This window comes from Perognathus longimembris, chromosome 24 (genome assembly GCF_023159225.1).
Source record: "Perognathus longimembris pacificus isolate PPM17 chromosome 24, ASM2315922v1, whole genome shotgun sequence".
Classification (NCBI taxonomy): domain Eukaryota; kingdom Metazoa; phylum Chordata; class Mammalia; order Rodentia; family Heteromyidae; genus Perognathus; species Perognathus longimembris.
The window spans coordinates 29,704,560-29,775,772 of record NC_063184.1 but is presented as its reverse complement, the minus strand read 5'-3'; the positions used below and the strand labels follow the sequence as shown (position 1 = coordinate 29,775,772).

Below are 71,213 nucleotides of genomic sequence, written 5' to 3'. Positions count from 1 at the left end.
GCTTGAACTCAGGGCCTGGACACTGTCCCTGGGCTTTCTTACATAAGACTACCATTCTACCAATCACTTGAGCCACAGATCCACTTCCAGCTTTTTGGTCATTATTTGGAGATGAGTCTCAGGGACTTTCCTGCTTTGAACCGCAATCCTCAGATCACAGCCTCCTGATTATCTAGGATTACAGGTCTGAGCCACCAGTGGCTAGGTAGGACTGGTGTTCCCAGCCTTTATCCACACACTGTGGTTCCCTTCTATCAGTGCACGTAACTACTTTGTGCTTTCAGCCTGTGTGGTAGATACTAATTCCTTAGTGAATTATTCATAGTGACTTGGATTATTTTATTATGTTAGCTTACCTTATAGAACTTACCTTCTTTTGAAGCAATAAAAAATATCCAGTAATACTTGACATGTCAACGTTTTCGAGAGACCTATGTAATACTTTGGAAACAAGTTTACTGGGCCTTGGGTATGCTGGAATGCAATTCTCGCTGCTATCCTTACTTATGAGAGGAGATGGGGGCAAGAAGATGGGCCAAGGACAAAGACAGAGAATGTGTCAGCACTGAAATTGAAGTCTTGAATCCGTGTCTGGGTGTCACATTACCAAACAGGAGGAGATAAAGATGGATACTTTTTCTAGGCTGGGCTCAGAGGTGCCATTCCAATGATTTGGGAAGAAATTGAGTGTGCAAAAATGAAAGTAACATAAGAGGTAAGTAATGAGATAGAGGAAACTCAATCTTCATCCTGCAGAAAACACTTGAAGGGCATTTGAATGTGTTCTTTTCATATATCTAAGAAAACAAAAAGAAATCTCAAGAAGGGTGCTTTACACAACTAAAGATAGAGCTCTATTTGAAGAAGCCAGTATGTGAAGGAAAAGTAAATCCAGTTTCTTATTTAGAAATCAATGATCCATCTTTCTTTGTTAAACAGGCTGGGTTCAGATTCCATGTCTGCCTTTAGCTATCTGTGTGACCATAGTTAGATTTCTCGAACATTCTAGGAGTAAGCTAGATCTCCAAATGAGGTAACGTGTTGAGCACATTTAGTTTTCACTTTACATGAAGTGTGTGTTCAACAAATGGTGGCTTGAACTGTTACTTCTGCTGCTGTTGGTGCTTTATTATTTGTCTCCCTTCATCCCTCCATGTTCCTGCCTCCTTGTGGTTTCATTCCTTGATTTATCCAGTGACATTATGACTATCACTATCTAATACATGCAGTAATTAAGTTGCTCAGATCAGAAGGTCCAATGGCCTCAAAAGGTGGGCTCTGTGCTCCTTGTGCTGTGTTTCTTAGGGAAGAATGGGCTCAATGGAAACCACTTGATCTCTTTAACATGTTTCTTTCTTAAGTCGCCACAGACACCTTTTTAGCCTTTTATTTCAGAGAAATTATTCTGACTCTCTGTTTCTCTCTGAAGTTCCAATGTTCTTGAGAAAACCATTCCCACTGTTTCCTCCTCTTCTGTTAACCTTAAAAAAAAAAAAAAAAAAACAACAAGAAAACTAGGAGATAGCTGGGGACTGGTGGCTCACGCCTATAATCCTAGCTACTCAGGAGGCTGAGATCTGAGGATCCCAGTTCAAAGCCAGCCTGAGCAGGGATGTTTGTGAGACTCTTATCTCCAATTAACACCAAAAAGCCAAAAGTGAGGCTGTGGCTCAAGTGGTAGAGCGCTAACCTTGAGCACAAAAATCTCTGGAACAGCGCCTAGGTCCTCAAGTTCAAGTCCTAGGATCAGTGTACACACACTACAAAAGCACTGAAAGATATCTTAGATATAAAGTGGTACATACAAGAAATAGAAAAAAGAAAGTAGAAAATAATCCCAAATTCTACAGCCTGGAATCAACCATAATTAGCATCAGATGGTTGTTGTTGTTGTTTCTTTTCATATGGTGAGAAAATATAATAAGTACACAGAATTTCGCAAAAATCATTTAAAAACAGGAGGAAAAAAACCTCAGAAACATTTTCCTCTTACACAGATCTTAAAGGTATAGGTAACTTTGAACTATAAAAAGTGAGTACGATATGATAGATATAAGTAAGATGAAAGGGAAGTTAAAAAAAAAGATACAGTGAGACTATGTTTTCATTTTTGAGGGACAGTCTCACCACATAGGCCAGGGTAGCCTGGAACCTGTGAATCTTCTACCTCAGCCTCCTGTGTGCTAGAATTATAGGCATGTACCACCTTGCCTAGTGAGGTGACTTTGTATAGGTGGTATTTGCCGTGTTCGTGAATACTTACTGTGTGTGTCTTTTCCACATTCCTATTTGTGTACCAAGCTCATGTATTTGTCCCCATAGCACTTCCATGAGATAAATGCTATTATTACTTTACTACATAACTAACATCAGGCAACCTTATGTCGCAAAGCGATCATTTGAAGTCAGAGCCGTACTTACTTTACTGTCTGTTGTGAGTCAACTACAGACACTCGGTCCATAAAGGATTTCCTTCACTCAAAGCTGAGTGATAACCACCAAGAAACCACCCTCAATCTATGGAAATGAGAGCGAGAGACTACTATCAGAGTGAGAAAAGAAACTAAAGTGAATTTGTAAGTCGGGGTCGCGGAAAGAGAGTGGATGAATGAGAAAGGGAAATTTCCTTGTGCCCCCAAAGAGCTTCTCTTTTTAATTTTTAAAATTTAAAAATATCATAATCAGTGTAAAATGGTACACACGTCTGGGGGGTACTCTGAGATGGTCTGATACGTGTACACATTGTAAGACTCCAGTAAAGCTAAGTCCACCCATGCCTGCAACGTTTATTATTTCTTCATGGTATACAATTCTTTCTTTTATTTAAAAAAAATGCACAGCCCATTACTGCTCTATATAGTTTACCTACTGTGAAGCTGAACACCAGAATTTGTTTCTCTTCTCCCACTGTACCTCGTTCATCAACCTTTTCTTGCTGCCTTTTCCTGCTCAGACTCTGGAAATCACTGTCTTCCTTCAGCTTCGGAGAGTCTTAGATTCCATGAATGCGTGAGGTGGTGCGGTGCTTATCTTTCTGTGCCTGGCTTGTTTCATTTAACATTATATTCCTCACTTCCAGTCGTATTGTCACAAATAACAGGGCCCCATCCTTCTAGGGTTAACTAACAGCCCTTCCCGTATACCCAGTTTTCTTTACCTGCTCACCACTTAGTTTGACACTTAGTCACTAGACACTTAGTTTGAACCATTTCTTACCTATTGGGCAGAGTGCTGCAGTAGTCATGGAGGCTCAAATGTGTGTTCAACATGCTGATTTCATTTCCTTTGCGTATATAACCACTCGTGGTGGTGTTGATTCGCGCGGTAGTTGTGTACTAGGTTTTTGAAAAGCCCGCATGCTGTTTTCCATAACCGCTGTCCCAATTCACATTTTCACCAGCCACGCAGAAGAGTTCCCTCTTTGTCCTAGCCAGCAAGGATGGCTTCTATCCTTTGATAACAGCCATTCGAAGAGAGCCAGATGACATCTCACTATACCTTTGATTTGCCTTTCCCTGATGATTAGGGATACTGACTATTTTTTTTTTTCATATCCAGGGAGCGGAGACTTTTCCCTTCCTCATTTCGAGTTTCCCGGTTCCATCTTCATGGATGTACCTCGTAGAGCACAATTGTTTCCAGGAGCTTGCTTTTGCAGGGGGGGGTGTGGGGGTCGTGATGCATTCTTCGCTTTCGTGTTTGAGCCACGGGCTGAGCAGCTTCATTGCCTCGCGTGTTTCCCTTCATGATGAGCTGCATCATGAACTCCTCCAAAACACTGAGACAAAGCATCGAAACCCTTGTCTCTGTGACTCGATCATCTCTAGTATTTGTTATAGTAACAGAGAATTGACCAACACAGATACATCAGTGAATGCTTTTCATTTACTTAAGTCGTTTTATCTTGAGTTGTGCAAGAGGCCTTCAATCAACCTGTCAGTCGATAAATACAATGCATCTTGACCAATGCCGTCCTTGCCATCATTCTCCCCCATCTCCCCCACCCCACCCACCCCCTCAATGGATCTCACACATGTTCAGTTAGTGATTGTAGCTAACGTACCCGGGTCTCTTTAAGGTTAGTAAAAGGAGAATGAAAGGATTCACCATATGATTTATGATTCCTAAAAATAAATAACTCTAAAGTGAAAAACATGAGCCATACCAAGAAATAAAGGGTATTATTCAAAGACACATAAATGTCTAGCTATAAATAACTAGGCTTCTATTATTGAACTCTATTAAATCATAGCTAAATCTAGGTCCTTCGCTTTCTTTATCCAGAGAAGAAGTTTCAAGTATTTTTCAACCCGTGGTGTTAAGATCCCTGGACCATGTTCACAGATTGAAGCCATTTAGCACGGGGGCTGCCTTTGTCCAGCTGTCCCCGGCTTCAGCTGTCAGTGGAGCGGCCTTTAATTCACTGGCTTCCCACTTGGTTCTCGGGCGTTCACAGTGTCTCTCGGGGCAGTTCTCAGCAACTTTTCCTGGCCGGAAAATGAAAACTGAAAAGGGGAGAGAGAGATGAAGCAGCTCCCTTTCATCCTGATGTCTCCATAGCTGCCGACAGTCAGAAAAACTGTACCAAATAAACAGCTGTTCTGAGACAATACTGTTGTTGTTTTTTCACTGACGAGAGCTGGGTTGTTGGGTTTTTTTCTCCCCCAGGTTCCTTTGTTGTTAGGTGGAACGGTATGATTAGATTCTGTTCCTTTGTTGTTAGGTGGAACCGTATGATTAGATTCTGGCCAATAGATCCCAAGGCCTGATGAGCTTTCGGACTCCAAAAGATGGAGAAGCTATCATACTGGAAGAAGCCCACGTTCCTGAGTCGTCAGGAGGAAGAAGTGGCCAGAAGATCCACACAACAACAAGCACCCCAGCCGCCTACAGTAACTTGGAAAGCAGACTGGATGGAGGCGCTCTGGGGGAAGCATTGGAGATGGTTTGACTGCCAGTGTCCCTTGGCGGCCATTCACTGACTTTTATACTGGGTCGCCGTGAGCCCAGGAAAGGGTGATTTGCAAGTTGAAATGAAAACAGAATTAAACACACACCTACAATGTTGGCACTCGGGAAGCTGAGGCAGGAAGATTGCAAATGAAGGCTAGCCTGGAACACAGAGCAAGACTATCTCCAAAATGTACACGTACTCATGCATACCTACACAAAATGACTCAAGAAATGTGACACTGAAATGTTGGGAAAGGTGATAGGTTGTCTTCCTAAGTAATAAGAAATACAACTTTGAGTAATAAAAGCTAGTGGTACTTCTCAATTAAACCAAAGACTCAGCCTTAGGGCTAATAGTAGATTAGAATGTAGCGTCTTGGTTCATTGTTTTAGACGAACATAAAGTAGAGACCATCAAATTGATAAGGCAGGGCCTAGAATGATGAAACAGAAATAAAGCAAACAAGGGGCTGGGGATATAGCCTAGTGGCAAGAGTGCCTGCCTCGGATACACGAGGCCCTAGGTTCGATTCCCCAGCACCACATATACAGAAAACGGCCAGAAGCGGCGCTGTGGCTCAAGTGGCAGAGTGCTAGCCTTGAGCGGGAAGAAGCCAGGGACAGTGCTCAGGCCCTGAGTCCAAGGCCCAGGACTGGCCAAAAAAAAAAAAAAAAAAGAAATAAAGCAAACGAGAATGATGTGTCTGTAAGAACCTTCACAGGCATACAAGGAGCTAGAAGCTTCTCTTTTAAAGGGATTTCATTGTCAAAGATAGCATGATCATCCTAAAGGTATTTTAGACTGTAAAACAACTTTTGGTCCCACAGAAAGCAATTTTCAAAGCCACAAGGACTGTAAGAACAGATATTCCATACTGCAGATGGGGTCAAAGAAGACACTGGACAGGAGGTGGTGGAGTTAGGAAGAACCGTATGAAAGGAAGGTCTTGACAACAGAGCTAGATGGCGACCCTTTCTGAAGGTCGGCACAATGGGATTTTATAAATTCATGAGCCAGAGTCTGCTCAATGCCTTCATTGCTGTCTTTTCCAAATAGAAAATTTCCCTGTGGGTATATTATCCCTACTCCATAGCTGTTCATTAGGGAGGGGGGAGAATGAGGGACAAGTAATTTGTCTTCTTATAACCATGGGGTGCTACACCGGGACCTAGTGGTAGAAACGTACTCCAGGGGACCTGGGTCTATACCCCGGAGCTTGAGGGGGACGGGGGGACCATTTGGGGCTTACGGTCATTGTACTGAGAGGAAGGTGAACGTGCTACCTGTGGAAGATTGTTGGTGAGTGGAGGGCAAATTAGGCACGGCCATGGTATTACCAAACCTTGTTTGCTTTTCCTCCTGGACACACACCGAGATATATTTTCCAGGCTATCTTGAAGTGTGGTGGGACTCGGGAACCGAGCTTTTGTCATGGCACAGACTTCCATCGTGGATCTGGTTCATGGCGATCTCCCATGTGATCATCCATACTCTCTCTCTTTGCCAGGAGCAGGGCCATCTTGTAGTCGCCAGGTCAGGACTCCACAGAGAGCCACCAGAACCGTTCATTGTCTATGGTTGTTTCCATGCCACAGATTCGAGTGGCTGCCGCAATGGTAGTACAGCCTCTGAAGCTCATGTTTACTACACTTCAAGACAGAAAAGAAGGGTCTGTGGGCCTGATAAAATGAGCCGAACATTTCCAAGCCCCGTGCTGATCCCTATGCATTATGAGTGTACAAGGTGCTCGCTCAACAGCAGCTCTGTGAACTGTTGATAGTGCCTATCAAGGGTTGACTGTGCAGCAAAGATTCTGTTTCACCACACATGAGGATTTTTTCCAGATGATTTTACCTTAAGACATTGCATTAGCTTTCTGTCTCTATGATTAAATACCCGAGATGAACAAGTTATAAAGAGAAAAGGCTAAATGTGGGCTTGCGGTTTGGGAAGTTTCAGTCCGCAGTTGTTTGGCCCTGTTGTTTTTAGGCCTGACACCGCAGAGGAACAAAGAGGAGCAGAAAGAGAGGAAGAGGAGGAGATTGGCTTCCTCAAATCCTCTTTCCCATCATTCCCCCGATGATCTAAAGACTTTGCTTTAGGCCCCGCTTCTTATAGGATCTACCACCTCCCAATAGCAGCACTCTGATAGATAGACCTTTGAGAACCATTGATGACAAATCATACCAAACATCAAAGCAAAGCAAGGAACTGTGACTCTGAAATTGTGAATAAATAAAAAATAGAGGCTCAACTACACTTAGTGATATTTCTCATTTGTAAATAATGTGTAAGTGGATCTGTAGGCTCTGTTTTTATTTCGTTGCAGCCTGGAGAGCTGACTTTAACTTAACCCCGTGCTTCACTTTCACCTGACATGAGGCAGATTTGGGCAGGCACTACTGCTGTCCTTTCTCGATCTTTTCCCAGGCTCTGTAGTGTATGGAGCACAGAGGCTGGGACTCAGCGAGTGAGTCCGAACTCACCGAGTAACGAGGCTCTGTTATCTGGGTGAATGAAAGCACGACCGTGGATTGAGTCTGAGTTAAGGAAGTTCCGGTCCTTTCTTCTGCCACTTACTAGCCATGGTACTTGTTAAACAGATAAATTGCTGCAGAACACAACGCCGGCTGTATTCTGGATCAGCTCCAGAAACCAGTGCCAAGTTCTATTGTGGTTTTCTTATATGATAGCTCACATTAACTTCTTAAACTCTAAGAGCAGTGCCCCAAACATGGGGGCCCACACGACCCCTTCAGGATATGATGTGATACAATAAGAGATTCTTTAAAGGAGGAAACTACTGCTTACAGGGATCATCTTTGAAAACCAGCTTTTATTTCCTTTTAATGTTGTCAACTGTTACAATGGCAGAACCCTTACATGCCGCTTAGCGTCATGACCTCATCGACGGAGGGAGGCAGTAGGAGTCATGAAATGGACCCCTTACTTTGTTTTGATGAGATGGATTTCCTGGGCTGGACAAACACCTGCTGATCTGTGGCATTTCTGTCTTTCTAATATTTCTAAAACATCATCACTTTCAGGCCCCTGACAGGTGTAGCAAGCGGAAGCAACCTTTTTCATCTAACTCCATTGTGATAAGGTGAGTTTTAAATGGGGAGTGCTGTAGGACACAAGAAACCACAAATGACAAGTTTTTTCTGGGCTCCAAGGTAAGAGAGTTCTGACGCTTAGCTCATCTGCTGTGAGGCAGGTTTGCAAGAAGAAATTTTATAGATTAAAAAAAAAACTCTTCCACAAGGAAAACAGCTTTTTTAAGGTGGGGATGTGTGTGTGTGTGTGTGTGTGTGTGTGTGTGTGTGTGTGTTAGGAATAAAGATGGAAGTGGAATGTGGAGCAGGGAGAAAGCAGAGTTAGCAAGCACCACGGATTGCCAACAGTTAAATGTGGTCTAATGAACTATTGTGGCTCCGCCCCATCGCCCCTCAGAGTTAGCAGATCAAAAATGCAGAGGAAAGGGCGTGCTACAGGTGTGTCCAGAACATGGGTATACCACTTAAGGCAGTGTTCGAAATTAGGAGGATTTCTGGGTGCCAGTGGCTCACGCCTGTAATCCTAGCTACTCCCGAGGCTCAGATCTGAGGATGGAAGTTCAAAAACAGCCTGGGCAGGAAAATCCATGAGACTCTTATCTCCAATGAACCACCAGAAAAATCGGAAGTGGCGCTGTGGCTCAAGTAATCGAGCACTAGCCTTGAGCTGAAGAGCTCAGGGACAGTGACCAGGCCCAGAGTTCAAGTCCCATGGCAGACAAAAAGAAAGAAAGAGAGGGAAGGAAGGAAGGAAGGAAGGAAGGAAGGAAGGAAGGAAGGAAGGAAGGAAGGAAGGAAGGAAGGAAGGAAAAGAAATGATATTAGGAGGATTGTGGTCCAAGCAAAAACACAAGACATGGTGCAACACATTGATTGATGCAACACATAAAGCAGACGTGGTGGTTGCACGCTTGCCATTTCAGCTAATTGTGGAAGCATAGGCAGGAAGAGCTCCATCTGAGCTCATCCCCCGCCAAAAACTTGAGACCCTGAAGGCAAAAAGGGTGGGAAATATGGCTCAAGGGGGGTAGAACATTTGCCTATCACATGTGAGGCCCTGTGAATTCAAACACCACTGCTGGTAAAATTTTTAAAAGAAAAGGAGTAGGAAAAGGAAGAAAAGGGGAAAGGAAAAGGGAAAACAGACAGAAAGAAAGACAGGAAGTGAAGGAAGGAGGGAAGGAAAGGGAATGGAAGGAGAAAAAGGAAAAGAAGGGAAGAAAGGAAGAGAAGAAATATTTATTCAAGCATTATGAGGAGAGTGAACTAGGGTAAGGAATAAAACATATATAAAGGATCAATCAGTTATATTCGTGAAGAATGTGGCCATCGACTTGCAAATCCCCACTGGGTTTCAATGATGGCATCATCCCACAGTCACAAATGTGTCATTCCAAGGCCAAGGGTTTGTTTTGGTGGTGTTTGTTTGTTTGTTTGTTTTATGAGTAGTTCCCCAGGTTGGCCACTGAGGAAAGAGAATTGGCTCTGCAGAACTGGCTCTCTGTGAACAACTGGGGAGTTTTCTACTGAGGACAAGAAGTGCCTGAGCGAGTTAACCTAATTCCCAGCGCACACATTCATAGCTAGGAAGGGGGAAATTGCTAACATACATCAGAGTTGTGTAGGAAGGGAAAATTGAACACAATGGATCTGGGTTCTTTGATGGTGAGGTGGTAGGACGGATGCGGTGTCTCCCGGGACACACACTCCCAACAGCACGAGTGCAGTGAGAACATCACCAGCCTTAATAATAAAAAGGGTTCGTCCCCCTTGCAGGTGCCAAGAAATAGTCAAGCATGTTGGATCACCTCCAACTGTGTTTGGTCGGCCATCTCCCACACCTTGCGACTGTTCTGGAGTAGCACTGAAAAACAACAAGCAAAACCAAAACCATGTGGACTCGACAGGCCCCACAGCGGGAAGACGGAGCCAACATTCCGACAGTTCCTCTGCTAGGTGTGGAGGCAGCTGCCCAACCTCAAGCGCAGACACAAAGGCGAACTGACAGATCAAGAACATGGAAGGCGCCGTGCCATGTTTTCCTCAACCGTCTGGGATAGCTCGTGGCTCTCCCAGCATCATTGGATAGCCTCTTACCTCTTTTTTTTCTAAGACGGAATGTGAAGTTGTCTTCTTCCTCCTCATGGATTATTCTAGAGCAATTCCTGGTTTCTTTCACAAGAGGAGAACCTACAGTGTCATGCATGTAAAGTTGAAAACACCTTCTTTCAGGGATCAGGGTAAGGGTGGAAGGAGATGATGAATGAAGCCTAAAGGCAGAAAGATCTCCAAAAATGTGTGTTTTTTTAATATTCTTTATTATTGCTTTCTTTCTTGGGCCTTTTTTCAATCTTTACGTACCTTTAACTGATCTTTAGCCCACCTCAACAAGACATGGGTTTATACATGGCGTCGTTTTTAGCACAGAAGAGCATAGAGATGTAGAAGCTCCCAGTTGCCTCCCTGGATAAGGAAGCCACGACTCTTGTGGGCTCTCCGTGCGTTCGATACAGACGTGGGAGTTGTCGTTATGGAGAGCCACGTGATAGGCCTTTGATGCTTCCATACCACGCGTCAGCCTCCTCACTACGGGAGTCAGTCCTCCACTTGCAGTCATCGGCTGTGTTTGGAAAGACATTTGAAATGGAGCCTTCTGTTGCTTTATGCCGATGCCGTGGGCTGGTTGCTGGGGTCACCCAATGCCAGGAGAGGGTCAAAGGGAGACATTCCTGAAACGATTCTTCCCAGTGCCAAACTGACCCGCGTGGCTTTCTAGAGCGAAATCAGAATGCTCACTGTCCAACCCAACAATAGCGTGAACTGACGGATTCCCTAAGGCAAAGGCTGTGCCCTGCTCTTTCCTTCCCAGATGTGGGAAGAAGGAAGAGGCAGGTGTGGAAAACTGTCACCCAGCAAACACGGAGAAACGGTGGCAGAATCTACTCTGACTGTACTGGCTCCCTGAACTCAGACTTCCAGCCTCCAGAACTGAGAGAAAAATTAATTTCTGTTACCTTAGTGTATATATGTATATATATATATTCTATATCTAAGTCTATATTGAAATATACAGGGAGTCTTACTGCGTAAAGTCTATGAAAGACATCCTTTATCCCCCCTCGTTTGCTATACCACCCAAAGTCACTAAATAGCCATAGGGTGTTCGGCATTTCCTACATTTGTACTAGTTTAGCATGCCTTAAAAACATTCCCGGTCACTGGGTGCTGGTGGCTCACGCCTGTAATTCCAGCTACACACAGGGCTGAGATCTGAGGACCACCCCGTTTGAAGCCAGCTCAGGGAGGAACGTCTGTGAGACTCTTATTTCCATTAAACTACAAAACAAACAAATAGAAAAAGCCACAAGTGGTTCACAGCGCCCAGGCCCTGAGTTCAAGCACGCACACACACACACACACACACACACACACACACACACCCCTAGTCTACTGGAAGAAGTTTTCATGGTAATGGCTCGATAAAAATCCCACCGGTAGACTTTTCCTGTCTCTGGGTAATAGCTAATGAGTGCTCAACCCTTCCAGGCACGTCCCCACATTACGCAGTAAGTTAGAAGCTGTGAAATCTTCCTCTTTCCCACAAAGCTTTTTTTATTTGGTGATTGGAGAGGAAGGTACTTGGCGCTTGCCTACTGGATGCCAGCCTCTTTGAGGAATGGAGCTGTGTTTAGTGCGAAGCCACGGAGACCACGCAGGGCACTGGGAAAACGTGTTGAGAATCCCAAAGGTAAGTGGCAAGATGACAAGACACTCCATGCCTATTTTTACCAATCGTTTTTGATTTCACAGGCCTGCCACTTCCTGCATTTTCAGCTGAACATCCAGAAAATTGAAAGATAATTTAAAAAAAGCTGAAGTATAACCTGAAGTATTGAAGAGTTTAGCTCAAGTCAATGGTCCCCCTTCAGTGGACTATGAAAATCTACATACAAAATCTAGGAAGACTCCATGTCCAGTATCAGACTAAATTTCCAGAAAAATTCACCTATGTTAAAGATAATAAACTTGATTCTGGTAACATGTATTTCCATGTCATATGAATTGAACCCACCTTGGTTAGGACTATACCCCTTAAGGAAGTCTTTCATATACACACAAACATTATATGAGTGTTTTTCATAATTGAATTTTACAAAGGAAAAGGTAGTGAACAATTTGACTGCCTTGAAACATTTGCTGAATACGCTTGTCAGCTTTTGATTATCCCTGTGTACTCTGAATCCTTATAATGACACCCAGATTTGGAGGAAAATAACAGATGTTTAGTTCATTAATTCTCTCTCTCTCTCTCTCTCTCTCTCTCTCTCTCTCTCTCTCTCTCTCTCTCTCTCTCTCTGTGTGTGGTGTGTGGTGTGTGTGTGTGTGTGTGTGTGTGTTCCAGACATCAAATGTAGGCATTGTTTATTGATGGCTATCCCTTTGGGTTCCAGACTCAAAGTGGCAAAAGTAAAACGAATCCTATGCAGTTGTTTTTCAGGCACTAGACCAGACCCATAGGCCTATGCAGGTACTATGTGTGGTTCAGGGATAAACAACAGAGTTTTTAGCTGTGTGAGTCTGCAATTATTTTGTTAATGGACTAGAAGACCTGGGACAATGGCCAATTGATCTTTCACTGTTGAAGGATTGGCTCTATTGTATATTCGTGGCCATAGGTATAACTGAACAGAATGACTTCTGCATTCAATTTATTACAAATTATAATTTGTACCACTTAGTCTGTGAAGAAAACTGCAGTTGATGAAACTGAATATTACACTGGAGGTATACAACATTTTTCTCCCGGTAGGATAATTATCTTTGTAAATGCTGAAATTAACTGTGCAAATCTTCCAAAAAAAAAAAACACATTTTGACAATACTCACTTGATTAATAACATACTTTTCCTTTATTTCAAATGCAGGAATACGGTTATGAAAACATGATTTTCTCACAGCTCCAGTGAAAATGGATAAAATGGATGTAAACCCAAAGAAGCAAGTTCCCACAAGTAATGTCATAAAGATATGCACTACATCACTTAGCTTTCTTATGGGGGGAGGAAGATAGATCAAAGGGATTGCCTTTTGTCTCTCTCTAGTCACACAGCTGCTGCTACTGGAAACGAATTTAGCAAGCTCACCATTGGGTCTCAAATATCTCACATTTGCTCTCATATGCAGAATCTAAACCCAAAAGGAGGAAGAGGAAGCAGAGGAGGAGGAGGAGGAGCAGAGTGTTAAATAGGGAGGCCTTTCTGAGTCAGAAGTCAACTGGAGGGGAAGGGGGAAGAGGTGTGTATATGATCAAAGTACTTCAAATGCATATATAAAAATAGAAAAGTGATAGGCTGGAGGTGTGGCCCAAGTGGTAGAGCCCCAGCCTAGCAAATACAAAGCTCCAAGTTCAAACTCCAGTACTATGGAAGGAAGGAAGGAAGGAAGGAAGGAAGGAAGGAAGGAAGGAAGGAAGGAAGGAAGGAAGGAAGGAAGGAAGGAAGGGAAGGAGGGAGGGAGGGAGGGAGGGAGGAAGGAAGGGAGGGAGGGAGGAAGGGGAGAAAAAAACAGAGAGAGGAGAGGTAAAAGTGAAAGAGAAAGAAAATAGAATGATTAAAAAAACCCACTAAAGATTACATAAAAAGGGGAGGAGGGAGAATAAGAAAGGATAATTAAGGGAATAAACTTGATCAAAGTGCATATGCCCATATATGTTCATATGGAAATACCAGAATGAAGCCCCTTTACACAAGTAATATGCTCCAAAAATAAAAAAGAAGAAAAAGTCTTTTTATTTTTGTAGATTAACAGTAGATCTATGAGTTGTTCTTACAGTTAACTTTAAATTTGTCAACCCAGATTCTTCAGCAAAATCATTTGGAATAACTGTAAAATATATATATACCTTTCCCCTTGTTTAGACAATTGCACTAGTGAGAGAGAGGCAAGGGTTTTTATTTTCTTTTTGCTGCTTTTGGTTTCCTTTCATCCTGTTTGTTTGTCTGTATGTCCGGGACTGTAAGGGAGGCACACAGACGGAGGGACAGATGGACACCCGTGAAGCAGCGGCGCTCACTGGACACCACGTTGAAAATGAACTGTCCAACTTGTGAGTGAGGATGGGGACGGAAGGGAGACACTGGGAGAGAGCCAGACTACAGTGGCATTGTCCAAGGAGAAATGCATTCTTTGCCTGACTTATATAACTGTAGCCCCTTTCTTTGTAGCAATCCATAAACAATTTCTATTTTTAAAAGCCCCCCAGATATCTAAGGAAGTATACGTTGTCGCCTATATAGCAGATTTTCAGATCCAATTCGTATTCTGTGTCATGAAACCATAGGGTTTGCATCTTACCTACATGAGCCTCCGAAGCCAAGTGAAGGGCTTGGTCACAGCTGTGTGCTGGGAAGGTGGTCTGCTTGAAGAAGAGGCGCCCACAAGAAGAGAGTTAGGTCTGGCATGCTGCTAGAGGGGACAGTGACTGGGCCTCCACAACAGTGCCAGCCCCGGGCTCTCGTTTCCTTTGCTCATCACCTGTCCTGGGGTGGGTGGCTTGGTATCACCGCACGGTCCTGGTATGGTGCTTTGCCTGCCACTGGCCCCAAGGCCACGGAGCAAGCTGCCCACGATCCCAAACCTTTGAAATCATGAGCCAAAGTACCCGAGGCTGAGATGAGATTGTAGGAAGGGGAGAGGAGGGGAGAGGGGTGTTTGTGGACAAATGAAAAAGAGAACAGGACAGGTACCAAGACTATCAAAACGTATGTGTATTGTGGCATGCGTGTGTGTGTGTGTGTGTGTGTGTGCTTGTGCCATGCTCAGGTAAACCCAGGGCCTTGCACTCTCGTGTGTGCTGTCTTTTTTCTCTCAGAACTGCAGCCTTGCCACCTGGCCACTGGCGGTGGGGCCGCAGCTCCACTTCCATCTGTCTGCTGGGTAAATTACAGATAAGAGGCTCTCGGGTTTGTTTGCCCAGGCTGACCTCACACCTCTGTGCTCAGATCTCCGCCTCCTGAGTAGCTTGGATTACGGGCATATCCAGCCCCCTCCCCCCCACCACCACACACACAAACGCGTGCCTGGCTTGTAAGTACTTGAATCTACTCTTGCTAAGAAAGATCAGTTGGAAAGGGAAGCCAATTAGGCCCTGTAATTTGCCTGCACACAGTAAAAAGTCAATGTTTTAATTAAGTACTAAGAAATAAGGAAAGAGAATAATTTTTACCACTGTGCCTGATCCTACTGAGAAATAGTCTCTTCTGAGAACTAGAAATAGCTTTATTTCCCATTCCCAGGCTCCACTCCCCTGTGTTAAGAAACACCTGTCTACCTTCAGGGCAGTCTCTGTGGAACGCTTGTATAAATTAAAGATTGCCTTGAGGAATTCCACAGTCCTGTGTGGAAAAGCAAAGGGAAAAGAGAAGGTCTCAGCCAATCAGCTCCAGCCTTCATTTGGCACAAGCCTTGAAATAAACTCCCTGTTGTATTTGGATGAGCCGCTCACCAGTGCTTACTGAATTACCAGGTGGGGGGCCTCACCTGATAAAAGTTCTACTTTGGGAATCATAAAAGGATTCCCATCCTTAAGAGGTGAGCTAGTTATCCAACTGGGGAAGCAGCTAAAATGAGTTTTTCAGGTTTTGTGTGAGGGAGGGAGAGGTCAGAATTGTAAAGCACCAGTCTGAGTTTGATCAACATTCAGTCCAACAAGCTTGTATTTCACGGCCCATCCAGTCATTCACTGGGTTGCAAGTCGCGGAGACCATCAAACCCAAGGCTGTTGCCTCTTAGAGGGAATCTCAGTCTCATCCAGACCCCGCTGGGTGAGGCTCTTTTGACGGATCCCTTAGGAGAAGGTTCTACCTATGGACAGAATCATTAGCACACTCCGTCCTTTGCCTACCGTGCTAGGGTAAGCACCGGGGAGGCTGCCATGTCCACATGCCTTTCACTCCACAAGCTCAGTCTACAGGAGGACTCTGCAGCCAATCTTCTCAGTCCTCCCATCATCCAATCACCAATGCTAATTATTGGAGCCAGGCAAACAAAAGATGTTTTCTACAGAGGTGGGACTCCGCTGTCCCATGTTTTACTAGGACTTTTTTTTTTTTTTTAACTTCTTGGCTTACCTAGATTCTACAGTCTTGGTGCTATGCTTGTTATTTCAAGAGATATGTGTTTTCCTCGCCTAATACTAGATTCATGGCAGGAGATCTAAGGGACTTGTCATAAGAAACCCTGGGCAGCTGGTATGGTTTTTGCCAATACTTACATTTCAGTGCTATGACTTATGGGCAGAGCCAGGAGGGCGGGAGTCCCTCTGAAATAACACAATCCTCCAGTGACCCCTCTGGAAATACATCAGAGGTTCTGCAACATGGCTCCAGACAACAAATGAAGACCAGCCCCAACTGACCAGGGAAAAACCCCACTCGGCACACTTTTTAACTTCACCTGCACAGCAGCTGATGATGCCCGGCTTCAGGGCACTGTCGGGCTACACTGCCCTCCACAGGGCTTTTCTCTGTGGAACGTTCAAGAATAAGACTAGGTGGTTCCCATAAGGAAGTCCCACTAAAGTGGAAAGTTTAAATCTCTTACAGGCCTGGTGATAAGTTGTCTGGAATGTGTTGGGAATACCAGGTGTCCTAAAGTTAGAATCGTTAAAAAAAAAAAAAAAGAAAAGAAAATGTAAATCTTTCCCAGTGACAGAGGGCTCCTAGCTACTCGGGGAGGCAGAGATCTGAGGATCACAATTCAAAGCTAGCCAGATGGATCTAGAGCTTGCAGGGAAGAGGAGGAGGAGGAGGAGAAAGAGGAGGAGGAGGAGGAGGAGGAGGAGGAGGAGGAGGAGGAGGAGGAGGAGGAGGGTTCAAGCCCCAGGACAGGGACCAATCAATGATCAATCAGTCGTGTGGTAGGGTTGTCAATCTTGGTAAGAAATAACGAACAGTGTTCTCGCATTGCCTTTCCTCTATTCACATGTATGGCTGGTATGCCACTCTTTTTGTTGTTGTTGTTGTCTTGTCAGTTGTGAGGCTTGAACTCTGGGCCTGGGCACTGTCCCTGAGCATTTCAGCTCAAGGCAAGTGCTCTACCTCTTGAGGGAAAGCGCCACTTGCAGCTTTCTGGTAGTTAGTTAGAGACAAGAGTCTAGAAGTCAAAGTCCTACGGAACAAGTCCCCACCCCAGTGAGCAGCCTGTTTAATGTTAGTTACCTTCTCATAGGCTCCATTTCCAAATGCATCCACTTTCTTTTGTGTGTGTGTGTGGGGGGGGGGGGGAGTTGAACACAGTGAATCTTCTTGGGGAGGGAGACAGTTCAGTCCACAGCACCTATACTATATACCAGGGCTGGGAACATAGCCTAGTGGCAAGAGTGCTTGACTTGTATACATGAAGCCCTGGGTTCAATTCCCCAGCACCACATATATAGAAAACAGCCAAAAGTGGTGCTGTGGCTCAAGTGGCAGAGTGCTAGCCTTGAGCAAAGACAAGCCAGGGACAGTGCTCAGGCCCTGAGTCCAAGGCCCGGGACTGGCAAAAAAATAAAATAAAATAATATATATATATATATATACTATATACCACTGAAAACGAGAAAAAAAAATTCATACCAGATTCATCATGGACTCAATGTGAAAGGCAACACTTTAAAACACACTAAAAATGAGCCTGACACACTGGCTTATCCTGTAATTTTAGCTACTCGGGTGGCCGAAAATGAGAGAATCATGGTTTCCAGCCAGTTCAAGCAAGTGGTTTGCAAGACTCTATGCTAAAGATTCCATTTCTGCCTATATGTTTGCCTTGTCATACTAGAAGCTCTGCTAAAACTTCAGAAAAAGAGAGAGGGAAGGAAGAGGAATATAGAATAAGAATTGAGGAAAGATGGCTGAAATTGTCCTAAATTTCATAAAATATTTTGGAAATTTATTTCAAAATTAAATGGAGCTATGCACTGATCCAAGAAGTTCAACAAAGGCCCAGTGGTACTTTTCTACTCAAGGTAGGCACCAGAAACTGCCAGGAACCTATTTCCATGCACTTCTAAGAAGACAGCAGTTTGTGGTTAGCTCAGAAGAGGGAAGGGAAGGGGAGGGGGGAGCGGTACAAAACATTGGAATGGTCAAATATTTGCTACTTCTTCAGAACAGACTTCAGGTGATTTAATCCCGACTCTTAGATGGCTTTAGGTCTGGAACAACTCCCAGGGAATATCTGATCTAGTTTCCTTTGCATATAAATGCAAGAACAGATGACCAAGTAGCCAAATGATTTTTTTCCATGATTATCATGAGTTAAAGAAATGTTACTTGTATTGAAGTTGCTTGAATCCTAGCAAATTAGAGGGGGGAAAAAAGTCTGTGTGCTCCCCTTCTTCCCCCCCCCCCCCGCCCGGCTAAATTCCTATAATCTGGCCAACTGCAGGATACTCTTACTGTAATGGTAAACTTGTTTGATCAAGATACCTCTTTTGTCGGCCAGCCATGAACATGTGCGTACGCTTACTGGATAATCAGTTTTAGTGGAGCGTGTAGTTTTGGTGAAGGAGCGATGAGAGCGAAGGGAAGAGCAGGAATTCTCAATGTGTAGAATCTTTTTAAAGATACTGTGGGGTCAAGAATAGTTCTCCAAGAATACGGAGACATTCTTGGCATTTTCACTCCCCTTCTCTTATAACTATGAGATGGGACTGGATACCAGTGGTCTCCCCCTGTAATCCTAACTACTTAGGGGGCTGAGTTTTGAGGGTTGTGATTCAGAGCCAGCCCAGGCAGGAAAAGTTCAGGAAGCTCTTATCTCCAGTTAGATACGAAAAAGCCAGAAGGTGAGCTGTGGTGTAGGTGGTAAAGTACTAGCCTTGTGCAAAAAAGCTCAGACAGTGCCCAGGCCCTGAGTTCAAGCCCTAGTACCAGCACACACGCTCATGCACACACACACACACACTTATATAATGGAATTTTCTAGAGCCTATATGACAGCCCAAAACGCAATATATGGAATGCAGAAGCCGATATGAAAATATAACTGTCCTCCATTAAGTCCATCATTAGGAAATCGCAAAACTGTAAAGCCATACTTGTCAATCCTCAGAGACTTTTTTGTTTGGTTTGGATGTTATTTTCTCATAAAATACAGTATTTATATTAACATGAAATATATTTGTTATCATAGGGGTGTGTGTGTGTTTGTGTGTGTGTGTGTGTGTATGTGTATACAGGTACTGGGGCTTGAACTTGGGGACTTACACTCTCCCTTGGCTTTTCTGCTCAAGGCTAGCATTCTACCACTTGAGCCACACCTCTATTTCAGGCTTTTTGATGATTAATTGGAGATAAGAACCACACAGATTTGTCTGCCTGGGCTGACTTTGGACCTCATTCCTCATAGCTCAGCCTCCTGAGTAGCAAGGATGACAGTTGTAAGCCATGGGTGTCTGGCTGTTACTGTTATTTTAAACTCTATAAATGAAAATTTTTAAATGTTTGCTCCATCTGAACTTCCAATACAGTAAATAGTGATAGATAGATAGATAGATAGATAGATAGATAGATAGATAAGATAGATAGATAGATAGATAGATAGATAGATAGACAGATAGATAGCTTGCTGGCTCATTTGGGTTACTGATCATTCTTAAGAGTGAAAGGAGTTCTACCACGAAAACGTTGGAGAATTGCTGTTAGAATTGTTGTTTCCAGAACCAGGCTGAAGAACTTGTCTTTCCTTCACAAGCAGTGGTTGTCACTTGAGAGTTTTGAGCAGGTCGTGTCATGGTTAGAAGCAGGCTTTAGAGAAGCATTTCTGACCAATTGCAGTTAGGTAGACAATGAAGGGGAAACAAGAAGACTATAAAAGTGCATTTATGAAGCAGGGCTTAGGTAGGATGAATGAGGAGAAGAATGACCAGTATGTTGTTGGCCCTATGCAGCAGAAAGGCGTGTTTTACATTTTAATATGTAAACCTTGAAGTAAAATTGCAAATATGACAAGCAGTTGGTTGGACTGTGAACCTTGGGAGAGGTTAGCTCAGTTAGTCAGATGGAATCAACATGTTTGTGGTTCTGGGAGGTAGGATTTCCCCCAGGCAGATCCGGGAGCAAGATAGGAACAAAAGACCCCTGGGGGGTGGTTAGTGAGGGGTAGAGGCTGGTGTTAAGACCGGGGAACTAGGACTTCCCAACTATCTCTGATCACAGGAAGAGAGCGTTAAAGAAAAGAGAGTTTATGGCACCTAAAAGTCCATGGGGTGAGGGATAAGAGAATTTCTGTGACCAAGGAATTTCTGTGACTTGGGAAACTTTCAACTGTAATTGGAAGTGGTGGATGCGAGTCAGACCAGAAAGTGCTAAGGAATGAGTGTGTGTGTGTGTGTGTGTGTGTGTGTGTGTGTGTGCAAGAGGTCTGGGAACACCTGTACACGTCAGGACCACGGCTGGGCCTAGGGTCTATTCCCGTCACAAGCGGAAACAAAAGATCTCATATGTTTAGAAAACATGTGGCCGTTTTATAATAGTATGTTTTCACAGGTGGCTTCCTCCAAAAAGTGGACTTAGAGTTCATTGCTTTTTGTATTTATTCTTCCGTTTAATGGGAAGGTTGAAAGGATTTTGTGTTGCTTTTTGTTTTTGTTTTCTGACTCTCGGTCTGGCTGGGTGACCCGGGCTGGTCTCTAACACATGGCTTAAAGCAGTCCTTCTCCCAAGTAGCTGGGAATACAAGACATGCCACCAGACCCAGTCAAAAGTTATCAATGAGTCTTATATTTATCATTCACTTTTAACATTATGTGCCAAAGCCACAGTGTTAAAAACACCTGCTTCATTAAAGGGCTCAGGAGTTGACAGGCTCCATCTCTTTCTTGCTGTACAGTTTGGGGTCAATGACTTCATCTTCAATAGCACTCACATTATTAGCACCTAGCAATAAAAGTGTCCTGGAAATGAACCCCAATGCTACCTAGATGGCATTTTAAATGTTTTCCCTACGGCAGGCACTCAGTCAGTATTAATTGTTATTATAACTTGCCGAGCTACATTTATTAGATTACAAACCATAAAGGCAGTGGCTTTGGGCTTCTAGCAATTCAATGAATGGTTATCAGACACAAAACTTGGGCCACTTTGGCCAAGGATAAGAAATCAAATGGGATATCATCTTTTCCTTTAAAGTGAATTGGCCAGCTAAATAGGAAAAGAGAGCCGTGCAGGTCAGCGGATGCAATGTTCTGAGGGGCTGATGGAAACCAGGATGATTCTGGAGTGGAAAATGAGGAGTGTAACTTAGGATAGGAGCAATTAGTGGAATCATTATAAAGATACGGCACGGATGGACCTTGGAGAATAGGTCAGAAAAGGAAAAGTTTACCTTTACAAATTTTCATTGCTCGGGGTGCCTGCAGCCTGGAACCCTAGCTTCTCTACAGGCTGAGGTCTGAGGATCTCAGTTGGAAGCCGGCCTGGACAGGAAAGTCTGTGAGACTCTTATCTTTGATTAACCACCAAAAAAAAAAAAAAATAGCCAAAAGTGAAGTTGTGGCTCAAGTGGCAGAGCGCCAGCCTTGAGCAATGAAGCTAAATGACTGGGCTCAGGCCCTGGGTTCAACTGAGTTCAAGCCCCAGTAATGGCACTAACCATAAAAATAAATTAAAATGTGCACAATGACTTCATGAAATATAAGTAAATGGGTATAGCAGAAGCTCAGAATTTAATGTTTAAAAATAGTGATAAATTATGATGAGCAGGTGGGTAAGGCCCAGATTGTGGAAGACTTTGACGGCTTAGCTGTAGCTTTTGGACTTATTTCTATGGACTTATTTCCGTGTGGTGTCATTGGAATAGAACAATGCCGAGCCTTCCAATCATCATTATCACTGCTTTGTAGCTGTTCAAAACTGTGGTCCCTCAGAAGCAATGCAAGTGACTGGGTAACATATTCCTTTAGTATTTTCCTTAGATATTAAAATTCTAATGCTAGTGGCAATGGAGGACAGTCTAACAGCCATCCCCAATAATCTTATAGCCTGGAAATGAATATTTGGCTTCACTCAGTACCTATCTTCCTATAAGCAGAACTTTCTTTATGAAAACTTAAGAGTTGTAATGAGCAAATGCTTCTTTTATTGGGGAGCCAAAGCAAGTATTTTCTTTTCATTGTGTGTGTGTGTGTGTGTGTGTGTGTGTGTGTGTGTGTGTGTGTGTGTCTCCTGGGGCTTGAACTCAGAGCCTGGGCACTGTCCCTGAGCTTTTTTTTTTTTTTTTTTTGCTCAAGGTTAATGCTCTACCACTGGAGCCACAGCTTTGCTGCCTGGGTGTGTTTTTACTTGGAGATAAGAGTCTCACAAACGTTCCTGCCCAGGCTGGCTTCCGACTGTGATCCTCAGACCTCAGCCTCTTGAGTAGCTAGGATTACAGGTGTGAACCACCAGCACCTAGCTGCAAGTATTTTTTAAAAAGAATATTGTTTCTTTGTAGGGAATCATTTTTTTAAACACTCTCCAAATTATGAAAATAGAGGCAAGCATACACCCTTGCCTGTGAAACTTTGTGCGTGGGTGCACGCTTCTCCCTCTGTGTGAAAAATGCGCATCTGTCTCTTATGGAGTCACATCTGCTTGGCACGTGACAGAGTGGTCCAGCAGAGGGGAAGGGTGCGAAAGCAGACCAAACCAGTCTTTCCCAGGAATGGCTGCCCTACCTGGTACAGTACCAAACACTGGGGAAAATGATGGCATGGAGTTTCAATAAATAGGGCCTAGGAGCACAGGGGAACGTGGCAGAGGCGACGGAAAGAAAAGAGCCACAATAGGACACGGCGGCCTGCTATGAGCGCGCGCAGGGCCCTCTTTAACTTCCAGTGGCAGAGAGCTAAGCCAGGTGCCGGTGGCCTAGTCCGACTGCTCCTTTTCCTCTCTTCCTGGCTTTCTGCAGTCAGACCAATTTCTTTTGAACTGAGTACATCCTGAATGCTCTTACCCAAGCAAGGTGGTTTGGAAGCCCGGAAACAAGTGGGCTTCCTGTCACTAAGGGCAGGTGGGTGCTGGAGCAATCAATGGGATAAATGAAAACCAGGGGATGGTGTGTGTCCTCTCAGCTAGTCAAAAGAGACCATTCCAGATACACCATTGGTGTGCATTTCCCCACACTGAGTCATTTCCCTTATGTGTCTTTCTGAAAATTCCTGTAATGGATGCCCACAACACCTGCAGTCCGTTTAGGGCGCAGTGTTAGGGACTCTGAGAAGCAGAACACGTAGATTACCTAGGAGAAATGTGGGCCCAGAGGACGGGCGTGGGAGCTCCTTGAAGAAGCTACCTGCAAGCACGAATCCAGTTCTCCCAGCTGCTTCTTCCTGACACTAGCAGGTGCCCTGTTGAAAGCCAACGAGAGGGGAGACTCATGAAAACAAGATTCTCATGCTGCTGAATGCCCCACTACAAGGCCTGGTGGATGCCCAGTAAATGTTTACTGGGCAAATGGCTCTAATTGGCTGACAGACGTGAGTATCCAAAGATGGCATAGGAGGACTGAAGATGGATGATGCTTAATTTCTGTCCATTGGGACTGCTCCTAGGGAGGGAGAAGACCGAGACAGGAAGACATTAATACACATACTTGGGGGGTGGGGGAGTGTGGCGGGGGAAGCTTGTGTAATGGAAGGCTTCAGTCTAGGTCCCTTTGAGCTAATTTGAGCTGAAGAGTATTTCCTTACTGATGAGTTTTCCTATCTAGAGGAAATAGAGAACTTCAAAGGAGTGGAAGTAAATCTCCATTTTTCTGGGCCCAGTGCCAAATATTCTAGCACACTAAAGAGGACAGACGAAAGTAGATGGCACTTGAAGATTCACTCCAGATTGCATGTCTTCCTTCTTTTGTGGGTTGGCTGGTGTTGGGTAATTCACGTCCAGGAAGTAATAGAGGAAAATGTGGAGGTGGCGGGAAGAGTAGTTGCTGCTCTTCACTCTATAACTTTAGGAATGACCCTATCAGGAAGGCTTCAGGTCTAACTAATACTGTGAGACTAGACGGCGAAGAGATGGGTAGGTCTCCACACAAAGGCAAGAAGGCTGGATGTTACCTACCCAAAGATGAACATACACTAATATTTTTATTTCACCAGAGAGCAAATAAAAGGACCAGGCCACACTTACTTACACACTTACTTATTTATACACTTATTTACTGTGAAAGAGGAATATTCATTATTTGATTTTTAAAAAAATCTTTGGTATAAACTATCAGAAAACTCTCTTGACGTAGGTTTTCTGGGACTCTCTTCCACATTTCCCTCCCTTATTTTAATATTAAGAATCCATCAGCAAATCAATTTATATCATGATACGTACAGACTAGAGGGAGTTTTAAAAGGAGAATTTTGAAAAACGTTAAAAAGTTTATAAGAAACACAGGAAAGGCTGGGAATATGGCCTAGTGGTAAAGTGCTCATCTCGTATACATGAAGCCCTGGGTTCGATTCCTCAGCACCACATATATAGAAAAAGCCGGAAATGGTGCTGTGGCTCAAGTGGCAGAGTGCTAGCCTTGAGCAAAAAGAAGCCAGGGACAGTGCTCAGGCCCTGAGTTCAAGCCCTAGGACTGGCAAAAAAAAAATTATAAGAAATGCAGGAAAGCAAAAACAGGGAGTCTCTGCAAAAGTGAGAATGTCAAAGTATAGAAGTTTGGAAGACTGAAAAAGCTACAGCCTCCAAAAATTTATGTGGGAAAACAAACATTCCAAAAATTAGCCTTGAAGGGCTGGTGCTCAGTACTGTCAAGTGTAGCAGGTGTCAACATACAATTTATGTGCATTTCTTTCTTAGTAAAAGAACCATTTCGATATGTTTGAAAAGTAATTTCTCCAAAGTAATAATTTGGTAATGAGACTGTTTTATAAGATAGCATAAATGTCACTAAGAAAAGGTAGATAGATAGAATAAAGCCAACCAAATGGAGATACGCAGTTGGCATACTTTCTTATTTATATATGTGCAATATACAGTTTATGAAGTCCTTTACAACAGAAACTTGAATCCCACCCATTTGAATGCATTTGAATTTACACTAACAATGGGGAAATTAATTCATTGAGAAACATATTTCTCAGTGCTTACTGTGAGGGGGAGACTGGGCTGGGTATTTTTGAACACATTCTGGTAATGGAACACTGACCAGCTGAGGGGGGACAGCCCAACAGGGAAGGAGGGTATAAAATGTGCGTGGGTTTTGAGGAGGGGCAGAAGAAACTACAGATGGACGCCAGGGTAGGACTCATGGAGATGTGGGTGGAGGGTGGGTATGTGGACGTCTAGGGAAGCCTATCCAGGTTGTTCTAGAAGAGCAAGGAGGCCAGGAAGACTTGAAGAAAGGAGCAAGGAGGAGAGCCAGGGGCCCACATTGGAGCAGAACTATCACTTAGGACTCTCCACACTGTGAAACTTTGGTTGTAAGTTGAGGGAGCCAATGAAAGATTTAAAGACATCAGCACAGTGATATTATTAGCAGTCAGTCCATATTCAGATTTCTTTTACAGTCTCAAAAGGCCCCCTTTTTGGTGTCCATTTTTTTATTACTACTCAAGGAAATTACTTGAACAAAGGGTAAAATAAAATTGCATCGTGTGTGTAATGTTAGTAATTATCTTATCATTTGAGGCTACAAAGACTGCAGGAAGAAAGGCCATCTATAAGTTAAAAAAAAGCTTTCCATTGTCATTTTATAGCTCCATTCTCTGCACAATCCAATAAGACTCATGAGTAGTATTTAATCATCATCTCTCTCTCTCTCTCTTTTCTTTTTCAGCTTAACAGTTTTGAGATAAACCCAGCTATGGTACCGCTCTTTAAAAGTATACGATGCAATGTCACTTAATGCACCCACAGAGTTGTGGGACCATCATCATCACCACTAGCCGAATTTAGAGCAATTTTTCATCACCTCATGGCCTCCGTATGTATGAGCCAGACATGCTCCAGGACTGGGGCTTGAACCCCGGGGCGGGGGGGGGGGGCAAGCACTGTCCCCTTAACTTTTCACCAGTACCCCAGGGGGGTCCAGGGAAGGAAGGCGCCCACTGTGTGTCCAATGCTGGGGGGGGTAGGGGGGTGGGGGGATAACATGAGGTCTATGATAGACTGAGCAGTCAGTGAGCACTGCATTAGTTTAAGGAAGGAAGGGATTTAATGAGCACAACTATTCTGCTGTGTAATTCATAAACGGCGTTGGATGGGTTTTATGGGGTCCGTTGGGTGCAGGTGCACTCTTTACATAGTAATCAACAAGCAGGTATCTGAAGTGGGGAGGACCCCCCCCCCCACCCACACACACACACTCCCCGCCTATTCCCTTCTCCAAGGCCGGGGACGGCTTTCCCGGCTTTCCTGGCGCGTCTTCTGCAATCGCCAGGGATCAGGTAGGAGAAGGCTGGGTGCCGGGCGGGGCCCGGGGGCGGGGCCCGGAGGGGCGTGGCTCGTAGGGGCGTGGCCCTGGCGGGCGCTCGCTCGCGCGTGCGCGCGTCGGCGGGGGTCGGAATTTGGAGAGGATCCCTGGGCGCGCGTGCGCGTGCGCGCGTGCGGGCGTGCGGCGTGCGCGCGCGGCGTGCGCGGGCCGCCGGCGGGGTGGGGGCGGGGGCGGGGCGGGCGGCCCCGACTCCCTGACGCCAGCGCGACCGGATCCATCCAGGCTCGGGGAGCGAGCGCGCGCGCCGCGGAGGAAGCGGAGGCCGCACACTCGCACGCTCGGCGGCGGCGGCGGAGCCCGGCCGGGAGGAGCGAGCGGCGGGGTGGGGTGGGGTGGGGTGGGGAGAAGGGAACGGCCCGCAGACCCGGCCGGCCGCCCGGCCCTCCGGGGGAGAGGACCCCCCCCGCGGGACCCCCGCCGCCGCCGCCGCCGCCGCCCCGCACTCGTGCGCCCGCGCGCGCGGACGGGCGCGCCGCCAAGCCGGTAAAGCGAGACAGCACCCCCTCCCCGCCCTCCCCACCCCCACGCGCCCGCGCCCCGACCCCCGCGGACGCCCCTTCCTCCATGATGGCGCCCCGCGAGACCCCCGCCCGGCCGCCCGGCTCCCCTCGGGCCCGGGCCGGGAACCGCGTCCCCGGGCCGCCCTCCCCCCACCCCCGCCCCGCGAGCCGAGCCCCGGGCCGGCCCTGCCCGCGCCGGGACCCCCCGCCCCGCGCCCCGGCCCGGCCCCGGCCCGTCCGCGCCGCCCCCATTGTGTCCCCGCCGGCCGGAGCCGGGCTCGCCGCGAGGGTCTCGGGAAGGGGCGGCCGGGGCCGGGGCCGGGGCCGGGCGGCGGGGTCGAGGTCCCGGGCAGCCCGCGCCGAAATCCACCCCCTCCCCCGTCCTCCGGTTTACCCCCGGGGTTCCCCTCCCTCTTCCGCCTCCGCCCCCCGCGCCCGCGGCTCGCCCGGGCCGGGACCCGGCGGCCTGGCCGGGCCGGGCGGGCGGCGGCGGGGGGCGCGGGCGCGGGGTCCGCCGGCCCGGGGAGGGCGGGCACCGGGGGGCTCCCCGGGACGGACGGCCGCCGGGGGCGCGGGCGGTGGCCGCGGGGTGCCGGGCGGCGTGCGTTCCCGGGGAAGGCGCTGTGCGCCGGGGATCGCGGGCCCCCGCGCGGGGAAGCGCCCGGCCGGGGGAAGCGCCTCGGGCCGCGCGGGGGGTGCGCGGGGGTGGGGTGCGGGCCACGGCCCCGAGCCCCGGTTCCCGCACCCCCGGCCCCCGCCCGCCCCGCCCCGAAGCACGAGGAGGAGGAGGAGGAGGAGGAGGAGGAAGCGGGTCCCGGACCGGGCTGCCCGGCGTGCCGCCGCCGCCGCCCTCACGCGGGGTGCGGGCAGGTGAGCCGCCCGGGGAGCCCCGGGCTTCCTAAGGACGGAGCCCGGCGTGCGCACACTCAGCCGCAGCGAGCCACCCGCGTGGGGCTCCCACACACCCACTCACCCACTCCCTCCCCCCTGCAGGGGATGCGCCCCTCGCGGGATCCCGAGGTTCCCAGGGAACCGTGACACCCTCCCCGTCGTGGCGATGGTGTGTCCGCCCCCGAGGGTGGCCACCCATCCGCCCTTGACTTGGTGTTGCTCCCCTCCCCCCTTGGCACCCCTAGGTGTTGCCCCCCTCCCCCCTTGGCACCTCTTGGTGTTGCCCCCTTCCCCCTTGGCACCCCTTGGTGTTGCCCCCCTCCCCCCTTGGCACCTCTTGGTGTTGCCCCCCTTCCCCCTTTGCACCCCTTGGTGTTGCCCCCCTTCCCCCTTGGCACCCCTCTCCCCCCCCCCCCCGTAGGTGTGCACCCGAGCGCGGCAGTCAGTAGCTTCTGCAGCCTTGTCCTCGGCTGCATTCGTGCCTCTGCGTGTGTGTGAGTGTGTGTGAGTGTGAGAGACACTCGATGGTTGGTGTTTAGACAGTTACCATCCTTAACCTCTCACACCTCGTGGAATTTAAACAACCCCCCTCCAATGAGTTCATTAAAGCATTAAGAGGAAGTGTAAGACCTACTTTTGTACTCCTACACTTGTTACTTAAAAGCTAGATTTGTGTGTTGGGGGGGGGTTCTAGTTTTGACTTCCCAGCAATTCTGGGTTCGGGATAAGGCTTATTTAATCGCTTGGTAAGCTGAAGGAAGAGTAAACTTGCGTGTAATTAGACAAACGTATTGCAGCCACAGTCGCCCGCGTAATCAAGGCCAAGTGTGTGTGTGTGTGTGTGTGTATAAAAGATCTCATTTGTGGAGCCTTACAAGGCTAATGGAGGCATCGCTGAAGCTTTATAAATAATGTAAGTTGTGTATAATGTAGAGTCTCCAGGGACGGCCTAGAAAGCATCCTTACCAGCCTTTTCAACCTGCCCGAGATCTTAAATTGATTTACAGCACTGAACTGGTGCAAAATGATACATCAGGATGACATGGGGTCAGCCTGTAAAAGTCTGTGATGTCAGCCTATTAGTTCAGTCATCATAATTAAACCATATTACCGGGGCAGCTAAGTAGGAGTCTGGCGTTACCCTTCAGATAGGGGTGGCACACAGATCCTGGTTTAGAGCGGGGAGGCCGAGGTGGACAAGAACACTGGTGTTTCCGAAAGGGGCAGTCTTGCCGAGCAGTGGGTATCTGCTAGAGAAATTGAAGATAGACGCAGGCCGGTTCAGGCATGCCTGCATCTGGCTGGGTAGAAACCGGTGCTCTGGGGGTGCTGATAGGGACCTTTGCAGTCGGGATCTGTGTATTGAACTTAGCTTTGTGTGAACTGCAGCTTAACTTGGCCTTAGGGACCTTCTGACATGTCAGAGGACCACATACTTTCATATTTTTATCTTTTTAAGTTTCTGTTACTATTAAGACTGTCCTGCATTGATGTATGAGCTGACCTGTTATTTCTTTACATCATCCTAGTTGCCCACCCTTCATGGAAAACAAAGATGAATGAAGACACTGTTTCTGCTTACACTTTTTTATAATCCTCATTTGGCTTATGGGTCATCGATGGCCACTCTGTGCAGTTTGGTAGCCGTGACCACATCTGGCTGTTTGTTTAATTACAATAAAGCAAATCATTTTCTCAGCTCTACCCACATACCAAGTGCTTAGTAGCTGCGTGTGTGGCTATAGCTGCCAGGTTGGACGGTATAGTAGGTTAGTTGTTTTACCACAGAAAGTTCTAGATGGTGCTGACCAAGGACCTTCAGCCTTCTCTTCACTGTCCCTCCACTAATGAGTTCCTGTGGTCAAAGAGACATCTATACATACATCGGTTAATTTTATTTCTGTTCTGAAACCCAGCAGTTTGTAAGCGATGGTCGATGCTTCTAGTTTTTCTGCAGATCGAAGTATCCTAGTGTCACAGATCTGGATTTGACTTAGAGCACGGGTTAGGTAGGGGAAATAATTCACACAATATTTTTTTCCTGAGTTTTTACTCTGTGCCAGGTGTGTTTATGATGCCTGTATGTCATTTAAGTCTCCCAACGTTTTATACCACATTCTCCAGGTCAAGAAACTGAGGCCGGAGCCATGACTGTCTTGCCTTGGGCTTTGTCACTAATGAGTGATTACGATTTATAATCTGCTGGGATTGAGAACCAGGCATTCTGACTCCATGTAGCGCCTTGTTCTGAACTGTTTTTGGTTTTCATCTAGACTATCAAACAGGTGTCCTGATACCGCGCATGTAGGTAGGACTTTGCTTTTATTTGTTAGGCTTCGAGTTAGAGTTGCTCTGTGCTGCACTTTTGGGGGGGCTTTCCCTACCGTTGTCCCTGTTTCAAAAGAGAGATGTTAATGCTTAATAAAGCGGTATATAACTTGAAAGATAAGTTGGACCAGGAACACAATGTGTTTCAGAGCACCCAGTTAGTTTTCTCTTGGCTTTTCTGCATAATTCCTGCCACTTCCCTCTTGTGTTTTCTCGTGTGATTGAAAGCTGCTCCATGGAAAATGTTCCACTATTTCAGTTTATCGTATCAAAATTGCCGTTTTTCCCGGAGCTGTTTAACACTGCGTCTTGAGATAAGAATAGTTCATCTGTAAATTCCTTAGAGGTTTTTAAAAGCGCATTTGATGTCTGGGTTCATGTAGTGTCTCACAACTCAGTTGTTCTTAACTCTTACAGGGGGGCATGCAGAGCTTTTTAAGAGTCTGACAGCGCTTGTGGGCGCTCTGTGTTCTCTTTATTTACTCCTGTGTGTGTTGGTGAGTTGGTGTGCACACTGGAGGCCCAGCTGCCCATCTTCCTTGCTGAAGGATGTCCGTGGGCCTGCCTGCCTGCCTTGCTGAGTGCTTTTGTAAGCCTTGATCTCCAAGTTCCTACTTAGGAAATAGAGATGTCTTAAAGGTTTTCTAATCTAGTTGGTTCCTTACAGAATGAATGAGTCCGAGGCCCAGAGGTGTTGACTGCCCTGGCTGAAGTCCTGGTAGTTGCTGAAGGAGGGAAAGCCAGGCCTGCCCCTATCCCAGTGTTGTTTGTTTTTTTTTTCTTGTCTGCTCCTTGTGGCCCTGGGCTGATCACAACCAGCATCATTTGGGGCGGGGAAGGAAGAAGTTTCAGGCATGATATTGGCATTTTACATGTAAGGTGGTTGAAACAAGTAAGAATCCAGTGTAACAACCACAGAAAGATGTTTGTGTTATATAGAATGACATCGGTTTCTTTCTTCATTCTAGAGATGGGAAAGAAAAGCCTTGTGTCCAATAAGTGATTCAGTATTGAATCAGTTAGATCCAGGACAGCACAAAGTTCAAATTAAATCAGACAGTTTTGGTTTTGATATAAGAGAAATACATAAAACTTTCCGGTGGGTTTTTTGTTGTTTTTTTTTTTGGCGAGTCCTGGGGCTTGAACTCAGGGCCTGAGCACTGTCCCTGGCTTCTTTTTGCTCAAGGCTAGCACTCTACCACTTGAGCCACAGCGCCACTTCTGGCTTTTTCTATATATGTGGTGCTGAGGAATCGAACCCAGGGCTTCATGTATATGAGGTGAGCACTCTACGGCTAAACCACCTTCCCAGCCCATAAAACTCCTGATTCTCAAAAACAGATCACATTCTTACTAAAGGTGGAAACTTGAGGTGCTCAAGGAAGAGGCCAGGCAACTACCAGAAAGAGATGGAAACGTCTGAGATGCAAACAAGTAATTTAAATGTAAAAATATGGAGAAAATTAAGTCTAAAAATGACTGAGGATGATGAAATACTTCGGTATTTCTATGTTTTGTTTATTTTTAGGTACCAAGGGTATGCTTTGAAAACAGATCAGGACACCTCTTTTCTTTTGCTCCAAATGAAATCTCTGGACTCTCTTCTGTTGTTAACATTTAATCTAATCTGATGATCGGTCTGTTTTGCAGCAGAAATATCCAAAGTATGTTCACCGCTTACTCTGATCTTGGTTCCTTTGACCAGAAAGAAGATAAAAGCTAAGCAGCATGAATGTAACAACTTGAAATTATTCACTGAGGTGCGCATTAAGATGTCAGTTTTATCATAGCTTGTTCTGAAGGCCAGCTAGCATTTACAGATGTGGCTGACCTTGAGAAACGAGGTGCCCCCTCCGGAAGTAGCACTGGCAAAAGGGGTGCCATCTTTCACATAGGAGAAGCAAAAACTTGGATGAACAGTTAGTTCAACATAGTGACTTCTAACTACAAGCTAAAAACAACTTTAGTGAAGGTTCCCCCTTCAGAAATAGAGAGATTGAGGCAGTCTTACTTGGAGATTTGCTTGGTTCTGAGTGCTGGTGGGGGGGGGGGCGGGGGGCCTTACATTTCTCTTTCAAGAAGCCAGGTATGTTAGGTAGATTGGTTTTGTAACTAATTTTTTTTTTCTTTTTTTTTTTTTTGGCCAGTCCTGGGCCTTGGACTCAGGGCCTGAGCACTGTCCCTGGCTTCTTCCCGCTCAAGGCTAGCACTCTGCCACTTGAGCCACAGCGCCACTTCTGGCCGTTTTCTGTATATGTGGTGCTGGGGAATCGAACCTAGGGCCTCGTGTATCCGAGGCAGGCACTCTTGCCACTAGGCTATATCCCCAGCCCCTGTAACTAATTTTGTTCATTCTTTTTGAGGCAGTAAGCCTGGACTTAAAGGAAGAACACATACACATACAAATAGTTATGCGTCTGTATGCTTTTGAGTTAGGATGTAAATGTTACATTTGAGGGGAAGTTCATTAAAAAAGTCTGCCTGTTGACTTGAAGGTAGAATTTTGCACATAATCTTTAATGCTTTATTTGTAGTTTTGGGGTTGCTGTTGTATACAATCTCAGATTGTTGGGGCAAGTTAAACTATTCATTCATTTTCCTCTTGTCTGTATTCTGTGGTTTCTTTGTGGTATGTTTATGCAAAGTGGAAGCATTTCAGACTATAGGTTTCTTCCTTTCAGTTTCAAGTGCCACCAGAAAAAAAGAGAGGGGGACTAATTATCTCTAACCGCTATAATTAGGCATTAAATTAAGATTCACTTAACTAGATGCAAGATATTTTGCTTGTTTAGATTGAAAGAAAAATAATTTTTAAACTGGATGAGGGTTGTAAGCCTTAACTTGGTAGCTGTGGTGTAGTCTTACAATAAATGCACGCTCTTTTCCACGAAGACCCACCAGTCCTAAGAGGTACAGTAATTTCTGAGAAGACAGTGAGTGTGAGAAGGCAGCAACTCGGTAAGAATGGTTACAGGGCATTCCAGGGGGCCATCTCGCCGACAGCTCACAGGAGAACTGCTGTGGTGTGGAAAGACCAGTGGGTTTGCCTAGGTGAAAGGGAGGGGCATGTCTGCCAGGCGGGGGCATGGTGTGGGGAGCTTGAAGGAAGGGCAGAGTCCAGCCACATTGTCCAGTAGACGCGGTTGTTCCGTAGCTGCAGCCGCAGCCGCAGGTGACGATCCAGCACTCTAAATGGGGCTAGTTCAGGAGGCGCCGCAGTGTGTGTCTGAGTTCCCTTGGCTTCCTGCGGCCATGGCTGTCGTGTGAGTAGCTTCACCTGATCCGCACGAGCGAGCGCCCGGTGGAGCCCCGAAGGGCGGGCTGGAGGTGATCAGAAGGAAAGCTGGATCTAGACTTTCAGGACCTTGGTAATGCCAGCATGGGGGGGTGCTGGAAAGGCACGAAGGGAAGGGGTTTGGATCCAAGCGCGTGGAGTGGGGTGGCAGAGGACTAGAAAAGCTGTGTAGCGAGTAATCTAATCTCTGGTGACGGTGGAAGCTGAAGAGGTTGTTTTGTGGCGAGACAAATCATGAAGACAGGGTGACTATAGAGGAATGAGACAGGACTCGGATGATCCGTGTTTCCAACCAAGTGGCTAAAAATGTGACTTAGTGTGAGAGAATGGCTCCAGAAGGAATGGGAAGTGTGCCAGTGATCTTCGGGTGTGCGCTCATGTACAGTGGAGAGTCTTTTAAGTGTTTGGCAGGGTAGGTGGAGAGTTGTAACTGAAGTTTAGAAACTTTGTATATGGTCTCTTTGCCATCATCTGTGCTGTCCAGGGAGCTAGCTTGTTTCTACTCGGGCCCCAAATTAGGAATTAGTAGAAGGAACAGACAGATTTAAAGTAGACAGAGGGGGCTGGGGATATAGCCTAGTGGCAAGAGTGCCTGCCTCGGATACACGAGGCCCTAGGTTCGATTCCCCAGCACCACATATACAGAAAACGGCCAGAAGCGGCGCTGTGGCTCAAGTGGCAGAATGCTAGCCTTGAGCGGGAAGAAGCCAGGGACAGTGCTCAGGCCCTGAGTCCAAGGCCCAGGACTGGCCCAAAAATAAATAAATAAAGTAGACAGAGGAATGGAGAAACCAAGATACCATAGGAAGAGACCCAGAAGTAGGTTTGTTGTGTGATTTGGGATAAAAAGGAAAAGTCAGGTAACCAGGTGAAAAAAGTTGTAGAGAAAGGTAGTATATTAAGAAATGAGAAACAGATTCTTAGACTCCTGAAGTGACTTTACTTTTCAAGACAGATCAGACTTCTTCCTAGCTGGAGATTAGGGGGAAAGACGTTAATAGAGAGCAATTAAAGAAGGTGGAGTTGGTGGTGTGGTGTAGGGCGCAGGTGGTGAACTATTAAACCTGAAAGGAAGGAGACTCTTGTCCCAGGAAGCAGCAGAGTGGGTCTAGGTTAGAAAGGAGAGCCTCTGGCAGGTCTCGGCTCGGCCTGCTCTTCCACTGTTGGAGAGCCAGCTTTCTTCCCCAAGAGGGGGCGGGGTGGGTGGCAAGTGAGGGGAATGGAAGAGAGCCTCTGTGGTAGGTGTGCCAGACAATCTGTGGGGAATTCAACTTCTGAACAGTTGGTGGGACGTCTGGGTGAATCTGGGTGTGGCTGGTGTGATTCCAGCCAGATTAGCCTAAGGCTGTATCACAAGTAGGTTCCTAGGTGACAAGCTGGAGTCACATTGCTGGGGTTTGAGCCCAGGCCCCAGCACTTACTTGGTTTATGATTTGGAAAGCTAATAATTTTTTATTCTCCCCCCATTGGAAAAATAGAACAGTCTCAGATTGCTGGGAAGATAAAAATGAGTTAATTTCCATGTTTGCTCTGATCTGAGATGCTGTTTTAATTGTAAGGTATTAATACACTACTGAGGGGAAAAATCATACTATCAATGAAGTATGCTACTCCATGAACTGTGAGCTGGCCTGGCTTGTGAGGTGTTAATAAGCATAAAGAACGTCTGCGGTACAGAATACATAAAAGACTTGGCACAGAAGCATTCAGGTCTGTTAACTATAAAAAGTACAGGTTTTTAGTGCTTAGAATGCTAAGGAAGGCAATATTGAGCCCAGTCTAGATAAGGCATTCCTTTATACGGAGACTAATGGGCTGAATGAATTGAGAGGAGTTAAGCGATGGGAAGTCTGGTAGTGAAATTGTGAAATATCTGGTTTGGGAATTTGTATGTAGACAGAGCATTTCCCTGACAGTTGTAGATAAGGGTTTATTTTTTTTTTTTTTTTTAAGAAAAGTACAGTAATTGGGCTAAGGGAAAATCCCTTTAATGGTTTAGAGAAGTTTCTTAAGTTGTATAGGGCTTTTAAAAGTGAGTATTCTAAATTTATCTATGACTTCGTACAGCATGCATTGGTGCTTAATTTTTTTTTTCATTATAGCAGTACATACATGGTGCAGAAAGATTATGGCATGGACTCTTACTGTAGCGTTAGATGGAAAGGGGTAGGTTGCCTTAGGCCAGTTTGGGGATGTTGTTTCTGGCTTGCTACAGAGCTCTTCTAAATGTGGTGCCATAAAGGAATTGGGGGGGGGGGCGGTGGAGGAGGACTGGGGTTTGAACTGGGGGCCTGTACTCTACAACATCAGCTGTGTTTCCAGTCCTTTAGGGACCTATACTCTACCAACTTGAGCTGTGTTTCCAATTCTTTTTTTGGTTATTATTATTTTTAAGAGAGCCTTACTTTTTGGCTGGGTCTGGCCTGGATCGTGATCTTTCTGTTTGCGTCTCCTGTGTAGCCGGGGTGACAGGCACACACCGCTGTTAGTTGAGAACTTTTTGCATGGCCTATTCTTAAACCTCAGTCCTCACAATCTCTGCCTCCCAAGTAGCTAAGATTTACTGACCCACCATGCTCCTCTCCATAAAAGAAGTTTTTATTCATTTGACAAACTTTGTGCAACCAGATAGACAAACATAACCTGAAAGATGATAGATCAACAAACTGTTGTTCTTAGTAAGAAACTTTTAAAATCAGTAGGCAGCACTACTCTGATAGAAAAAATTGGAAAAAATATGCGAGTAAGCAATTCAACATGAAATAAACTACAAACTGGTAGATGTAAAATGTTCTGCTATGTCTGGACCAGGTTTGTCACTGAGTTGGGATGTGTTGTCTCTTGTACCTTACTGTGTTGTCAGTCTGGGAACACTGGGCTTTCACCACAGAAGGAAAGGAAGCCAACATCTCAGAGTAGCCCAAGACCGTTGAATTCCAAGAAGGCACAGTACATACCCGTGTGCGTGTGTGCATGCACGCGTGTATGTGTATCTCTGTGTGCATATTCACGTGCACTGGATTTCTGAATAGCAGGCCTTCTCCATCACATTTCCATTAGAATCTTGTGCTTGCCTTCATGGCATGGTTTTGGGCCAGGGATCTTCTTGTTAGAAGGAGAAGTGGTCCTAGTCTTTTCATAGATCTCAGTTTTTTGTTGTTTTTTGTTTTGTTTTGTTTTCTTTTTGGCAGTACTAGTGATGGAACTCAGGGCCTCATGCTTGCTAGGCAAGTGCTCTTCATGTGACGGGAACCATGGCCCTAACCCTTGTTGCTTTGCTTTGTCATTATTTTGACCAGGTTAGTTTCCCATGGCCATCCTCTATTTGGCTTCCCCAGTAGCTGTCCGGGCATGAATGTGTCAACTGTGTTACATTTCTTAATCAGCTGACATGGTTGATGAGCCATAAAGACACTAGTTTTCCCTAGAACATTTTGAAATAGGCTCTTTATTTGAATTCTGTAGTGCCATCTGCTCATTTTTGTGAGAGGTGGTGTCTTGGAATATGGTTTTGGTGATTGAGATGGATTGGCTTATGAGGTATTTAACTGAGAGAAGCCTCCTCCCCCCCCCCCCCCGTGTCATCCAGCCTCTTACAAAGGCATGAGAGTTTAATTTTCCACATTTTCTCTTACAGATAATAGTGGTTATGGGTTTGACAAGGCTTTTCATATTTTTACCTAACTGAATCACATTCAGTCTTCCCTCAGCATTAAGTGGGCTTCTGCCTCCTACCGTGAGAGTTAGCATTTTCTGCCTTACCATATCCTTTGTTTTTCCTGTGGACTCATCCCCTGGCCCCAGCTGCCCACCTCCTCCCTGTCCTGAAGTCCTTGGTGGGGGATGGTCTCAGAATCAAGGGATTAGAAGTTTGGTACAATTGGTGGAGCGTTACTTCCTGCATAGGTTTCCTCCGTAGCTCATTCTCTTAGCAAGTTGCTGGGTGTCTGAAATTCCTACTTGTACTCGAATTTATAACGTGTATCTCACATGGCTTGATAAAGTGTGATAAAGGATCATCAATGTAGGATTGGACTTAGGATCTTGGAACTGGGAGGAACCTGCCTCTCTGGTCTGGCAGCTGCAGTGCCTGTGTTTCTGTTATCCTCTGAGCTCTCTCCACAAGGACTTCCCCGAGGGTGTGAGCTCAGTGCCGAGCATGTCGGTCTCCCGAACATAACCTGTGTCTCCCTCAGAGGATCCCACAGTTTCAGAGGGAGCTTAGAGAAATACAGGGGAATGCACCGCCACATTAAGAGCACGGGCCAGATACTACATACTTGCTTAGTGCATTTTTCCATATGGGTGTTTTAAAACTTGTCATGTTGTGTGTTGTAGACTCACTGAACCATGCTTGTCTCTTAAACTTGATAGCGCCAAGGAGCGTGTGATGCCCGCTGAAGGTGCACGGACACACCAGTTAGAGTTAGGGGAAACTGAAACAGCAGCAAACCCTTGCTTGTGGGAAAAGGGCAGTCTGCACGGGGTGTCCTTTAGTTTTGTCATCTCCAAATAGTGATCTGGTGAGGATGGAGGACGTGGTGTGCGTGAAGAGCTCAGAGCAAAGCCTCCTGCTTCAGCACAGCCATGTGGATGTGAAGGTGAGGCTTCTTTTTGAGCCCGTGGGCTGCGGTCCAAAATGATGGGCTCACGAATGTGCCTTATATCCCACCCAGGCCACCTGCACGGCCCTCTTCCCTTTGAAGTGGATGAGAAGGAGTCCTCGTGCTAGGATGCTTCAAATGTCCTGCTCCTGTCCAGTCTCAAGTCAGGGTAGAGTGGTGTATACAATCAAGCGTGTACAAAACCTTAACAGTTAAGAGTCGTTCACTTAGAAGTCTGCACAGCAACTTTTAGTCTTGAAATAGGCATTACTTTCAAATTTACTGTTTTCCTAGAGCACATGATAGCTTTATTACTATTATAAGAAAAAGAGAAGAGAATTTCTTTGTTAGATTAACTTGTTTGCTTGTCAAATCATACTACATTCCAAAGCAGTGTTTGCGTTTCATTAAGACTGCTTTAGGTTACCCATTCCATTTTTTTATTTGGATTTCCACTGCAGGGTAAACAACACAAAGTTCAGGGTGGATAGGAGGCAGAGTTGCAGCAAAGAAAATAGCAGGTTACTGGCCCTTCTGCCTGCCTGCAGGTTCTTTCCTCCGTGAACAGAAGAGCCCAAACACAGACCCTCCTGTGCATGCCAATCCTTGTGAGCCTGCTGGGGCCGTGAACTGTAGCGGGCTTGCTTGCTTCTCCACCTTTATGTTGGTGGTAAACACTCAAGAATGTGTTCAGTAACGAGCCCAGTTCTCTCGGAAGTTGAGTGTGTACAGGAGGACAGTGTGGGTTGGTCAGCAAGTCACTGGCTTGCACTGGACAGAACCATGACTGGAGGCAAATGAGGCCTGGAATCCTGCAGGCAGTACTTGCTTCTGTCTAAAACCTTATTTTCCTCATACCAGTGAGAGGCTCCGGCAGGGAGGGAGGAGGGAGGAGAGCCGCTGCTGTCTCCTCCACCCTCCCCTGAGGTGGCCATCCACCCTTGTGGTCTGATCACAGTGTTTGCTTCAGTGCTGTGGAAACTTCAATTCTACCAAATAATAGGTTCATGCTAGAAAAGAGAGAGCACCAAATTGCTCTGGAAGATATTTGAGTAATTCTGACACTCGCTTTTTCTTCTTGGTAAAAATTGTATGTGTTGAAAGTCTTGAAGGATGTTTGAACTGTTGTTAGTGGAGGGGATTCGAAGGGAAGTTGCTATTTGTTGTTATTTTTTACAGTCGTTTTGTAAATGCCACTTAGTAAATTTGGCATGTTTTGGTCATGTAGTTGACTTGCTCAGTAAAAGCACATTTTACACATACCCTGTGCACCTAGAATAGGGTCACATATTGCAAACCGATGTTTATAAACATTTCTCCAAAAGTACTAATTCATTATTGCACCCTGTTCACTTAATCTTGTCAAATAGTTTTTTCCTTTATGAAAAGATAAATGCCATACTTTTCAGTCATAGTGGGATCTTCTGGAGCTATGAGTAAACTTTTCACCTATGTTCAGTTTTTGTTTCTATTTTAGGGTTTTAAGTTAAAAAAAAACAGTGGTTGGCTCTCTCCGGGCCCCTGGAGGGCCCGTGCCTTACATGCGCATTTTGATTATTTGTTAGCCTCTTTTAACTGGAAGGTGTTACCATTTTTCCCATGTTACATATGAGCGCCCTCTTTGTACATTTTCAGCAGTTAAACCACAATTGAACTAGTAACATACCTGTCCGACAGCCGAGTTTTTCAGAGCCAGGCTAACCTTGAACCTGCATCCTTTTGAGGCTCCACTGAAGACGCCGCTTCTCCTCTGCCTCTTGACAGTTCCTCCGGAGCCCCCCCACTCCCCCCCACTCCCCGCCACCCCGCCATTCCTCCCATTCCTCCCCCGATGATCATGCTGCCTAGACCCAGCCGCGAGCCATACAACCCATTGCGTGCCAGCCTGGCTCTTCCCTGGGCCTCCTAGTGGCTCCCGGTGGTGACACGTCGGTCCCCCTCCCCTCCCTCCTAGTTACCTCTGGGCCTTCACACCTGCGCTGTCTGCGGCCACGCCCGCCCTTCCCGTGGTGTCCTGCAGGGCCCCTTCTTCACCTTCAGCATGGGGGGGGGCTCTAGGACTCTCAAAACCGCCTTTCACTGCTGGGGCCTTTGCACATAGCAGAGGTATTTTGGATGAATTGAACAATCACTGTAGCCGTTACCTTAGTTTCTTTTTCTTTTTTCTTTTTTGAGTGAAGTTAGAACTTTTATTTTTAAAATGGCCCCAGATCGAATAAGTTATTTTAAAAATGTTCCCCGATTGAGTTAAGTCCGTTAAAAATTAGCTTTGTTTGGAATATTGCTATGTTAATAAGGTACTTTTTTAAGTTTTTCAGCATTTTATAATTTCCAGATCAGTCTGTCTTACTCATGTTCAGTCCTTTCAGCAAGCCGGGGGTGGGGGTGGGGGTGTAGGTCCAAGTATCAGTTTTGTGAAAAAAGCAAAGTGAAGCAAACTGAGTGTGTTTTGTTCAAGCATGATGACAAAGTTGTACTTGAGAGCTACAGTTTAAACTACTTCAGGATAAGGTCTAATTTACAAATCTTTAAAAATAATTTAAATTAGGAGTTTATTTGGAAGTCTGGAAAACAGGTTCTAATCTTGATGCTGGTTTGCAGTTGTGCTTTGTGTTTCGAGGCTCGGTGGCACAAATGGTTAATACTAAGGTTCCTGACACTGACAGATCAACAAGTTTTATTTCTCTCACCTGTGGAGGAAGTGGCCTCCGCCCCAGTTTTTCTGAATTGGGAGGGAAGTGATTTTTTCAAGTGATAAAAAGAAATAAAATTCCATGGTCTTCCCCAGGAGGAGTTGAACAATTGGGAGGGTGGTGCGGAGACCATGTGTCGGTTTGCAAAAGGATATAACTTGTAAAGATGTTTCCTTTCATGCCTGTGGAGAACACTGGCGCGTTTCCCTTCTAGAGGGTCCTGATTAAATGATGCAATTAAGAGCCGACCTGCAGATCTAAATATAGGGAAAGAGTTCAGGCTGTCCTGCCCCGGGATCATCACTCCTCCACAGATGTTCCTGCTTGCATAAACAGCACCTGTGGGATCAATGGAGAAAGAAGAAATATGGCAGGAGTTTTAGGAAAAAAAGGGGGGGAGGGTGGTTGGGTTTTTTCCCCTCCTGTAGTCAGTTGTATTTTTGTCTGCTACTTTAGCATTGGCATTACTTTGCTTCTTGTGTTTAAACTTGACGAATGGACTTTAGGGTCTGTGCTAAGTTAAAATGTGGGTTCTTGCTAGAATCATGTGGTCTAGAAGTTAACCTCTGAGCCTCAGATTGCCTAGTAAAGGTGAGACAGTGATGCACATCGCATCCCTGAAGTGAGGCACAGAGGACCAAGGTGCCAGTGCCACGCTGCAGAAAATAGCAGCACAGTTAAAGCCTTGCCTTTATCTGCTCGCATGTATTATGCCCACGTGATAGCCTAGGACAGCTCTAGCTCAAAAGTGCGGTTTTTTGTAGGGGACAGCTAAGGTCTTTAGCCTCTCTTGTGTTTGATGGGTGAACCCAGTGCTGACATCGAATTGGATCTGAAGGTTGTTTGAGCTGATTTGCACACCGGCGGGCTTTTTCAGGGGCAGTCACAAGGGCCTGAATGTCTTCGAAGGTTCCAGGTCCGGCAGGACAGCTCTTCATTTACAAGCTCGCTCACGAATGGGGCTTTGGTAGGATTAAGGAATGCGGTAGGGCTTTTAGAGGGCACTGTGAGGTGGAGGAGGAAAGTAAAATATTTCCATAATCCCTTTAAACAAGTAATTCTCTAATGAAGCAAATCAGAATTGAGTTCTGGTATCCCACAGGGGTTCCGTTGAGTAACAGAAATTAGCCGGGTGCTGTAGGCAGCCTGACCAGGAAGGACGGGAGGATGTGTGCATGCAGTGACACCCGAAGAAAGAGTTCTGGGCGCACGTTTCCAATGTGGTGCAGCTGTACTGAGAGGCACACTTACTCCTAAGGAGCCGCGTGTCACCTCTCCCACAACGACGAGGTGGCCTGCTGCCGCCACTGGCTTTTCCGGGCTCTGACACTTCAGAGCTGAGCGAAGGAGCTTCAGGCACTGGGTCCAGCATGGCAGGAGGGTGGTGGGGTGGAGCGGCTCCCCGGGAGCAGGAGGCCTCCTCCCCCTCCCCCGGTGTTCCATCCACACCCCCGTCTGCCTGCCACAGGGTGGGTGTCACCCCCACTCAAGGACGGCTCTTCTCCCCTTAGTCTTCTTTGCGAAACACCCTCACAGCCACAGCCGCAGGTGAGCGTTACCAGGCTGCCAGACCCTTCTCCGTCCTGTCAGGTTGACAGTGGAGACCATCCAGCACGGGGAAGCTAAGCGGGCCAGGCCTGCGTCCCCGCAGCCCACCCATCCGGCCGTCTAGGGGGTTGTGCTGGAGGCACGGCCTCAAACCCAAGCACTACCAAAGCGTGTACAATGCGCGTGTAAGGATGTGGTACGTATTTATTGGCATTAAGTTTCTGAAAGAATAAAGTTCTTGCGGCCTTCGTCTTTTGAGACATTTTTTTTAACGTGTAATATGTTAGTCTAGGAATTTTTAGGTGTTTCTGTATATACCTCCTTGGGAATGATTTGATTTTCTGCCTTTGTATGCACTAGTCCTCAGTAACTTAAGTGAAATCAAAAGACAAAGTCATCCATTTTGGAGTAATTAAAATCACATCACCAGTCCCTAACATGTTCCCTTTGATCCTTTTTGAGGTTTTAAGCATCTAAGAAGAGAATTAACCTCCCGAGGATATCTAAAACTGGGTGCTGGGTGTCTGGCGCACACTTCCCTAGTAGTAAGTAGTAACGGTTACCGACGAGTTCATATAGCTTCACCACTCAGGTGTGTTTGCCCTTTTCAAGGCATCTCCTAGAGGATGTGGCAGAATGGTTTTATCTGTTCAAAGTCCCAAAGTACATGCAGTTCTGCTCCTCTGAGGCCTCACTGTTGACCCATGTTGGGAGCTCAGCTCCTGCTTTTTGATGTATTCACAAGGTTGGCCCATCAGTTTAAGAAGGCGGCTAGCTGATTGTGTAAGTCTACAAATATGCAGTTACTTGAAAATACTTGTTCCTTAAAGAAAACATCAGATTTTTATGAAGTTGTCTTTTTTTTTTTTCCCTTGAGTAACATGCCCAGCTGTTGAACAGTTTCAGCATGGTTAATCAGTGTCCTGTACTTTCCGTTCCTTTATTCTTTGGATCTTTAAGCCATGGTATTTTGCCATTAGAGAGGACAGAGTAATGACCCAGGGAATCACAAGTGTAGGGGAAGTCACTTGCCTCGTTCACAGTGGCCCTTTACCTTCCTTCAGTTACCTTTTATAAGGCACCGAGAGTCTGACTTTTTCCCCCCATCACCCTGAGAAACCAAATTGTTATCCCCCCCCCCCCCCCCCCCCCCCCCGTAATGGATGGGACTGTTCATTTGGCCTCCCTTCCGGCTGGCTGTTGAGCTGCCTCTAGTGGAGGCAGAAGCACAGCGGTTGGTCATTGTTTGTCTCCTCTCACTTCACCTTGTAATCAGAGCTGTGGGAGCAGTTCCAGGAAGGAACTAATCCGGGGACAGCACCATCTGCAGGCACAAGCACCTGTCTCCCTGCATATTTGCATATAACCTTTACCCCTCCGGTACACTCCCACTCACCTCTCGGCTTACTTAGGCTACCTCTTTCCACGTGGTGCCGCCAAGGCTGGCTCTGTGGAGTCGGGAAATTACAAATGTCAGTGCAGATGTAGCTATTTGAAACAGCTGCTCTTCTTCAGGTTCCACGGTGAGGAGGGCCCTCTGGCTCTTCCTTGCAGGTGAACCTATCTCCTCGTCACCTGTGCAGTGGGGAATCTAACATCTGGAAGGGGGGAGCACAGCGTGGATCTTCTGTGGATATTCTCACAGTTGGATTATTACTTGGTTGGTTGCTGGATGAGACCAAGACGAAGAAAGGGTTCGTTGATGATACAGTTGGCCGACTAGGGTTAACCCAAGAGTTCACGATATATATATTTTTTTAATGTTTGCTTTTTTCCACTTTTAACAGTAAAGAATACCTCATACCTTTCAAAATCAAGTCTCCTTTTAAAGTAGACTGTGACAATCTATTTTGACTTCTGGCAGCTCCAGGAGAAACCTTCCATAGGAAAAAAAATCTGGATTTAGATACTTTAGGCACGTTTTTGTCACTTTCAGAACTAGATCACACTATAAGCCCAGCCTGACTTGTGCTTAACAGTCCTCTATTGGCCCATGAGCGGATGTGTATTGAGAGAGGTGGTGTGTGGTGAGAGCAGAAGAGGGGAACGAGCGTAACTAGCAGATGCCGACGTAGGAGGGGTTTTTAAACTTCTTGATTTATGACGTTCTCTAAAGTTTAGACAAGTACGAGATCTTCCAGATGCAGCCAGTGCCAGTATTTGGGGATATTTGTTTAATTATTGTCCATGTTGTGTTTTGCTTGTGGTGTTTTCCAGGTTATTACGTAGATTTTGTGAACACAGCTTGTATTCTATTGACTGGATGTGGGTGTATTTTTTGGTTTACTTAATGACTGACTGTCCAGTTGTTAGATGCTTCTCTTTTTCTATTATAAGTAATTCTCTGATGAAAAATCTGTGTGTGAAACATTTTTCTTACAGTTGCTTTAGAGAGAGGATTGGAATGCTTTTTTTTTTTTTTTGGTCAGTGCAAAATGTTTGTATTTAGACAAGAGGGAAGGAAATCTCTGTTTGCTGACTCATGTTTTTATTTTGCACTTTAAACTGATAAGACCACTTAGCTTTTGACATAAACTAAGGCAGGAAGTACAAAAAGAGGCAGGAGAAAAAAATGAGTTGTGTCCGTGACTGACTTGGGTTTCTTCAATGAGAGGCAAGTTCCATGTTTGGCTTTTACACCGCCAGTGTTCTTCATTCAAGTTGGCAATTTGGTTTTCAGCCTGCATTTTATTTTGTTTCTGTGTGTTTGTACAAAGAGGTCTGTGATCTTTTCACTCTGACTTTTGTGTCTTTGCGTGGAATGTTTGGAGGCAGTGAGTTTTTACCAGATTTTTCTCCCTGTGTGGAGAGGTCTCCCTTTGTGGCAGGTTCTTCCCTAGCTGTCTTTCAGCGGCTCCGATCCTGTCTCCTCCTGTCTCCTCCGTGCTCTGACTTGTGGGATGAGGTTGCCACCTGCCTTTCAGTCTTCCCCCTGCCCCGTGTCTCTCTGCCTTGGGTCCTAGCCACTCTGAGCCTCATTCCTGCAATGTGGCCTATTAGAAAAGTGGTTTAAAAATCCAGGCTGGAGAGTCAGGTGAAATTGGTTCCAGTCTTGGCCCTGCTACTTGTAGATGTGAACAAAGCTTTGAGCAAGATTTGTTTATTTCATTATTTTGCTTCCTTTCCCTATAGTCATTGTCTTCAGGAGTTGGTCAAGTTGAACTGGCTGCTAGGTGTACAGTGCTCAACGCTCTGTTGATTGTGCAGAATTACGCTCATCACTTAAGGCCTATCTGATGTTTTCTCTGGAAAAGCTTCCTGAAACCCCTGGAGTTAGTCTCCCTTTCTACTTTTATGGTCTGTAAATACCAGAGCCTAGTGGCTTTGGCAGATTTGGTGTCTGGTGAGGACTCAGTTCTTTCACACCTCTTCTCGCTATACCCTCATAAAGTGTGGGGGGGGGCAGGTCTCTTTGCCATCTACAGTGGGAGTCACCCCAGACAGGAGGTCGTGTGCCCTAATGACCCAGTCACCTCCCAAAGCCCCCCCCCCCCCCCGTGCTGTCACCTAGGGAGTGGATGGTGTGCAAACCCCCGGTCATTTGTGCTTCGCCTTGTCGTAGCGTTTCCCCCGAGCTGATTCACGGTGCACAGTGGGCCTGTCCCCCCCGCCCCCCGCCCCGCTCCTGTGTCTGAGGGAAACTGCGGTGCAGTCACAGCTGCTCTGTGGGGTGGGTTGTCGACAGGTTGGTTCTTCCACTAACTCGCGAGCTCCTCCAGAGCATCTGCGGTCTTGGCCGCGGCACCCCATGTCTAGCAGGTCTGCCCCAGCCCCAGGCACGCAGCGCAGCTTTGTGGGTGTCGGATGGAAGAGTGGAAACAAAGATCTGACTTGGTAGTTACTGTATGTACACCATCCCAACCCACTCACCTCGCAGAACAAACCCCCTGGAGTAGGAGGTGTAGACCCCGTGAGTCCGATACAAACATTAACCTCTCCAACTTGACAACCGCTGCTTAACGTGTCTAGAGAGGAAAAGGGCACGTAGAACAGGAATAAACCCACTCCTTCTGTAAATCTTGTTACTAGAGGCCAGGAAGGTTGTATTTCCTGTTCTGTAAAATTAATGTTTCACCAAAAGTAAATTATTATATCAATAGGTACACTCTGACCAAGTGTGACATTTGATAATGTCAGGGTTTTCTTTTTCCTTTTTCTGTTAAATGAAAACAACTCAAACTTGGGTGAAGCTTTTTTAGGAAGAAAATAACAAGTCGGGTCCAGCGACCCCTGTCAGCCCTCAGCGTGCAGTCCTGCATCCACCCAGCAGTTACTGGCGATGTCCAGCCGTGCCGGGTGCTCCCCGCGGCGGCGCCAGGAGTAGGGACACGACGCCTGCAGTTCCGCAGTCACTTCCTCCACGGTGCCCCAGACACCTGTCACTCTTAGCGTGCTTCATAGTCGTCATCTTTCCAACTTGGAGCAACAGTAACGATCCCCCCACTTCGATTCCTCAGACTGGCGACTCGTGCCCTCCTCTTTGTACTGTTCTCTTTTAAAGTTTGCCCGACATTAGTATTTTCGAAGAACCAATTGTGTGTACATTCTCTCTCTCTCTCTCTCCTCTCTCTCTCTCTCTCTCTCTCTCTCTCTCTCTCTCTCTCTCTCTCTCTCTCTCTCTGGTGGTAGCGGTTTGAGGTTTGAACTTAGGGCCTCATACCAGCTTGGCTTATGTGGTGCGTCTGCTCCGGGCTGGTGCCCTACCAACTGGCTTTTGCCCACAGCTTTGCTTCTTCCTGGTTGTTGAACCCCGAGCCTTTACACGTCAGCCTCTTGAATGGCGAGAGGTGCGGGCACGAGCCACTGACGCCCAGCTCTGGGGTCTACTCTTCCTGCTCTCAGTTTCTCTTTGGGGGGTTTGCTGTTTCTCCTGTCTTCATTGGGGATGTGCACAATATCAGCCATCATCGTGTGTGCACGCGTGCCCGCCCGCCTCATGCTCATGCGCGGCTCTTGTGCTCAAGGTTGCCACCTGGCTGGCTGATTGGAGTGGCGTGGACGTTCCTGCCTGGGCTGGCCTCTCACTGCAGTCTTCAGATCTCAGCCTCCTGAGTAGCTAGCGTGACGGGCGTGGGCCGCCAGTGCCCGGTGGGTGATACTCCTCAAAGTCGGCTTTCTGTGGACGGATAGCGGTGCTGGTGTTTTGTGGCACCTTCACAGGACCTTTTCTCATGCACAGTGCTGGTGAGAGGGAATCTGTTCAAAGACCATCAGGCCTGCTGAGGCTAGGCCCACCCTTATGACTTAGTTTAACCCTGCCCACCTCCCTAGAGACACCATTTCCAAATACCATCACGCTGGGGGCTAGGGCTTCACAGTGGAAATCGTAGAACACGGTCTAGTTGTGGAATACCCAGTCATCACGAGTAGTAATAGTTGTGGTTTGGTAGAGGTGGTTTTAAACTTATTCTCCTTTCCTTTTTCTAGGTGCTGACTGGGTTACTATATTGAGCCCTAGGAATGGTCGTGTCTCCCTTGAGGACTGCAGACTGGGTCTCTGAAGAGCATCCAATGTAAAAGAACTCGAGTGTCCTCTGCGGACGCTTTGCATCTGGAGGGAGGCCCTTGTTTCACCAGATCAGAGGAGGAGACATAGCCGGTGTGCTCACTATGAACGTGACGAGTTTGTTTTCCTTCACGAGTCCCGCTGTGAAGAGACTTCTTGGATGGAAGCAGGGCGATGAAGAAGAAAAATGGGCCGAGAAAGCGGTGGATGCCTTGGTGAAAAAACTGAAGAAGAAGAAAGGGGCCATGGAGGAGCTGGAGAAGGCCCTCAGCTGCCCGGGGCAGCCCAGTAACTGCGTCACCATCCCCCGCTCCCTGGACGGCCGGCTGCAGGTCTCCCACCGGAAGGGCCTGCCCCACGTCATCTACTGCCGCGTGTGGCGCTGGCCCGACCTCCAGAGCCACCACGAACTCAAACCGCTGGAGTGCTGCGAGTTCCCCTTCGGCTCCAAGCAGAAGGAGGTCTGCATCAACCCCTACCACTACAAGCGGGTGGAAAGCCCGGGTAAGTGCCCGCCTGCGTCCCGCCGCAGATCATTGTGGTTTAAAACAAAAGGGCAGTCTTCCTGAGATTCGGGGAGGTGTGTGTGTGTGTGTGTGTGTGTGTGTGTGTGTGTGTGTGTGTGTGTCACACAAGCACCTAAGAGTGACCCCTTGTAAAGAACACGTAGCTTGCGGCCCGCAGCTGCAGAAGTGCCAGCCCTTGGCCACCCGGCCCATATATGGCCACTGGGTGCGTGAGAAGGAGGGAGCCCCCTCCACGGGCATGCTCCCAGCAACGGGGAGCCCCAACGCCCAGCCACCTCTCCCAGCTTCTCCCACCGCCCCACGCCCCTGTGGGGAGGGAGCAAGCCTGTGAAGGCTGGTTCCCGTTTACCCACCGGGTGATCTGTCCACCGAACGCAGCGGTCACTTTTCAGTTCGCCTACACTCTTTGGCCCTCCCTTCCCCTCCCCTCCTGTGGTCATTTCGTTACTTACATTTAAGACAGAAAATAAAACCAGTCCCGAGCGGACGTTACTCTTCGTAGCTCCCATGCTCTAATGAAAGGGTGGAGAGGGAGGAGGTGGCGAAGCGGCTAACGCAGGCATTTGGAGGCTGCGCTGATGTCGTCTCGGCCTCCTTCACCTGAGGACCTCAGGAAGCGCTCACGGGAGAAACGCTTCCAGAAAGCTTTTCAGGCGCGGGGTAGAACCTATTGCATTTTACTCTACCAGGGTTTTCTGTCTTTAATATGGCAAAATGGCCGACGTGAGACTGGGACAAGCGGGCTTTTTCCAGAAGCCCTGCCGAACCACACACGCACCCCTCGCTCTCGGAACTGGTGGCAGCGGCGTCGGTTCACAGCGCGTACTTTGAGCACGCACACCCACTCTGTGATAGCGCCATGGTCGCCTTCTTTCCGCCGAGCTTGGTGGGTGTGGCCTGGGGAGGCGGGGGGGGGGGGGGGTGAGACCTACGGCGTTTGTCTGGCTCAGTGCTTGCACTGTCCTTGTTCTTTGAGAATCTTTGCTCTGTTTCTTTTTTTTTTTTTTTTGGCCAGTCCTGGCCTTGGACTCAGGGCCTGAGCACTGTCCCTGGCTTCTTCCCGCTCAAGGCTAGCACTCTGCCACCTGAGCCACAGCGCCCCTTCTGGCCATTTTCTGTATATGTGGTGCTGGGGAATCGAACCCAGGGCCTCATGTATACGAGGCAAGCTCTCTTGCCACTAGGCCGTATCCCCAGCCCCTCTTCGCTCTGTTTCTTTGACCAAAGAATAGTTTTATCTACTCAAGTGATTGTGTTTTCCTTAACCCACACCATTCATTTTGTTACAAACGAACTAGTCCACAAGTCATCGTAGGGGAAAACTGAAGCCCAAGCACACACTTTCCTGTAGCCTGTGCTCATTATGACTGACGGGCAGAGCGTGAGAAGAAGAGCCTTGCGTTGAAAGGCAGGGCTTGGACCACTACTGGAAACAACCTCTGGGAAAGTAGGCAATACTAGGAATTGCTTTTCTGCACACACGGGGACACTTCCAGGGAACAAGAGAGTTGGGGATCCTGGGAAGGCGGGCCTCGCTGCTGACGTAGCAGATGGACTGTTTGCCTGGGCTTTTACTAGCCTTCAGAACCGAAGCTGCTCATTAGTGGTTGAATTAAACGCAGGCTTTCTTTCTCTTCACCAAAGTAAATGCTGACAGTGGTTAAGTCAGCATCTAATTGTGGCATTGAGAAGACATTCTGTTGCTATCTGCTACGATTAAAATGCTTTCGTGAAGATTTCCTGCTGTCTGTTTGGGCTTCTTGGTTTTTAAAAAGTGTTTTTCACATGGTTCTTGAACATTTCCTTTCTTTTGCACTTTGAACTTAATCAACATGAAAGGTCATATTAAACCCGAGCCTCGGTTTCTGAGATTTGGTTGGCTGCACATGTGTGATCCCAGCACTTGGGAGACCACAGGACCTAGAGTTGGAGGCCAGACTGCACCACATAGCAAAGCTCTGGTCTCATTGATGGGGTACCCCCTACACCCTGCCCACCTCCCCAACCCCCCAAAAATCTGTAGTGTTCACTCTTGAAATAACACTTTCCAGATGCCTTCATTTTCAGCCCCATGGCTGCTGTCTGTTTAGAATAGAAAGGCACCTGAAATCTATGGCCAAGTCTCCAGTCTGAAAGTTTAGTTTGTAGATTGTACAGTCTCTTGTTACTTTTGCTTTCCTTATAGGTATCTTCCCTTCATTACTTGTCTCTCTGCGGCGTTAGGTGAGCAAGAGAAACAGTCCCAAGCCTTGCCATCTACTACTGCTAGCTCACAGAATAGAAATAACGCCAGCCAGCTGGCAGCTGTTAAAGACAAAAAAAGTATGGCTCAAGAAAAGCAGCAATTTCGAAAACCATAGAAAAACACGTTATAAATGAAAGTATTGTGGGCAGCGAGAAAGCATTTTAATATAGAAAGAATAACCTGGCTGGTACTTCCATGACAAGATTTGGGTGAGAGATGGAGACTGAGTCTTATTCTATCTTCACATGGGATCTTATTTGATCTTGCCTTGAAGGTTTGGGTGTGGTGGGGGTGGGGGAGACGGGGGAGTGTCCCAGGAGACTCGCCCCATGTGTGCCTGCCCTGGTAGACATGGGCAAAAGGGAGAGGAGTACATGGGCATAAACGGCTCCTGTCATGTTTTACTCTCAGCCTTTTGAGTACTAGGTGTGAGAGGCCTCAGGCGCCCGGAGACCGCTCCTCCAATAAGTGTCTCCTCCCCTTGCCTCTCCCACTTCAAAGCTCAGCATTGTAGCTGGTGACCAGGAATTAGCCATATCCTCAAACCCTTGCCATGAGATTTGTTTGGGGAACTCTAAAAACAACAACCCACAGAGCTGAGGCACCGAGGCTCTGACACCGTCAAGAGCCCCTGTGAAGAGCCCCTGCAGAGGGTGAGCGTGAGTGTCCTCTGTTGCAGGTCAGCTCTGGGTGGTGAAACTAGAAGTGACTAACTTCCTCCATAAGCCATCTAGCACATGCAAACCCATTCTGCGGTTTCATCCAAAGACTCGGGTCAGTGAGGGACCGGACAGCGAAATCTCCCCTCAGGGATTCACTAGGCTCTCCGCCACTGAGCTACACCTCCAGCCCTTCCTCAGGCTGGTTATTTCCGCACACCTGGCCTGCAGTCTAGCTAGGATGACATGCTAGCTCCACTACCCCCCCCCCCCCCCCCGCCCCCTGCCCGGCTCTTGAGAGTCTCGAACCTTTCTGCTCAGGCTGGCTTTGAGTTGTGATCCTTCCGGTCTCAGCCCTCCACGTAGGATTACCAGCGCGAGCCTCCTGCACCTGGCTTTCCCCCCCATTCTCTCACGTGCTTTTCCGCCGTGGAATCCTAGCAGGTCTTAGGGATGGAAGCTAGACCTACCGTCTGCTGCGTCGCCACCTCGGGTCGGGAGGTGCTGTTCTCTCGGTCACTATGCCCTTGCCTTCCCGCCCCGCTCGCCTGCCTGGAGTCTCCACGCAGAAGGAAGCAAAAGAAGAGAATGGCTTTATAAGGAGATTTGGGCAGCTTCGTGTAAACTGAAACTAAACACACACACGACACAGAGTGAGATTGCCTGGTGTGTTTTCCTTTCTTTCCCCATTCACTGTATCCAGCTAGCTTTGTGTAGCAGTCAGCTGTACGTGTTCTTCTGTGACAGTATTTTTCTTTGAGTGCCTGAAAAGTCCAGCATTAGGTGTGTATGCTGGTGTGTCCAGCAGATCTCAGACAATACTTAAGGACAGAAATGGGTTATAAACCAGGAACCCCGCTGGTGTTAAATAAGCTTTCATGGAGAGTAGAGTGTCAGCTACCAATTGCACAAGTGTGGACTGGAATTCTTTATGAAATTCAGGACTGGAAAGGCTATCGAAAGGAGAAGGGTTAAAATATGAGCGAGCGGAATTCAAGGCTAGATGCCGAATTCTAGTGCTTTGACCTGAGCCGTTCGCCGCCTATTGAGTTGGTGTTTGCTCACTATGAAACGAAGCAGTGATTAAAGCTCTTCCCAGGTTGAGGGAGATTGAAGCTACTGAACACTGTATGTGAAAGTCACTGCACGCCGACGCGTTCAGGATAAAGGAACTTAGTTTCTGTGTACGTCTTCCTTAGCATAAAAATGAAATGTGTAGTGGATACACATTGCCACTAAGCAGATGTTCAGAAACAAGTGATAGGCAGTACAACGAAAACAGTACCAGTCAAACCGTTCATTTCTGTGCTTGCTGGGTGGTAGGACTCTGTTGGCCGCTGCAGATGCAGGCTCATTAAGCCTGACCACAGCTGCAAGCAAGCAGCAGGTGCCCAGAAGGCTGCCTAGACGCAGAGTTGGAGTAAAGCTCAAGTCACCTGACAGGATTCCAGTGCGATTGCAGCCTCACATGCAACTGCCTCGCAAAAGAAACAGGGCCGGGAATGCAGCTTAGTGGCGGAGTGCTCACCTAGCACGCATGAAGCCCTGGCTTCCATTGCTCAGCACCACAGACACAGAAAAAGCCCAAGTGGCGCTGTGGCTCAAGTGGTAGAGTGCTAGCCTTGAGCAAAAAAAAAAAAAGCAGCAACAGGTCGGGGGCTCAGGGACAGTGCCCAGGCCTGAGTTCAAACCCCAGAACTGGCAAAAAAAAAAAAAAAGTGGATCTGCGTCCATTAATCAATCAATCATCTGTGTTAAACAAGGGCCAAGCAACCCGTTTTTAGTGGTACGAGGATGTATGCGGTCTGAAATACATCTCCACCCCAACCCTGTAGATGCACGTGGCTCGCTGGTGGTAAACTAGGAGTTCCGCCCCGTGTGCTGTCTTTGGAGAGCTCTGTTTGTATTTCCCACCCGCCAGCGATGATTACATAACCAGCTGGCTGGAACACATTTCACAAAATCAGTCTTGAACGCAGAACAAGCTGACTAAATACCATCGACCCAGCGACGACGCCCGACTAGGCAGAGCTGCCCGGTGCGGTGGCGGAGGTAGCCCCGCCCCGTGCGGGTGGATGGGCGGCCAGGCGGCAGGCAGCGCCTCCCCTCCGGGGCACCCGTCCCTACGCGAGCGCCACTCAGGCGCCCGGAGCCTGCGCCGCGGAGCCAGGCTGCTTGCTCAGGGGCGCATCCCCAGTTCCTGGTTAGAGGGTCTCCGTCAGGTCACGTGATCTCACTGTTCCCTAATTCCCACGTTTATAAAGTCGCAGACACAACAGCGCCTGGGACCGCAGGTGGTTCGGGGAATGAGCTCCTGTTTGGTGCGGCCTGGGAGAGCAGTTGGCCTGTGTAAGTAAGCGCTGTATAAATGCTAACGAAAGGTCCAGGAGAAATCCTGTTGTTCCCATTTTTTTGCCAAAGTGAGGCTTAATAGCTAAATTGCCCCCTGAATATTGGGTGACACACAATTAAGCGAATGCTGAGCTTGGAATCTAAAACCAAAACCAGTCTGTCTGTTCTCTGGGGTGTGCACTACGAAGGCTTTCTTTTTGTCCTCCCTGGTACTCTGAGGGCTTCTCTGTCTTCAGCAACCTTTGTAGCCTCTAATAGCATCGCCCCTTTCCTCCGCGGAGGTTAAGCAAATAAACAGTCAGCCGAGACAAGAACCGGGATAAGGGTAGGAAGCAGTGAAGCAGAGAGGGAGCTCACGTTGGATGGCTCTGGGGGGCCTCCCCTCCGTGTCTCTCCGCGCGCGAAGGGGCCTGCCTGTCGGGATCCCAGAGGAGACCTGCGCCGCCTGAGTTCATTGGGCAAAGCCTTTGGAAACCTTACGTTTGCTTGCATCTCTGCCACCTGAGAATCAGGATGAGGGGAAAGGATCGTCTCCAGAAATCCCTCATGAGGCAAGAAACACTGGCGCGACTCTGCTAAGACGGGGCAAGAAACCCTGGCGCCTGGTGTGCACGCGGCAGCCCAGGCTGCACTCGCAGGGCAGAGGTTCTGACGTGTTACACGGACGCCTCGTACGTGCGGGGGGGGGGGGATGGGCGGGGGGAGGATGAGCTACACGGATCGGCCTTGATAAACAGATCTCGCCAGCTCAGGTACAGGGAATCTGGGGAAGACTGGTCTACAATCACCAACTTAAGCAGGCCAGGAGACCAGCAAAATAACTCACCAACATGAATTGAAAAAACACGAAAAACAAGGGCCGTTCCGGTGTCCGATATCAGGTGTCCGCCGAGGGCGTCCGCGTCAGAGTCTGCAAGGTGAAGGAAGGAAAGCCATCTTAGTCGTGCCACGTGGCAGACGCCTGCCTAAAGGCCCGCGTGGCCCCAGCAGGCACAAAGAGGAGTGCGTGACTGCGGGGGGGGCGGGGGGAAACGTGTGTGCTGTCTGGGAGGCCGAGAAGAGAAGGATGCGGGCTCCGGACCGGCCCAGGACGCAAAGCTCGCCGGGCTGTGTCTGTGGAAGGAAACCGGACAAGGTGCACCGCGGTGATCGATCCCAGCACTGACAAGATGGAGGATGGCGGCTCAGGCCGGTCCCCAAGGAGACGTGAGACCTTGTCTTAAAGTACATGAGGTTATGTTCCACCCTGGGTACCACCTAGAAACAAACCACCGCCAGCCCTCCCTAAGTAGGTGTTAATCCTCCAAAGAGCATACTTTCCAGGGGCAGTGACGTGTCCTGGGTAGATTCTGCGGAAACCCTCGCTTTACCTAAGTGTCTAAGTTACCTATCACACCAGAAATAGAGTGTAAGTATCCTCTCTCCCACACAGTTCAAAATCAACTTCTTTTTCTTCTACTCAGCAGCAGCAGGGTTTCCGGAAAGAGCTGTCTGGGGACCCCGGCAGGAGCCCCAGGGCCTGACCCGCAGGGCTCTAAGTGGACGGCACTGCTGCACATGCAGAGCCCGAGGAGAGACACGTCGTTTTTGCTTCTCTCCAGGCGCCCACTCCTTTGGGGCTTCATACCCAGAGTTTTCACTTGGCAGAATGTGGCCCATCCCCTGTGTTCCCTGGGATGGCTGAGAAGTGGGTAAACTTAAGATTCTTAGAGAAATGAGCTTCGTGGAATCTGGCCACCACGACAGGACTCAACGTCGCACTTCGTAATTTGTCAATCCCTGCGTTTCCCTCCTGGGCTTTATTTACTCTGCTGCCCTTTGTGTTAAAAAGCAGGCTAATGTATCATCATAAGAACATGGTAACGCATGCTACTAAATCATCATTAGATAACCAGTAGGAAGGTTGAGTTGTCCGTGGCGATCTAGTTCCCGTGTTATTGTTGGAGACAGAAACCTTGACGAGTAGCCCAGGCTGTCCTGGAATCAGGTTCCTTCTGCGTCAGCCTCCTGAGTTCTGGGATGACAAGCAGAGGCCGCAGTGCCCAGATGGGTGACAGAGATTCTTAAGTATACTCTGGTTTGTACTGAGTAGAGAAATTAAGAAAGGGAGAACTTCACATCTTTGTCCCAGGGAGTATGTCTTGCAGACTTCTCTCCGTCGGTGCCTTTGGTCCTACTTGCTCTTTTGTCGTTTTTCATTTGAGTTGACAGCAGGGCAGAGTTGAAGTAACTTGTCATCCCATCACAGGTGGCATTTCGGTGTTTTGGTAACCGATGTTTGTCCTTCTCCATTTTGTCTTTCCGCCTCCAGTTCTCCCTCCGGTGCTGGTCCCCAGACACAGCGAATACAATCCCCAGCACAGCCTCCTCGCTCAGTTCCGCAACCTGGGGCAGAACGAGCCACACATGCCACTCAACGCCACTTTCCCGGATTCTTTCCAGCAGCCCAACAGCCACCCGTTCCCTCATTCTCCCAACAGCAGTTACCCAAACTCTCCCGGGAGCAGCAGCAGCACCTACCCTCACTCCCCGACCAGCTCAGACCCGGGCAGCCCTTTCCAGATGCCAGGTAGGAGGGGGAGTTCACCCCACCCCAGATGGTGCCTTGGGGAGACCGGCCAGCCTGGCGTGGAGGGCAGAGACTCGGCGGGGGGGGGGGGGGGCGGGGAGGGCAAATGACTTGTTCTGCCGCTCATGCACAGATGCCTAAATACGCTGCCTTTTCCCTTCTTTTAAAAAAGTTTTGAAACAGCTGCACCCTTGTGGGAGTGGCATAATCGTTACAGTCTTTGCTCTTCGTAAAAGAAGGAGAATACCGTGTCTTGCTCTGTGGTTATGAGAAACACAGCCTGATTAGCATCATGGCGGGCAGGAGGAGCCCAGCCTCCAGTGCAACCTCAGAAGGGCGGTTCCTGAGGGTGCCACCCCCATTTAATTAAACTCATTTAGATGATGATGTCATCCCAAGAAACGTACACTTTACCAACAAAGAGATGGCAGCACAAGTACTGCAAACAGTCTGTGTGTTTAGCTTACCAAAGACAAGAAGCAGTGATTTTCCTTTTTTAGACCTGATAGTTCTCAAGATAAAGGATTGATTGGGACGTATTTTTCACATTGTAGGTTTGCATATAAGTGTCTCAGAATAAAACAACTTAATACCAAATTTTTAGCCAATAGGGCCTCAAGAAGGATATTGTTAACAATGATATACTTGAAATGTATTAATATTTGGGAAGGGAATATGACTGGGAAACTTTATTGGACAACCTAAAAGTATTTTTAAATCTAAATTTGGGGGGAATGGGAAAGAAAGATGAAAGAAGTGATAGTGAACCAGAAGCATTATGCGCATAAACTGACATGTTGAATGGTAATCCCTTTGTGCGACTATGTAACGATAATAAAAACATAATTTTAAAGTAAATTTGAATTCAACATCAGTGCTGAGTCTTAAATTGATATCGCTTCCTTTTTTATGTACTTAGCATTCCCTTTGGAGTCTTCCTGTTAGGCATTATGGAAAATAGATCAATTTAAAAATAAAATGCTAATATTTGGTGGTTTCCTGCCACCCCACCCCCTTGGATCCCCTGTGTTTGGTGGACGCGTGAGTGGAGAGTAGTTAAGTTTGAGGGTCTACAGGGCAGTGGCAACGCCAAGCAAACACAGTCAGAAAGGCTGAAGATTATCCTTGTGTCTGCACTGTGTCCATGGCTGCCGAGAATGAAGGCACAGGCCAAGGAGAGGAAATTTGGAGAAGGAAGGAGGAGGTACTGGTGGGTATAGTAGACCCAGCCCCTCCGGGCCGAGGTCGCCCTGTAGATGCTCACAGGCTGGGCAGCAGGAGCAGCCGAGGAGGCTCTGTCTTCCCCAGCCGGGCTGACGCAGAGTCCGCCCCACGAGCTGCAGGAGGGGAGAAGCCGGGTTGAAGCGGGGAGAGGCCGATGCAGTCCCTGTCGTCCTGTCCCTACGTCTTCACTCATGCTGTCAGCAGCCGGACGGGGATGTTGGGCTGCGGTTCAGCGGGTGTCAGTGGGGAACGGCCTAGCTGACCACTGCCCAGAGTACTGACCCCAGCATTGCCCAGTCCCTCGGGTAGAGCTGCGTCCCCACGCCGCCGCTGTCAGATGTGCCGGGCAGGCTCCTGACAGCCAGTGCGGAACTCACGTGGCTTTTGCCTGCAGCAGCACAGCAGAGCTGCATTCATGTTTGTCCTTTCAGAAATCATGTTGTTGGCTCTTGTTTGCCCTCTGGCCACGTGCTCTTCAGAGGAAAAGTTACAAATCCTAAGATAGAAGACAGCCAAGACCAAGTGACTTGGTTCCTATCATTCCGCTTGTAGAGATTTAAAAACTCGTGATTATTTAAACAGGTAGAGAGATGATGATTGCTTCAGGTTGTGGGGAAATAGCAGTTTAAATCAGTAGCCGTTAATGAAGCTGGTCTGGGAAATTCCTGAAAACCCAGCAGATTAGTTTGAGAGACCTTGAATGCTCTTTTTTGTAGTAGTCCTGTTTAGCCTTAGATGCTTTCAGTCCACGAGTGAAACTGAAATGCAAAGGCTTCTCAAAGAAGACTGAGTATAATTCCCTTCCAGCTGCTGTTAAATGGCACAATCCTGGATAGGCAGTCAACTCGTGGAACTGGATCCTGGATAGGCAGTCACCTCCTGGAACTAGATCCTGATACCAGCAGTCATTCCCTGCAACTGGATCCATCAGCTCCTGAAACTGGATCCTGGATAGGCGGTCAACTCATGGAACTGGATCCTGGATAGGCAATCGACTCACGGAACTGGATCCTGGATAGGATAGGCAGTCGACTCACGGAACTGGATCCTGGATAGGATAGGCAGTCGACTCGTGGAACTGGATCCTGGATAGGCAGTCGACTCGCGGAACTGGATCCTGGACAGACAGCCAGTCCCAGAGCTAACCCATAGTGCTCCCCCTTCCGCTGACTTGTCACTGAGAACATAGGGTTTGGGGATGATAATGATTTTTGGAAACTGTCCGTCAGTGTATGAGGGGCCAGCCTTCTGATTAAACTGGCAACTTCATCAGTAACCTTTCTGACACTTTATAGCTGATACCCCGCCACCGGCTTACCTGCCCCCTGAAGACCCCATGACACAAGATGGCTCTCAGCCAATGGACACAAACATGATGGCCCCTTCGCTGCCTTCAGAAATCAACAGAGGAGGTAACGACAGTTGCTACTTGCTCCTTTTTTTCTTTTTTCTTTTTTTTTTTAGAGAATCTAAAGTTCATATGGCCAAATGTTGCTTTCTCTCACAATTTTTTTTTTATTCACTGGAGTGCCTGCCTAGCAGGCATGAGGACTTGAGTTTAAACTGCCTCTCCAAATTATTTTAAAATATGAGTGATGAACTACAAGAACCTTTTCTTCCATGTGTAGCGTAATTGGAACGTACAGCTTTCTGGTGGTAGGGCTTGAACTTGGCCTCAAGCTCTCGCTGCTCATGATTGGTGCGCTACCATTCAAGCCATGTCCGCAGAGTGAACATATACTTTTTTAATCAGTTAAAAAATATTTTCACTATCGCTTCTGGTAATCTCCAGAATATCCCCTCGCACACAAAATTACAAGCCAGCGACTAAAGAGTCTGGTTGGAAAAATAGTAGCATCTCACTCACTTTGGGAAATTGTGTTTGGAGAGAGCAGGCTGGCAGGGGAGTTGGGGGATGGTGTGAGCCCCTGGTTATAGGCAGATGGCCCCTGGAACTGTGTTGTTAAGCTTAAGATGTCAGTTTGGGGAAGGAGACCTAGCCTTACTATTTGTCCCTTTAAATAGCTTTAAAAGTTTGCCTTGTTAGAGTGTTTATAATCCGCCAATATTTTCACAACGAAGGAATGTTGGCTTTTTCTTGTTGTTGCCATTGGTGGTTTTCCTAGAGCAAAGGTCAGACTGCAGCCCAAGGCCAATTCAGCCCACGGCCTGTTTTGTAAATAAAGCTTTATTGGAACATAGCTGTGTCATTCATTACATATTATCTATGACTGCTTTTGTGCTAAGAGGGCAGAGTAGAATCATTGTGATAAAGACCATATGGCCCACAAAAATCTCTCTATCCTTTTATAGAAAAAAAAAAACAAAAAAACTTGTCAGCTTCTAACCTAGATGAATAGTATTTTGAACCATCCTGAGAGAGGATAAAAGCCTTCCATTAGTGGTGTTGCGGCCTTCCTTGAGATTTGACACTTTTTTTGGGGGGGGGGGCCAGTCCTGGGCCTTGGACTCGGGGCCTGAGCACTGTCCCTGCCTTCTTCTTGCTCAAGGCTAGCACTCTGCCACTTGAGCCACAGCGCCACTTCTGGCCATTTTCTGCATATGTGGTGCTGGGGAATCGAACCCAGGGCCTCATGTATACGAGGCAAGCACTCTTGCCACTAGGCCATATCCCCAGCCCCATTTGACACTTTTAAGTTACGAAAAGTTGTCTTTCTGAAGTAGAGCAGATGACAAGAGTTGCTTAGCAAACGGGAAAACAGTGAGTTTCAGCAGACCTACTTAAGTTTATCAAAGAGCAAGCGTGCATTGTTTTCAACGATTATTCAGAAGTGCAGTGCAGTATTTGTGGATGGACGTGTAAGAACATGGGGTACTTCTCCCTCAGACAGTGCCTCTGGTGGGGATTGTCTTTCAGCGTTTTAATGATTGCCTACCCCAAACTTCTTAGACCTCAGATCGCTGTGTACAAGGATGCTGGAAATATTATGGTTCGTATTCCAGAGAGCTCTAAAGCAGCGGTACAGGGTTTTTTACTACAGAAGGAACTTATCTTATGATTAGAAGCCTATTCTGTTTGGAGATTTGTTAGTCTTAGGAGATTTGACTTAACAAGCTGCATCCTGTCAGTGAAGTTTGGTAATTTCCATCGTTGGCCCATTCTGGGAATGCAGAGACAAAACACACCTGCTCTTCACGACTTACAGCAAATATAAGGAAGTTAGCATGAAATCTGGATGGGAGAGATATGATTCATTCTGTGAGTGGCCAGCTGGCAGGATTTCTTCCTGAGACTCAGAACTAGAGCAAAACTGAGCCTGCCATCATCATTGGCAACTTACTACGAAGGAAAGTAACTTCTTATAATTAAAAGCTCATACTCATTACTTTGAAAAAGCATCGTTATACCAAGGCTTTGCCACACAAGACTCCTTAATGCCAGCCCTTTTGGCCTGTCTTTAGACCTGTTGTTCTCTCACTTGTCACCTGTTGCATTTCTTTGGCTTCCCAGGTCTGTGTTGGGAAGATGTCCTCCTCTGCATATTAAAGAACAAGCAGCCTGGTGTGCGCATTCCATTCCACCTGCACTGTCCTCTAGTCTTGTTTGGCTGGTGTTTTGGTTTTCTGACAATGATGAGAAACAATTGTTTCCCAAATAAAGCACAAGGCAACCCTTAGTAAAGCAACCTGCATTAAACCTCACAGAGACACTGCATACATTGTGATCACAGCCACCCTTCCGCTGCGAGCTAACTTCACAAAGCAGTTTCAGTTTTGAGACCTGGTCGCATAGAGCCTTTTCTTTCTTGCAGATGTTCAGGCGGTTGCTTATGAGGAACCAAAACACTGGTGCTCTATCGTCTACTATGAGCTCAACAATCGTGTGGGCGAAGCGTTCCATGCCTCCTCCACAAGCGTGTTGGTGGACGGGTTCACGGATCCTTCCAACAATAAGAACCGCTTCTGCCTTGGGCTGCTCTCCAACGTTAACCGGAATTCCACGATTGAAAACACCAGGCGGCATATTGGAAAAGGCAAGTCTTCTTCCAGATGTTTATGTCTTGTGTTCCTGTTTCCCCCAGAGGTGACTCAGTCATTCCTGTGGCAAGTCAGTGTAGTAAACACCAGGTAACACTCAGTTACTGCAGTTTGAAATATTTTTCAAATTATTCTTATTTATTATAAGTTCTTCCAATCAGTGGTTTGGTTTTTTTAGTTGCATGTTTTTGCGGTGTTGGGGATTGAACTCAGGGCTCTGTGCATGCTAATAAAGCACCTTACTAATGAGCTACGTCACAGCCATTGATTTCCTGAGATGGAGTTCCCATGTAGCCCACGCTGGCCTTGAACTTCGCTATGTAGCTCAGGCTGCCCTCAAACACGTGATCCTACTGCCTCACCAAAATACAGTGGTCCTTTGGTGTGTGTAGGAGGTTTGTTCCAGGACACTGATTCCTTATATACAATAGGGTAGTATTTCCTACAACTCACACATACCTTCCTGTTCACATTGAATTCTCTCTGGATGCCTTAAACCTAACACAGTGTAAGTGCTCTGCAGTTAGATGACATGCTTTATGGTTTAGGGGAAAATGCCTACACATGTTCAACACTGATGATGTCATCAATTTCGATCTATGGGGAAGGCTGGCTGTAGACTCAACGTAGATGCAAAGAAGCAGCCGTAATTACAGTAATGAATCTTAAACCATTGAAAAGCAATACTGCTGGACACGGTGATACGTCGTGGCTGACGTCCTAGCACGTGGGAGGCAGAGGCAGAAAAATAACGAATTCAAGGCCCTATCTCCAAAAGTAATTAATAATTCATGTATTTATACCAATAAGGTGAGGCGAATGCCTCAAGTGTAGAATGAGAACTGGAATTGGAAATGCATCGTTTTGTAATCAGATCGTAAGGCTCAAGCAAGCCGAGTAGGTGGAGGTGTTTTTTTTACCTAGCGCTTAGGTTGGAGTTCAGGGTCGTACAACTTCTAGGCGCGCACGCTACCTCCCCAACCCATTTTTGCATTAGTTATTTTTTGAGTAGGGTCTCCCATGTGTGCCTGGTTCACCCTGAGCCACAGTATTCCTAGTAGCTCCTCTCTCATAGCTGGGACGACAGGTACACCCCACCACACACACACGCAGCTTACTGGTTAAGATGAGGTCTCACTAACTTTCTTCCCAGACTGGCCTTGAACCATGGTCCCTTCTGATCTCTGTCTTCCTAGTAGGAGTGTAGGCATGCATGTAGGCATGAGTTAGGCGTGTAGGCATGTACCCTGGCCTGTCAAAGAAAAAATTTTATGAGATTCAGGTATTTGCATGGTCTTAAATATTTCCTCACCAACTACCTATTACTTGCAAAGGAGAATAAAAATCAGTAATGACACAGTGTAGAAATTATGTCACTTGGAATTATATGATTGATCTCCCCTCTCGATTGGGGACCGGATTTCTGTCATCACTGAGAGGCAGGTGGCTGTCGTGTGTATCCCCATGAGGCGCCTGTTCTGAGAAGGGGCGAGTGTCACTCCCAGAATTCCAGCCCCCACACACATCCAGATGGTGCTTAGGTAGTGTCTTTGTTCTCTTTTTCTTCGTGTTTTTTTTTTTTTTTTTTTCTGTTGCACACCTTTCTGAAGTTTGAAATTATTTCCAGAGCAGTTAGAGCAGTGGACAAGGAAGCTCTTTCAATTGCTGCTTAAAAGGCACTCAAGATAATTTTAAGATTTTATTAAAGATAGCTGGATGCTGTTGTCTCACACCTGTAATCCTAGCTACTCAGGAGGCTGAGAGCTAAGGATCCTGGTTCAAAGCCTGCCCAGGCAGAAGACTCTGTGACACTCGGGAAATTGTGCCGCAGCTCAAACCGGTGGAGCACACTAGCTTCGAGCAGAGAAAAGCTCAGGGGCCGCAGCCATGCCCTGCGTTCAAGCCTCATGACCAACGGGAAAAAAAGAAAAAAGATTTTACCGAAGAGGAAAACAAGTCTTAAAGTAGGATTTAGATATTCCCTTCATCTGGTTAAAGGGGGGAAAAAGTGACATATTTCATAGTGAAATGCCGGAACTTAGGTTCATAGCACACATAGATATCTCATGGCCTGTAGACCCCTAAACTGTATGTAATCAGTGTTTTCTGTTTGGGGCAATAGAAAACCTTACCCCTGAATACTCTTTGGAATGGAAGGACTTATTTTTCATGAAATTCTGAAGGCGATTATCTCCCCAGCACAATAAAAAGCCATTTGTACAGTTTCCTCTTAAAAATTGGGAGGGAAGGAAGAATTCTGGAAACGCTTATTACTTAAAATCATTCCAGATGCCGAGAAGCATACTCATACGTGGAATCACAGGTAACGGAAGTGGGCCAAGACGGTCATTACTTGTAGATGGACTGATTGGTTGTATTTTGGGGATAGGTTCTTGAAGTGAAATTACTGGGCCAGAAGCCCTCGTGTATTTCCCCTAATTCGCCAGGGTGGTTTTCATTTCAGAAAGCTCTTCTTAGTGTACACTGGTGTTCCAACACATGAGTACCGTTCCCTTTCCCTCTCACACCAGTACCCGAGACGAGCACGTCTTACTCAAGTCGTCAATGAAAAGAAATTTTGCAGATTCTTCCCTAAGCAGACTAGTTAGGAAATACAGCAGATGGGAACTCCCATTCCTGGTGGCAGTAGAAGACCTCAGGGTGCTGAATACCTTGTGGACTTTTAATTCAGTGACAGCCCTGTGAAGAAAAGAGAGAAGAAAGTTTGAACAGATAGACAGACTTTTCCTTAAAGTGATGGCTTAATATTGTGATAGACCCTAAAATGGGTACTAAATTTTTTCCTAGTTGAATTTGTAATTTAAAATAAACGGAACTACACTAGGATGCTTTGTGAAAGTTAGGTAGTGTGTTGTGGATGTCACCTGGAAGTGTAAACAGGTGGGGCTAGCCACATTTTTAAAGATAGAAGAATAAAGAAAATATTCTTGGCATTAGAGTTAATAGAAACATTGTGAAACTGCGGGTCCCTATGTAGACAAAACATTAGAATAAATTAAACTCAAACTGTACTGCACATATACATTAAATGTTAAGTGAAGTATAACAAATTCATGGTCATCTAGTGATCCTACAATAGCAAAGTTAGGTCTGGGTATGACAGACAGAAGCCCTGACCTCATCCCATGTATCTGAATAGATAAGAGTGGTTTTTTAAGAAGACAGAATATTTGATCTGAAAGACAAATTTTCTAAAAATAGAAAACAACAAAAAACTTCCTAAGAGATTTAACTGAAGTATTTTAAAGTTCTTCAAGTTAAAATTGTAAGACAGGCATAGCGAGGAAATAGGAAATAAATCATTTATATCTAGTTTGTGTGTACATTTCCTTAAAAAAAACAACCAACAACAAACCATTAGAACCCTGTAGGATAATTAGATAAGAAGTAGGAACCATGAATTAGGGGGAAAACAGATGGCTAATCATATCTACCTTGACATGCAAATGAAGCTGGTGATTTTTTTCCAGTTGTGAACTAGGGACACTTGGCTTCGGGAGTGCCAGGAGAAGATTCCTGTGCACTGATTGTAAGGAGTAGATAGGCAACAAGCACCCTGCACAGTTGTTTGAAGAATGACCCTAAAGCCCTCGATCCTGTAGTTAACTTCCCGGAATCTCTCTAAAGATCGGTGTTAAGAAGCGTTTAGCATAGCATTGTTACAATAGAAATTAGTATCAGCACAGTGGTCCATGAGACAGACAGCCATTATATAAATTATTACACCTACAGTCATGCAGAAATTTATAGTTTGCAAAGAAACTTTAACACAGAGCCCTGAGTACAGGACTCACATTGTTTACAGTTATTTCCCTATGACATTAAAGGAATGATAATATTTTTTACATCTTTATATTTTGATTTACTTCCTAAATTTTCTAAAATGGAAAAAAAAAGTGTCATCTTTATAATCAAGGCCAAGTCTTGCTCTTCAGTAGTTGTGCCTACCTCAGACCCCACCATGGAGTTCTGCCTGAGCCGTTGTGTGACTAATTGTTACAGGAACGTGTGCATGAACACCCACCGCCTATAGATTCGTAGCAGTGACCAGGGCTGGCCAGAGTAGAGCAGGGGTGGGTTTGGAGGCATTGCACACGACTGCTGACCGCCCTCGTCTCCCCTAACGCCAGGCCTCGTCGGAGATGCTCTTCCCATCCTTCTTTCAAAGGCCGGGTAACGCCTGTTTCCCGCACTCCTTCCTGCCCTTGAGGTCTGAAGGAAGAAGTTAGCCCAGGCAGAACTTGGGTGAACTCTGGCTCCACGTAGTATGATGCTTTTTTTCTAGAGTGGCTTTGGCTTTTTGTAGCTGGACTTTACGTCTTACAGCCATTAGCAGTACCTCTTCCAAGCCTGTCCCCCAGTTTTTCTCCTGTGTGGAACTCTGGTCACCTGTGAACTTCCCCCGACAGTCTAGCCCCAGAATAGATGTGCGAGGCCTTGGATAATGAATGCGTGTGGAATGGATCCCCCTCAGCTTTCAAGGTTTTATTATGCTTTTAAAGGGAGAACATGCTTTCAAGTGTGGCCAGCAAAAGCATGACATACTTACAGAATAGGACTGCTACAATTTCTTATTATTTTCAGGATGTGTCCTGTTAGTTCCTAGAAAAGTCCCAGATGTGCTCTCTGATGCATGGATATCAGGTAGCACGTGAACTTGGATTTTATCACTTGCGCAGGGTTTAGGGAATCCAGTGTGACCAGCTCAGGTCCCTGTTTGTATGTTGAAGCCGCCAGGGTGCCGTTCAGCTGTGACAGCTAACCGGTGCGGTCTGTCTTCCTCCAGGAGTTCACCTCTATTATGTCGGAGGGGAGGTGTATGCCGAGTGCCTGAGTGATAGCAGCATCTTTGTGCAGAGTCGGAACTGCAACTACCACCACGGATTCCACCCCACTACCGTCTGCAAGATCCCCAGTGGGTGTAGTTTGAAAATTTTTAACAACCAAGAGTTTGCTCAGTTACTGGCACAGTCCGTGAACCATGGTTTCGAGACTGTCTACGAGCTCACAAAAATGTGTACTATACGAATGAGCTTTGTAAAGGTAAGCCAGCCCCGACTCCTCCAGCGCGCCTAACGCACTGCCGCGCCTCCCCACCGCCCCCAAATGGGTTCTGTCGGGATAAGTCCACGTTTGCTTTTGTGCTATCCCGAGAATTTTAAACACGAAGAAGAACGTCAGCCTCTAAGAAAGTATCATTGGAACATGAGAGTGTTTGGGTTCAATGTCAGTGGCAACAGCCTGTAGTGTCGTCCTCATCGAGGAGACATGATCATAGTTACTATAATACTGTAGAAAAATGTTAACTCCGTCAAAATGCACAATCGTCCCATCAGATCAGTAGAATAAACACATCTTCCTTTGCTCATTCTTTGTTTTTAGTTCTTTGATGATGGCAACACTTGCTGCCTTTACTTGAGCAATCAGGAACTTTTTATAATAATAGAAGATCATTACGCTGGAAATTCTTTTTGACTGGTCAGGACTTGGTGTGTTTTCTTTTTGTGTGGCCCCTGCCCAGTGGTTCTGATAAACTTCATACTGTTAGTAAAGATCAACAGTTACTAGCGAGGCCTCTGCCCAAAGATAAATGGGTATCTTAGCTCTAAGAGAATGCTAAACTTACTGTACATAGTAATTGTCCCCTTTTCCATCTCCTTTTGCCTCTAAGAAGTGTAGGTTTTTAAGATGCCACTGAAATATTAAAAAATTAATTATCACCAGTGGCTGTCATCCTAGCTATTCAGGAAGCTGAGATCTGATGATCCTGGTTCAAAGCCAGCCTGGCCACAAAAGTTATCTCCACTTAACCGTACTCACACATACACAAAGGCTGGAAGTGGAGCTGTGGCTCAAGAGGTAGAGTGCTAGCCTTCAGCAAATAAAATTCCGAGGCAGCATGTGGGCGCTGAGTTCAAGCCCCTTGAGTGGCTCCAAAAAACATAAATAAAAGTATCTGATTAGATTTCGTGTGTCCACGGCTTATTCTAGTAACTGACTTGTCTGGAGTTTGCAAGGCGAGCTCTCATCCTGCATTCCTCTGGAGACACCTAATTGCAGGCCTGGGCGAGGCAGCTCGCTTTCATTCCTCTCTGCAGAAGCGCCCAAGGCTGCTTGTTCAACCTGTTTGTAATATGCGCACTTACTGAGGATCCTTCTGGAACCTCATCTTGTTACTCATCTTCTAGATTAAAGGCGCCCTTTCATGAGTAACGTTTGCCCGTACTCTCTTGAATCACTTTAGCCGAGTCCCACAGTGTTCTCTCGCCACTGCTCTTCGTGAAATACAATTCGACAGTTGTTTGCCCTGGGTCTGGTGGTAGTGAAGGAGGCCTTGTACAGACTAACGAGCAGATTTGTGTGCTGCGTTCTCATCGTTATCCGCATGCGCTGTTTAATCTTTGCCCTAGCCCTTGGCACAGATAATTTTTTGGAAGTGAGGCCAGTCGCTTCCTTCTGTGTGTGTTTGTGTGTGTGTAAGGAAGAACGGCTCTGGCGTCAGGAGACGCAGCTTCCGGTCCCTTCCCCTCTGCTGACTGCGCTGCTGAGGTGTGTGCTGAGCGGGAAAGGCGGGGCTGGGGCGGGGTGATCGTTCCCGCGCTTGCGCAGTGCGTGTGGACTCACCGAGGTCGCCCTTGGAGAGCGGCGAACCTAATCTCCAGGTCGCTCCTCCCTCGCTTCATTTGCTGTTGATTACGCCCACCGATTTTCACTGTTGGACCTGTGGACAGTTCTTATCATTTGCTTCACACAAGTTCAAAACCTTTACACCGATAGAAGGCGTTCGCCATGCACAGCTCTGCTTTGAAAAAAACAGTAGATTTCACTCCTCTCGCGAGTCTTTTAGCCCCATTCCAGAGCACGCGCGTGTGGAAAAGCAGCGCGAGCCCCTGGCTTCCCAGGGGTCGCGGGGTCCCGAGTGTCCGCTGTCACTCAGCACACAATTGTTCACATCCTGAACTGCAAGTCGGTCAGTCTAAACAAGTATTTATAAAGGTTCTGTTAGGTGCCAGTGACGGCTGGACGTCGGAGGTCAAAGGTGACCCCCTGCGTTTTAGGAACTCCCTTGCTGGCCAGGCAGACCTGCACCTTAGTACACGCAGCCGTGAGCCGTGCGCACACGCAGCCGTAGCCCCCCTGTCACAGCGCTCTCCCAGCGTTCTCTCCACCCACGCCGCGGTGCGCAGCTGCTGATGGGATCCACTGCCACACGCCCCGGGACACGAGGACTCGGCGGAACCCGGCCTTCCGCCGCCCACGACGGCAGCCAGCTTGCCGTCTTCTGCGGTAGCAACACTCCTCCCCTCTCGCTCTGGTGACCTCTGCGGAACGGCACTGGCACAGTTCAGCCCCCCTGAAGCCATCGGGCATGCTGGCCGCCTGTGGCGATGAGCGGCAGGACCCGCGTCCCGGGCTGAGGCCCCAGCCCGGGGGACAGGCGTTTCCAAGCCCAGCTTTCTCTTACTTTTTGATGATGAAGTGAGAATTTCATAGTAGCTATGTCATAGTCATGTAAAGGGAAATGGGTATAAAAGTTAACAAGTGTCTTCATTAAAACAACTTGGTAATGTATTTGAATACTTGGATCCCCAAAGACCATTGTTTTTTGTTTGTTTGGGGATTTTTTGTGACTGTTTCGTTTTCCTTTGGGCAGTACTGATGTCTGAGCTCAGGGCCTCGAGCTGCCTGGGTCTCTAGTGGATTCCTAAGCCAGGCAGGGCCTAGCCCTCTCCCCCCACAAGCGGGAAAAGGCCCGCCTGTTTACGCAGTCTCCTGTTAGGTGAATCCCTTTTTACTTAGGTTGAACCACTGAGTTAGACAAGTGGTATGACCTCCCGTGTTTTTTTTATAGGGCTGGGGAGCAGAATACCACCGCCAGGATGTCACTAGCACCCCCTGCTGGATTGAGGTCCACCTGCACGGCCCCCTCCAGTGGCTGGATAAAGTTCTTACTCAGATGGGTTCACCTCATAACCCCATTTCATCGGTGTCGTAAACGGCCTCCGGCTTCTGCCTCTTGAACACTATTGAGCCTTGCATGTACTTGAAGGACGAGGAGCCTTGGGAATACTTGACCTCTGCGACCAACTGTTGGATTCAGAAATTGAAACCTTGGTAACATACTGTTGCTATCAAGAACCTGTTTAGTTTACATTGTGACACTCGGTTGTGAAATCACCTAAAGTGCAGACTTTCAGCAGGACTTTTGTGTATAGTTGAAGAAGAGATGGCCAAGCCGGGGGACGCATCATCGATTAGGAAACTGGCGTAAGAGATTCTTTTGTGTTTGGCACTTTATGGTCATCGCTTGACAGAAGTTTAGCATTAACAGCCTTCCTGAAGTGTGTTTTTATCAGGTTCTGAGCCCATGTGGGATCTTCTTTTCATGGGTTTTCATAATATTTTAAAACTGTTTAGCAATGGTTTTTTTTTTAAGTAAAGGTTAATCTTTATGATATACATAGTAATCTTTCTACAATGGTATGCTGACCATATTGCTGTCAGAATAATGCTAGGCACCTGCTCTTTGCTAAATATGTATGTACAGAATATTTGGAAGTTAAAAATGGAATAGACTAGTAAATATAGAAGTATTTGCGCGGGGGTGGGTGGGGGGTGAGGGAAATGACAATTGCAAATGTAGAATATACTGTAAATTCAGTTTGTTGCCTTAAACAAACTGTTTGTCTGAATTTTGCTGTGTTCAGTTCTTTAGAGATTTTTATCTTTTCTTTTGTTGTCCCATCCTCTCCACAAAGCAGTGACGCAGCTGGTTCATTCCTGTAACTGTGACAGCAAATGAATGATTCCTGCTATTCTCAGATTGGCTGCCTATCTGTCTCAATACCAAGTGTATTGTGTGCTTCGATTGAATGAGCAGTTTTTATGGAGTTTACAGTACAGAAACAGGCTTTAATTTTCAAATGAATTGTTTGCCAAACCTAAATAACTCCAATAAATACTTGGAGGATCTGAAGAATATCCCTGTTTAAATCCATTTCAAACTTTTTAAATTGTTTTGTACTATGTTTGGTTTTATTTTTCTTCTGTTAATCTTTTATATTCACCTATGCTCTCATACATTGAGTACTTTTATTCCAAAACTAGTGGGTTTTGTCTACTGGAAATTTTAAATAAATCTGTCATTATTGCTTACTTTGATTAAAAATTTGTCTATTTTGGGGGCTGGGAATGTGGCCTGGTGGTAGAGTTCTTGCCTAGCATGCATGAAGCCCTGGGTTCGATTCCTCGGCACCACATATACACAAAAAGCCTGAAGTAGCCCTGTGGCTCAAGTGGTAGAGTGCTCATCTTGAACAAAAAGAAGCCAGGGACAGTGCTCTAGGCCTGAGTTCAAGCACCATGAGTGGCAAAAAATTTTTGTCTATTTCATATTAGATTTTAGGATCGTAAGATCTGTTAATGTTTCAAGAGTTTTTCTCAAAATACTCACTACCAAATATATAACAGTAGAATTACAATGCAGAGACACGGAGCCTGAATTGTCAAGAGCAAGAGTCATTTTCGGTGAGAAGAAGGATATATACAACTTGGGGAAAAAGGCAGCAAAAGCGGAATTTATAAACAGTGAGGGAATACAGCAGTAACAATTACTGGCGGACACTAGCCCATCAAGTAGAAGAACTCGTTTCTGAAATGAGATGAGGATGCAAAGGACTCTGCAGGAAGATGCAATGAGGGCAGGGGACTGAGAGCTAACACCACCACGACTGGCCATTTATTTGGGGTTGAGATGATCCCAGCCTCCTCCCAGAGGAAAAG

The 71,213-nt window shown here is 46.9% G+C and overlaps 1 protein-coding gene across 1 annotated transcript; it reads left to right on the top strand.

Moving 5' to 3' along the window:
* The first annotated feature begins 26,914 nt into the window (after positions 1 to 26,914).
* Positions 26,915 to 70,586, top strand: Smad1 (SMAD family member 1). The gene is made up of 7 exons (XM_048333448.1): positions 26,915 to 26,952; positions 47,756 to 48,338; positions 55,929 to 56,186; positions 58,706 to 58,822; positions 61,184 to 61,405; positions 66,217 to 66,473; positions 69,283 to 70,586. Exons 2-7 carry the CDS (start codon positions 47,939 to 47,941, stop codon positions 69,424 to 69,426), a joined length of 1,398 nt encoding a protein of 465 aa, XP_048189405.1. The 5' UTR covers positions 26,915 to 26,952; positions 47,756 to 47,938; the 3' UTR covers positions 69,427 to 70,586.
* Positions 70,587 to 71,213: the final 627 nt, after the last annotated feature.

Coding starts and splice junctions, on each gene's coding strand:
- Smad1 (XM_048333448.1), top strand. CDS start 47,939: ATGAACGTGACGAGTTTGTTTTCCTTCACGAGTCCCGCTGTGAAGAGA. Junction 61,406..66,216: donor CAGGCGGCATATTGGAAAAG/GCAAGTCTTCTT, acceptor GTCTTCCTCCAG/GAGTTCACCTCTATTATGTC. Junction 66,474..69,282: donor TACGAATGAGCTTTGTAAAG/GTAAGCCAGCCC, acceptor TTTTTTTTATAG/GGCTGGGGAGCAGAATACCA.